This window comes from Thermobia domestica, chromosome 5 (assembly GCF_964235325.1).
Source record: "Thermobia domestica chromosome 5, izTheDome1.hap1.1, whole genome shotgun sequence".
Classification (NCBI taxonomy): domain Eukaryota; kingdom Metazoa; phylum Arthropoda; class Insecta; order Zygentoma; family Lepismatidae; genus Thermobia; species Thermobia domestica.
In genome coordinates this window covers 243376822-243448910 of record NC_137458.1, presented here as the reverse complement: position 1 = coordinate 243448910, position 72089 = coordinate 243376822, and the positions used below count along the sequence as shown (strand labels likewise).

The following is a 72089-nucleotide window of genomic DNA, read 5'->3' as shown; positions in this document are numbered from 1 at the left end:
TAATATCGATTTATTAACTCGCTCTGTTTCACATTCACAACAAATGTTTAAAAATTGATGTTAGCTTGGTTTATTTTTAAAACATATTCAACTTTTTCGTAGCTTTTTACTTTTAATTATCTTTCCCTTTCTGTACACTAGATTTTTTCAAGGACATTCTTTCGACAGCTCTTCTCTGGCTAACAGTTTAGCATTACTGTCTTAAATGCGAGAATCTTGGGTCTGATTCCTAGTGTGACAGACAGCACTTCTACTAAAAGAAAAAGTGAAATGAAATCTTTAAGCTTTATATCCCACGATTATTTCGTTCCGTGCTGAACACAGTATAATTACCCGCATTTAAAAGGGTACGTGATCTTTTCTTTAATGCCTACGCGTCTGAATGGATAATAAACAGGGCCGGATTAAGCGGGGACTTAACGGTTATAGCCCCGAGACTCCAGGTGGAAATGGGTCTTTACTCTAATCAAAAATCTCAACTGCCTATCTAAAAATAATCATAAACACAATCATCATCATAAAATAAAATATGACTAAAAATATGAAACATGTTCACTTAACTTTTCTATTGCACTTTCACAGAAATGTATTAAGTGGAATCAGCAGGGACCACATATTTTTTCTAGCCTCGGGCCTCCAGATGGGTTAATCCAGCTCTGATAATAAAGCAGTAAGTTAGTTTCTGGAAGCACGGTGGCTCGATATATGCCACTCACCTCTAGTGTGAGGAGCTCAATGTTCGAGTATATATGAGTATATCGTGCACAACATTGTTTCTGTAGGTATTCTTGAATTTCACCCCCTCTTTCCACATTATCGTTCGGCTATTAGCTTCGATGCTAAAACGGTAAGTTACACTCAAAAAATAGAAAGGGAGTATAAGATCGGAGGTACTTGTATCCTTTCTGAAATTTAGGGGCGAGCCAACAAACCCATTACCAAATTTGGAGGGATGGTCCTATGTACCCCTTTGGCGAAATAGGCTATGTGTATCTCAGTATTACTTTGGTATTCTGAAATCGAGTATTGCAATTCGTAATCCATACTTTATAAAATGAAATCTTTTAGTTTTAAGTCCCACTCTTATACTGATTAGGCTAAAGGAGACGGTGATGAGAAATGAATGGAACGCTGGAATGAAGAAAGTCGGAGGAAACAGAAGACCTCGAGAAAACCCACGCACACGGTGTTTGACGAGGTGTAACACATCTCATGAATTTGTTCTTCGTCCACAACCTTTGCTGTAGTGTTAACTACGTGTTTCTGGTATTAGTTTTTTAACACACCGTCCATTTACACCGTTGAATCTACACCATCCGCCCTAAATATACATTCAAATTTCTCATTGAAATTAGGTATGGGAAGGTAGAATTTCCAGAACACCGATTTGCCATAAGACATGTTAGAAAGCGAGAATGATAAATGAGTACATAAAATAAATTGTGGCGCGCCAGTTCATGTTCTATAACGAGGATTATAGCATCAAATTGTAAATAATATTTTGTTGCCTCTAAACACAAATGGCTAGAAATTAACAACTCAAAACGCTGAATTGGCCAAAATTATACATAGCAAATTGGCAAACTACATTTTTACTAGCTAAATACCCTGTAAAAATTTGCTAGATTTAACCATAAAATAGCTAATTTGGCAACAATGATCGTAGAAGAACTGCAATCTTTATTGCAGTGCAGATTTTCTGTATTGCATTTGGAGGAATAGAGCCTCGTCAGCTTAGATTGTGCTACTTAGTACGTACGTTCCGTACAGACTTGCTGCTATTGTCCGGATCAAACTTCTTGACATTTGGCGAGAGCCAGTGAAGTAAGAGTTATGTTGCCGGATTTCATTTCCTTTCGTGTAGCAGTATAACGTGAAATGTTTGTTTCGTGAAACACAGATGCGAGAACAAATTTCACAACAATTTTTAAAGAGGGAGTTTGACTACGGGCCTATGATATAAAGTACTCTCCAACTACCTTCATAAAAATTGTTGCGTGAGTACCTTAGGATTCTAAAACATGTATTTTTGGATAGAGCACATACTAGTTCCTAAGTGAATTCTTGATCCGACTACTGTAGGTCCCATAGTTTTGGAGCTATGGACCTTTAAAATTCATTTTTTCATATTTTCGGCAGCCTACAACACGTAAACGATAGGGTTTTCGCCCTATGTTTATTGGAACTTTTTTGTTTGTTTTACTCTCAGAAATCATTTCTCTGCTTTTGTACAACGAATTTAGCGCCATACTGTATATAGGATAATTATTTATCTGCAAAAGTATTTATATGCGTAAAATCAAGCCTATTGTCATTGCCTACTTAGACTCCTGGATTTGCAGCAACCTTTGCCTTAAAAGCTAAAGTTTGTATTATTTTAAGCTATATGAGGGAAGGTTTATTATTCTTTAGAAAACTTGTAAACAATTGATAAATTATCTACTGAAGGTTAATTACAATCAGGGATGTACGCAGGGGTGGATCCTAGAGATTTAGATCCCTCAAATCCAAACTTTCCTGTAAATTTAGTCTAATCTTACGGATAATTTTACAAATTTTAATACAATTTATCCTCATATTGAATTTGGACCCAGCAAAAAGGTTCGGATTTTTCCTGTGTATACGTTTTTAGTGACAGTACCACACTAAGTTGGCAGGAAGTACAAGAAAAGCCACAAGTTGAATGTATGGTTGCAGAAAGGATTAACAGCGATCGATCATTATTTATTATTAATTAAAGCATTTTAGTGCATTTTTAATATTCGCACGACATCACAAAGTGACTGAAATCATAACATGACGCATCCATGTGCCACAGTTTAATCTTTGCTTTCATTTTCTACTTACTCCAGTTGACCAAGATAAAACCAAGAAGTAGCACAAGGTTTTATTAAAGTGTAATATATAAGAAAAACATGTCTATGTATTGATCATGATCAATAAAATAAGCAGTGCATCTTTGATATGTGCATTTTCAATTAATAGACTGATTGGACTTCAACTTCTTTTTCAGCTCCGAGGCGATATGAGACAGGGCAGTGAAATCCAAACCACTAATCGGGTTTGTGCTGGAGGCAAGCACTCCACCATAACCAAAGTCTTTACCAAAGTGACTATATGGTTAGCATATACGTGTTTGGCGCGGGAGACACGTTTCAATTCCTGATAAAAATTCCGAATCCCACGTTAAGGTGTAGGCCAACGTCTCATATAGCCTTGCTACTGACACATAAGCTAAACTCAAATCCAATAGTAGCCAAATAACTTAGCCACTTGACCAAGAAGCTGAATATATTCAAATGCCATGAATGCTTAAATGCGTTGTTGTATCTTGTCAAGCATTTTCGGCTTTCTAATTCTTGATTTTATTAAAGTAACCTGTCACTAATGTCAAAAGTGTATTTATGGATTGGTTTGACAATGTGTGTTAACAATAATAATCTCGATATTGATTTCTTCCAAGTAATAATGTAAACCTTGTAACCTAATGTGCAATTACGAATTACTAATCTATTTAAACTATATCGTGTAAATGAATGATGGTTTCAAGTGGTGACACTAGGAGAAAATTTTGCCTCCGGAGCAAAGAAATCACCCGATGTATTTCTCAGTTCGGGCTCAACTTTGGTCACCTATATTTTCACAGTACTAGTTTCCAAGGACGCTGATCCTGGGGGGCCGAGGGGGCCCAGCCCCCCCAAAGTTCATGTGGCCTCCTTATTGTATTTATAAATACACAATATTTGGCATAATTTGAGCACAATTCGTCTTAAAATGTTAATATATAAATCTTCTGGATCTCAATGCCCCCACCCACCAAATTTACAGAGAAATCGGCGCCCTTGTTACTTTCATCCACTGTTCGAGTTCCTGTTCAGTTGAAAGCTTCTGAAATCATAACTGATTCTATGTGCTAAAGAAAGAGAGAAAGAAAAAAAACAAATAATTTCTTAATTCTCCTCCAATCAAGAATTTGAACAGAAAAATTCTAGTGTTTTGAGAAACATCAGCAATCTCATGTTTGTACTCTAAATGGCCACGCACTTGGTAGTTCTCTGAAAACCATGTATATTCATTAATCAAACTTTAGTTAAAGATCACTGATGTTTCCTACTCAAACTTGTCATTACTTTCTCCAATCAATCAAAATGGAAGAGTCCTTCCTTCATGAACTCTCGTCCCAACGTCATATTCTGACGACAGCCCAGATGTTAAGATACTGATTTCGTTTGGTTAAGATGCATGAGGGTATTTTTTTCTCCGTATTTGCAATTATTATATATTGCGAGTAAGAACAATAAAAATTTTATGTGTTATTTATTATGTTTTATGTGTTATTTCAGGACATAATTCATTCTCGAAAAGAAATATACAATTACTATGAAGGAGCGGAAACAATGTTAGTTTGTAGAAATCTTTTGGGAAGTAGAGAGCACGGTAGCACAGTGGTAGAGCGTTTCCCTTCTGGTGGGTGGGGTCTCTGGTTCGATTTCCGAACAAGTAAGTTTGTGGTGGACAGCATCGTGTAATTGGGTTTTCTCGGGGTTACCTCCCAAATTTTCATTCCACCAATTTTTTCATCATTTACTTGCCTTAATCATCCGTCTCTCTTACCCTAAATTGTATAGTCGTGGCACGATAAACTCAAAGATTTCATTTCATATTATCTTATTTTCGCAACTGTTTTAGAATAGAAATCATTTTTATTAATTACAAAGGGAGATTAATCTTCAACTACCAGTCAATTTTATGTTAAAGTTATAATATTGGTGATAGTTAAATTATACGTTAAATGGTGCTTTCTAATGGTTATTTCTTTTAAATAGTAAAAGTACGTATTTCACTTAATTAATTTATAGATTAACATATTTCGCGTACACAAAACATATTAGCATATTTCGCTTAGGCACAATTAAAAGATTAACCGTGCAACTGAAATTAAATCTGAATAGCTTATTTTAACATGCAGGTTGCAACGTGTGTCTTATGTGGTTGCATAAACCTGAAATGTTTATTAGGTCTTTATATCATTTGTACACTGTTTTCATATGCATAGCCTTTCTTACTCACATGTCAGGTGGCTGCCAGAGTGAATTTTAATCTAGCAGCTAGGAGGGTCTTGTTGGAAGTTTGAGAGCCAGAAGATTTATTTGTTTTACCGAGTTGTACTATCTTTAGTGTTTAACAAAAATCGATCATATGTTCGGAATCATGGTCATTACTGCACAATTGCCTCCATCTCGAATAGTCCTTTTGTACTCCCTAAATTTTCTGTGATCGTTTTAAATAGCTCAAGCTGTAATTGTCACAATTTTATCGATTCCAGGTATAACTCGTTCGATTTGCAATAGCATAGGCTTTTAGCTGAAGTTATTCACTTGTTAGTAGTACATACAAAAGGAAGTAAAGGAGGGAAAGTTTGGAAATTTCCCTCAATATTTTCCCTTTTACCAATTTTTGCCACTTAGATAGACCGCTGGGTTTCAGGCGAAAAAGAAAAATTACGTCCACTTTCTGTTATGTGGTAAATATATACTGAAAGTTTTGTCTTGATTGATTCACTAGCAGAGGAATAACAAAATATTTTTCATTTAATAATTTTGGTCGGTTTACAATCTGGATTTAGTGGAAGTACCTGTGTCACATAAAAACACCTCTAGCTCAGATTGTAATTGACGCCGAGATACAAATAATAAAATGTTTTATAATTCTTTTAATTACTTTTAATTAGATGTAATATATAAGGTGAACTAATGTAACAAATGCCATTATAACTTATAACAAGGAGGTGTAAGGAGAAAAAATATAAAATTCAAATGAAATATTTTCCTGGATATTTTCTTTTAATGATGTGGAAACACCAAAAGATAGAAATGGAACTACATGCCACTTTGATCTTAGAAATTCACTAAACATTAATACCCAATTTTTAATTCACAAGTAAAGACAAAAATAAAATTCCTTAAAATTTAATATTTTATAACTAAGAAATGTGCTCTAAATTTGATCGGTACAATTTGGAGCATTCTCAAACAATTTGTTATTTTTTTTATATAACATTGCACAAATATCTGATAAACTGACACTTTCATGCCACGTTTACACACATGTTCTTCACTTTACATTTACAGAATAGACAACACAGTAGTTGTTTCACTCTGTAAGGGCAAACATCAACTTTTGCACATTTCTTGCACGTAGAAGGGGAGACAAATTCAGATTTCAAATATGCAATTATTATTATAAACTTAAAATATCCTGCTTCTCTCTTCTGTGTAACCGTACTCTAATGGATTCAGTGGTTGGGTTTTATCCAGCACAGTCATCCATATGTAGCACTGAAGATATGCACGCTGTATATGAAAGACTATCGTCGATTATGGTGGACATAGTTGAGAAAAGTTTATAGGTTTTGCTTTGTAGTATTGTTCAAATCGTACTATATCAGTTTTTTTATGAACCACGTACTTTTGTGATAAAAAGCTTGTCATTTTGTATCATTCCTTCATCCAAGGGAGCAACTCCAAAATTACTCAACAATGTTCCTGACGTCGTTGCTGTTTTAAGTTCCACAAGTTTTGCCCCAACCTTACTTTTGATATCACAATCAGTTAGACTGCAAACAGCAGGAGAAATATATAAAAGAGTGTCGTCAATGTTCTCCGTGATTTTGTAAAGTGGTGTGTACCTCATAGATGTTTGTGTGTCTTTGATAATCTACATTTTTATAACTTTTTGAGATGGTATAGTGCAGAAATCATAATATCTGTATCTACTGAGGCAATCATAACTCTTTGAATGGAGTTTCGACCATGTGTTGGATGTGTTTCATGATTCTATTATCAGCTTCGTCATATTGACAGTAAAGATCTTGTACCAAATTAATAGATCGTTCTTGTAATTTCAGGCATAGCTTTGCGTTATGTTTGTTACCTACTCCCAAATATAAAGATTTTGCGCAATTTCTTTGATCGAGAATCCACTCAATGAAGACTTCTTGCAAACGTGGTTTGTTCTGGCTTGAACCACAAAAAGTATCCATGTTGAGAATAAGGGGTGAATCTGGTTTACTAGTGATTAAATCACTAAGATTTTTGTCCCCTCAGCCGCTCCCAGTTTTTGATACTTTTCTCTATATACAAATCAAACAACCTTCGGAGTGTTTTAAAACCATCTTACACAAGTAGCCAAAATAGTCTCCAAACGTTTTATACATGAACTGAGACTTATAGACTTTTCGCGCGTGCACCATAGTCAACCACCATTGCTATTCTCGTTTTCTGCGTTGGTAGATGAGTAACTATATCTATATCATTCTTATTTAAAAAATGTTTTCCAAGGTCTTTGTTAAGTTGTGCTTTGTTTTCTTTAAGAACCCATCATCTGTTAGATAATACGATGTAAGCTCGTATTTTAGTAGTGCATCAATATCGAAATTTCTTGAACATGCTATCTCTATAAACCGAATAGCATTTTTTTGTTTCTTGGAGCGCCAACTCAGCTGCAGATACTGTTTCTTTGTCTTTGGGAATTGTTTATGTATGGGATCTAGAATACGTATGGATTTCTCAATCAGTCTTTCTTGAATGAAGTTCTCGTAGCTAGTATGTCCTTTTTCTTGTATAGAGAATAAGTACTCAGCTATTACTTGTCCAATTTATGTTCCAGTTAAAATGTTAGAAATTCCGCAACTATCAACTTTCGAGAAGGGATTTCCTCGCTCAAGCATAAGAGTTGACATCTCTGAAATATTTGCTGCTCTTGAATTGTTAAAGACTTCGAAAACTCGTGATGAAGAGTATATTCATCGTCTTCATTAAGGTCACAAAACTGTGTCAAAAAGTATGTTATGTTTTCTCTCTCATGTTTGGAAAGATCGTGTTCTGTCAGGGCTTCGTTTCGTCCGGTTACTCCGATCCAGATCCCTTTGCTGGTTTATTGTAGTTTGCTCTAGTGCTTAACCCAACGCAAATCTGCTAAATCAATTGTCACTATGTTGAACTGTGAAATGACCGTTCTTAAACTCATTATAGACCACAGAATGTTCTTGTTCCAGTTTTGAGCAATCGTAGTAATATAGAGTACAGCACCGTGCATTTTTTTCTGTCAAATGTGAAGAAAAGTGGCAAATACTCTCTTAGTCTGCACACATGCAAGTCCCAGTTATTTTCTTTGTCGGCTCGAATTAAGTCTTGAAAAACAAGAGCCAGTGTGGAGACAAACTATACCCAATAAGCAAACATTTCACTTCTTTGTGGTCCACTTTCTCGAAATTTCACAAAGTTCATTCTGATGGCACTCAGGTTTATGACAGCACATTTAGTTTCTTTAGATAAACTTTGTTCTTCATACTCTGGTAACTGTATGCGTTTAACTGTTGAAAACAATTCGGAATACTTGGTTATATTAATCTGTACCGTGAACACCTTTCACTCCAGTGTTTCCATTACTTCACTAAGCATTCCCTTTGCCCTTACTCCCCTGCTATAGTGGTTTCGTTTGGAAGCACTTTCAACATTGTATTGACCCAGGTTTCGAGTCTGAACAAAAATACAAAAGCTCCACTGCCCTTGAGCATAGATCAATATATGCAAGCACGATCTTAGATCAAAAATCAAGAGATACGTTGGAATTTTTTTTCGGACTGAAGAAGCTGGATTTCTTTACCTATATGATACACTACTTCGTCACTGCGAATGCGACGAAGCTGATAATAGAATCATGAAACACATCCAACACATGGTCGAAACTCCATTGAAAGTGGCACAGTAGATACAGGTGTTATGATTTACGCACTATATCATTTCAAAAAGTTATTAAAAAAATATAGCCAGAAAGAACTGTAGATTGTCAAAGACACACGATCATCTATGAGGTAGGTACATACCACTTCACAAAATCACGGACAACTTGGACGACACTCTTTTATATGTTTTTCCTGCTGTTCACAGTCTAACTGATTGTGATATCAAAAGTAAGGTTGGGACAAAACTTGTGGAACACAAAACAGCAACGACATCAGGAACACTGTTGAGTAATTTTGGAGTTGGTCCCTTTTATGAACTAATGATACTAAATGCAAAGCTTTTTATCGCAAAAGTAAGTGGCTTACCAAAAACAAACTGTGATGTGGTACGATTTGATCAATACTACAAAGCAAAACATGAGAACACAATTTGCTGTAAAACTGGGCGAAATTGCGATGTTTCCCATCACTGTTCTTAACACTTTCCCTGGCGTCGGCGCGTTAACACGCCGGCGACATTCCAACCTTTCCCTGGCGTCGGCGTGTTTTCACGCTTTGAGATTGTGTTAGATTTATTTGGGTCTGGCAACATTGCAAAACAGCAGACTTCGGCTGTGCGTACATAATACACTTCGTAAATGTTGTTACTTATGTGTAAGCGTTAAGTGTCTTACTTTATGTGTGTGTAGGCAGACTGATTCATTGTTGAAGTAATGTTATCAGTTGATTTGCAATGGCTGCTCGACGCAAGAAAGAGGTGATTCCAGTTGATAAACTTTCAGAAGTAATAAATGAACTCTGTGTAGATGATGTTAGTGGCGACGAATCGATGATACCAGAACTGGAAGACAGCAGTGATGATGATGCATGGGAGGAGAAAATTGTGTGTTAAAATGATGAAAATATGACTGACATTGATTCCGAAAGTAATTTGCGCACACAAACGCCAAATACTTCATCTTCATGGGAGAAGAGTTGATAGTGTACCACATATTGTTGATTTCAGTGGGGATTCCGGGATCAAAATGGACGTGAAAAACAAAAGCAGTCCTTTGTCGTATATGAAGTTCTTCGATGATAGTATGGTAAACTACATTACCATGGAAACAAATCAGTATGCTCATCAGTATCTGGATACTCATGATCTGTCTCCCCAGTCTCAGGACCGTAACTATAAAGATGTAACAGCTAGGGAAATGTGGAAGTGTTTGGGAATAGTTTTTATGACTGGAATTGATCAACGACCGGAAATTGAAGACTATTGGTCAACCAGAGCATGCTTTTATACTCCCTGGTATGGTCATTACGTCGTTTCCAGCAAATATCAAAATTTTTATATTTTGCCGCCAATGCTAAACCAAAGATTATACAATGCTAAACAGATTATACAAAGTTCGATATATTCTAGACCATCTGGTGAATAATCCAGGATAGGGGAAAGGATTATATAGAATAGAGGAAAGGGATGGTTAATAATATGTGATGTTGTTCCTCACCAAAATGTATGAATCATATTCATTTATTTTGATGTATGTTGGTATAATACAATAAAAACGTGCACAGACAGAAAAACCCAAAATTGTCTGCCAGGACACGGATGTTTCACTGTATGCGCATTGCCAGGGAAAGTGTTAAAAGATCTCTTTGTTATTGTTCACTAAAAGAAAAGTATTCGAGCTACAAATAATATGAGTACAATGACATGTTTCTTCACTGTATTCCAGACCTAAAATTGTTTTCAGGTTTGTTGCAGCAGTGAACGGGTTTGCTGCGTTAGCTTCAATAATCGAATCATTTTTGTTCTTCCATTGTTATTTACAGTCTACTCAGTTTCGCTTCAGTTTGGATCCCTCTTCCCCTTCTGCTTCGAATCGTTCAATATCTTAGCTGTTTTAATATCCATGCTTATGACTCGAGCAACTTGCTTTTTAGGCATTCTAGCTTCCCATTTGCAATTAGTTTTTCTTTAGGCAAATTGCCTACCATCTTAGGTTTGTTTTCTTTTTATAAAAGCAATTTGCCATAGACAACAAACAGTTCTTTTTAAGATCATTCTGGCAATGCTCTTGCAGTGTTCGTAGGTTTCCGTAAGAAAATTTCCCTCGACGGACACAAAATTTTCCCTTTTCTTACCAAATTTGTTCTAGTTTGTTGAATGTCCAATTCCTATGACAAATATTATGCGATAAAATTAATATATCTATATTAAAGAAAGTGACAACTACACTATTCAAAGAATATAAGAGATAGTAATGTTTCCACACAAATTGTAATGAAATTAAAAAGAAAAATACATAATTTGTTTCCGATGTCCGTTGTTAATTTGTGAAAGAGCAGGCACGTAGCCAGGATTTCGTGAAGGGGGGGGGGTCCGTGACATGAAATACTGTGGTCGTCACAAAAGGGGCTCGATCACTCTAAACTATTTTACTGGAACATATATTGGTTCGTTTAGCCAGGATTTCGTAACGGGGGGGGGGTGACATGAAATTCTGAAGGCCCAGGAGCTCGATCAATCTAAACTACTTTACTATCAACATATATTGGTTTGTTAGGACAATAAAATGAGGATATGTTGGCAAGTATTTTAATAACAAACTATGAAGAAATTTCGAGCAAAATAATAAAAAAAAGTATTGAAAAAGATTTTGCAATATTTACGTCCTTCTCCTGTTTATTCAAACATAACAATTTTCCTTTCGTTATGACCTCAATTATTATAAAAAGTACATACTGAATACTGTCTTGTAAACTATCTTCTAATATAAATAAAATAAAGAGTTTGTGTGTCTGTCTGTTTGCGGCCTGGGGACCAGACGAGTGGACCGAGAGTTACCAAATTTTGGTCAGGGGTGCCTTGGCCCAGGCCCCAGATCAAGACGAAGCGTTTTTTTTTTCAAATTTCGAAACAATGGGGTCTCAGGGGAGCGTTTACCGGAACTGGCTTGGGAACCAGACAAATTGACCGAGAGTTACCAAATTTTAGTCACGAATACCGTGGTTCAGGCTCAAGACCAGAGTTAAACGTTTTTGTCGAAATTCGAACCAGGGGGGTCTCAGGGGGGCGTTTACCGGGACATGTAAAAGTAGTAGAAAATGATCGATATTTATTTATTTATTAATTTAACAATCACCAGATACAGCGCAGAGGCCATTTTACATTGAATATCCAACAACATTAACAATGGAAAGGATTTGGGAAGGTATCGGCCAGGGCCTGTTTAGTAGGTGCCATCCCGTCATTTGCCTGGTAGGACTGAGGGAAACCCTGGAAAACCTCAGTCAGGATGGTAGGCAGCGGGATTCGAAGCCACGACCTCCCGAATGCGAAGCCAACGCTCTACCACTTGAGCTATTAGTGTCGAATTCATATTTTCGCGGTCGCTGAAATCAATGGTGAAACTCCAATCGCATTAACTTCCAAATTCACGCTATTCGGCTCCGGACCGGGGGTCACCGGCGGGGGGTGAGATACCAAGACATATAAAAGTAATCCAAAATAACCGATATTAGTGTCGAATCCATAGTTTTCGCGGTCTCTGAAATCAATGGTGACGCTTCCATTAGCGATGACTTGCAAGTATGCGGGCCGGAAGTCAGCGGGGGGTGGATACCAAGACATGTAAAATATAGCCCAAAATGACCGATATTAGTATCAAATCCATAGTTTTCGCGGTCGCTGAGATCAATGGTGATACTCCCACAGGCGTTGACTTCCAAATACAGCCCCTGTGCAAAGCATGTGTATATTCAACTAGTTTTACAATATATGCGTTCCTTTCTCTGTTGAATCAAATGCTAACAGAACTTACTTTCAACATATTTTTTTGTTTTTATTATTCCGTCAACTACTGTCGGTTCCAAATGACAGGTTAAAGGAGCAACAGAAAATTGTTCTTGAAATAACATGTTTGATACTGCAAGGATGCGATGACGGAAAGTTATGATTAAAAATCTCCACGCTGTTACACAACGGCACTTATGCTTTCGGAAGCTTGAAATCTCCCTGACTAGTAGCAGGAATTCTGAGAATTCCATAACTTTTCTTGAAATTTCAAATTCCCTGACTCTTCCAGAATACCTCGCTTACCTCGCCACCATATTGCAAGTAATACAAATCTTCTCATAAGAAAGAGTAAGCAAAAGCTTCCTGTAGTTTTCTTTTTAATTTTTAACGCTGATCCTTCTTTTTGTCATTTCATTTTGTTTTATCCTTCCTTAATTATTTCATTTCTGGTCTCGAAGGGGGGGGGGGGTCCGGACCCCCCGGACCCCCCCCCCTTGGCTACGTGCCTGGAAAGAGTAATCAAATATTCAAACCAAATGCCATTTAGTAAGCATGAAAAGAAATAACGATGTCTCCTATTTTGATTATATCTCATTTCAAATTTCACATATACAATCTAATATTGTTCTCCTGCAAAGTTCTAGATGCGAAGTTTACATTTCGAAAGTACTAAAATCACTGAAAGTTTTTGTACAAGGATTATTATGATCTCCCGCAAACTACGCTAAGTAAATTTCTGCTTCTTTTACCTTGTCTTTATGAGCTTTTTTCTAATTTATTTTCAAGACAAGAATTCAGAGAGAGTGTATTTTTCATTACTACTAGATTTTGTAAATACTTTTTGCCTTAAAATATTTTTCTATTTCGCTTTCTCCGCAACATGACGTCACGCTAGATGCAAAACACAGTTTTCACTATTGTCCTTTACTTGCTCAAGGCGCCATTGAATTTTTCATTATCCAACTACTCTGCTTTGAATCGTTCTTTATAAAATCGTTTTTTACAGTCTCCTGTGGGTTTTTTTAATCTTTCGGGATGTTGCCCGGCTTCTTCCGCTTCTTCTAACGTAAGATGTACTGGAACCAGCAATTGCTTCATTGAAGAAAAATCGATTTACTGGCACATTTCTAATACTAATAACAAAACATAAAATTTTCAATATATCAAAGTTCCGGTTCTACTATCGACAATTAGACGCGCGCGACTTTTGACTTCAAGTATGGCTGTTCTCTTCCCCAATACTCGGGTGTCTAATATAAGCGTTTATTTATAACTAACTTTTACCTTATCAACATTTCACGTTTAGGGCATGGATTACCTAATCATTCACTAACATTACCATACTCTTCTGCCACACACTGAACTTGTAAATGTGCCTCACCAAAAATAAAGCTCTAAAATGTCCCTTCCCAAAGTTATTTTTGTGTGCTTACAAAGAGAGAAAGAGAACGTTTTACCGGAAGGGATAGAGGTATCTCAGCGTCGACAACGACAAACTATTTATTTTATGGTAAAAATACACACAAATACATTCAGCCATCAATAAGGTAAAACTATCTACTTTGAATGCATATTGACATACATTGTTGCTATCGTATTGGTTTATTTCTGTAAAACAAAGAGAAACTTTAAGCATTCATATTGGTCAATCAGTCTGCCAAAGAATTTCCGTAGATTTTCAAGTTTTATAAAAAAAAAACACCTTTTTTCCTTTTTGCTAAATTTACCTATGAAATTTCCCTAGAAGATTCCCTCAAACTACGAACACTGTGCTCTTGGAGCATTCCCAACTGGTTTTTATTCATGCAAATGCCTGTACAGAATTCTTGGGAAACCTTTATGGGAAAGTTTCAGGAAAAAAACCCTCACAACATATATTTTTCTTAGAAAACACCACAAAGTTACTAATATTCCAATGGTACCGTGCATTTTTGTTTTATTTTTTACAATTGTGTCTGGAGAATGTGGTTCTTTTTGTTTTTTAAATCCGTAAATAAAATGAAACATATGTAATAATAAAATTTATTGTATGCCTTACAGTGTATTTAATTAGTATTTTATTAGTCATGTAATTAGTATTTAATAAGATCGATATAAAAGTTTTGTGTAATTGTAAGTTTAAATTTAAGTTGTGCAATAATTGTTGATTATGTTTGAAAGTGATTACTAGCAATTGGATATTATAGGAATAATAGCAAATGTAAACTTAGAAAACGTAAAGCAATACATAACAAAATATATGAGAAGGTATTTTTCTGTTCATATTTTCTTCTTATTGAAGTAACACTCTGGGAGCAGGGAGCCCATCTTCGTGTGTGTACATTTATTTGGTATTGCAACCACTGATTTTACAGGCCACTTATCGGTTACTGGAGTTAGGTATACGGAACTTCATTGGCAATTGTGCACAACAACTTTGAAATTTTAACTTATACTGTACATATTTTTTATTCATTTTTTGAAATAAAGAGTTCTTTGGATACATCACGTAAGCTTTCAAAATGTCACCTGATGTACATACGTTAAGTTCTTTTAACTATCATAGACGTGGATTCCAATAGTCATACAACGATACCTAAGATTTCATGTTTAGCTAGATTTAGTATTTGTACAAAACACAAATTCTTGATTAATTAATTCAAGTAGAATTCTACAAAGACTTCCAATTCCAGGATAATGAAGGAGTGGGTGTCAAAATTGGTGATTCAAGTAGATTAGTATCGTGTAGTCCATTAGAATTTATTTATGAACAGACAGAGGTAATCGGAGTAAATTTCCTCATTTGAGGTTCTCTTTGCACCAAGAGAATATCTAGGAACAGTGTACAATGAACCTTACAACAAACGGAAAGATGGGCATCGAATGTACGTAAACGCCACCACAAAGTATACTAGAGTGAAATGAATAAAACACGAATCTAGATACGAGAGCGTTGACGTATTGAAAACAGGATCTCTTTCCTTTATTAAATAGTTTAAAGCAAATACACTAGCAGATTCGTTTCCTATTCACCTTATTCAGTTGTTTTACTTTCTTTCTCTCTTTTCTTTTCTTTTTTTGTTTTAGAGAAAGAGAGACACTGTTGAGCATCAAAATACTCTTTTTTTCTCTCTCTATTCGTTCGGATGCTTTTGTATTGAAACCTGATTCCATGGAAACCCAATGTCACGCTCGCATTCACGTACATCGACATCCCTTAATTGTATTAGTGTCTACCCTACATGTAACAAATAAAAGAAAGAAAAAACTGAGCGTGTTCAATAGACCAAATAGGGGCTACATGCCATTGATAAAGCGACCAACATAATTAACTATGTGTTGTGCGTATGTGTGTGTGCGTTTGTGATTTTCTAGTACAGGTGGGTGCGTATACGACCCTATCACATACTGGTTCCCTCTCTGTGTCGTACGTATATAGTAAAGTTATAGGTAAAGATTTTTAGGAACTAAGAGTTTAATAAATATGGACTGAATCTTTGCGTGTTATGTCTTTACACAACATCAAGATTCTGGGAGCCCTTCCCGCTGGTCTAGTGGTTTGCGCATGTGCCTTTGGTTCACGTAGTCCCAGATTCGATTCCTGTTGTGAAAACATTATGGAGGTTCAGGCCTGTAGCCAACCCCAAAATGTAGGGGGGGCTGAAGTTATGGGGCCCGATCCAACCATAGTATAGTTCATCACCGTATTATAGTTCAGGGGGACAGCCCCCTAGGCCTCTCTGGATACGGGCTTGTGGAGGTTCAGAATCCATCTTACACTGAGAAAATAATATCCGCAAAGTGGTAGATCCCTATATTGTACAAATATACGGAATCCATATGTTTACTACAAAAATCTGTGCGGAGCATATGTTATCCATATGCCACATTACGTGCTGCCTTCCGCTTAGACATTACATCATGCCACTGCAGGATGTCTGACATCTAACAGTCTTCCTTATATTACATACGTATACGTATTTACATACGTCACCTACATGATATATACGTCCATCTGTATCCTTCTAGCCTATACATAGTTATTTCCTTCATACGGAAAGTATTATAAAACATACGTTTTCATTTGTACGTTTGTTGCAGCATATAGTCGTACGTTAAGCCCAACTACAGTTTTACGTACGTCACATGCGTTTTTTTCTATGTAAACTGTAGTTCTATGTCTCACATAGACTCTGTACTCAAACGGGACTACACTTCAAGAAACAAACAAACACAAAGAGGTTCTGGAGGACAGAAGACCGTGTTGCAACGTGGGCTCCGGATCACGACCGGGATTTGAACGATCATACAAGATCAAGCTTCACAATACAGGCCGCTTCTCACATACTTTTTCGCATCCAAGAAAGTTGAATTGATTTCAGATCCACATATTGGTCCCAGTTACCCAACTATGTTTTAGAACTATGTAATAAGTGACATCATAACACAGCGATATTTTGCCAACATGTACACTTTTAGGTTATTAATAGAGTCATTGTTCATTGGTTGTCATTTAATGTTTTATTTGTCGTATGATATTAATTATCGACCGACTAACACTTGAATATGTAGTTGGTTACACTGGGGAACCACTAGAGTGTGACCTGCGGTGATTTTTAAATATACAATGTAATTGTGTGCAACGCTCAACTCATATGGTGACATGGTACCTGGTATTCGATTGCCTGTTTTAGCCTACAGACTCGCCAGAAGCAAGGCTTGAATCATTTACCGAAACTTAATGAGGTTATTATTTTTTAAATGTAGAGATGAAAACGTTGAAGTCGTTTCATAACACGAAAAGGATGTTCGTTACAAACACAATAAAAGGTACGAACTATCAAACTAAATTTTCTTGTTCCCATTTATTGTATTAATTACTGTCGTAATACAGTATTAATACATTGTGAGCTAGTGGTCTACTATGCCACGCTTAATTGCATGCATGGAGAGCATGCCCGCGACCGTTCAGTCTATTTAATGGACGGGTTCCGCAAGACTGTAATGCACCCCGCCCGTAGTTGCACAATATACGCTATTTGCTCGTGCACGAAGTGCACCGTCAAGATTTGTCCCTTAACCTTGACACCTTGGTGTGCCACACCCATTCTCTGAGGGAGTGGGATACGCCCACTGCGCGGCCAGACCGAAGTCCTGAGTGCCTACCAGTGGACCTACTGGTTGAGGCAGACTGCTAGCGAGTCAGTCCTACCATGCTCTGCACGCATGGCGCCCGAGCGTTATAAGGCAAGCTCACCTCCCGCCCGTGTTCACCGTTACCCAGATTCCTGGGATAGGCTCCCACAAGCTACCGAATCCCACGGTATGACCACAGCCCGGCAGAGTCCAACCCAATCCGGGGCCCCAGGCGACGCCCGAGGGGGCTTGTTCAATCCCGGCCCTGCCTACCTCTATCGTTCAACTGGCAACCGCCTTGTCGTGTAGAGGTACCACGCACATGTCGAGATACTCCCGTATCTCATCCCGGACCCAATGGTACGTGTTGAGTCACCTTTGGGTTTGGTGCCGGCCCATGTCCCACGAAACTTCCTCCCTTTAGCAGGATCAGAAAAGTTACCCAGATTCCTGGGATTGGCCCCTCCCCCACCTCCGGTTGGTCCTCCCGCAGGCTGGAATCCGACACTCCCCCCCCCCCGGTAGCGTCGTCCGAACAATACGGGACTTCCTCTAATTACGGTAGAGGTACAACGTACATTACCAGAGCCAATGACTGATGTAGACCGTTTGCTCAAGGCAGACATTGTCATTTGGGAGCCGTGTCTTCCCTGGTAGGCCCGCCCAAACAATACGGGGCTACCTATCTTTAGCGTGTTTAGGTACCACGTACACGTTGTAGCAAAGCTACCTGTCCGAATCCCAATGGTACGTGTAAGCCACCATTAGAAGGGACACCCGCACCCTTCCTTCGGTAGGGTCGTCCAAACAATACGGAACTACCTCTTCTTACGAGAGAGGTGAACCGTACATTACCAGACTCAATGGTTGATGTAGACTGTCTACCTTTAAAGAGAATGGCCATTTGGGAGCGGCGGCTCCCCTGGTAGGGTCGTGGCTACTGCACCCAGCTCACGCTACTGGGACGAAGGAGGGACCCACTTCCTCAGCACTCCTGAGGTACGAGTATGCGTTAGGATACAAGTATCCCATCCCGGACCCAAGAGAACGCATTACACTCTCTTTGAGAGCAGCTACAACTCTCCCGGTAGGGCGCTGGATCCGCCCACACTTTTGAACACACCAGCTACCCACTCTTTTTGGCGTGTTGGGGTACCACGCAGCCTTATCTCCCGGACCCAAGGGCACGACTTAGTTGCCCATTTCGGGGGTTACCAGAGGGTCACCCAGGCCGGTAGGTACGGCAGTCAGACTACCTACCCCACTGAGGACGTGATGGGGTCACACGTACTCTCCCAGATCCAATGGCACGAGTTAGTCGCCCATTTCGGTGGATACCCGTAGGTTCACCTCCGCCGGTAGGTTGTTGTCCTGACCTTAAAGTCAGCCATTAAACAGTGCCGGCTGGGAATTCAGGACACTCGAATGGAAGGTCTGTCTCCACACTCCCACCCGAACCAATCTCCCCCTGGGCACACTGTGGCCACAATGCATGCCACTGGACATGGGCCCAAGGGGGTCCCTCCCCCTTTCTCAGCACGGGCTTGGGACCGGCCACGGCGAGGTTTGGGCTATATGGATATAACCCAAATACAATATGAATAAAATCAGTATTAATACAATATGAATAAAATCAAGTAATTTTTTTCTTCAGAAAATCTTCTGAAAATTAACTCATTCCCTGAAAATAAACTACTCTACAGCGGCGGATCCAGAGGACGATGGGGGCAATCCTACCCCCCCCCCCCGAAGAGGAAACTTTCTTATTTTTAAAACCCATTCCAGAGTTTGAAGCTCTTAAAAGTAGCTCTAAGTAGCAGTATGACAAACCACTGCCCCCCCAGAAGTCAGTCCTGGATCCGCCCCTGCTACTCTATGTGTATTTTTTTAGAGAAAATTTCTAATATCACGTGGTAAGGCTGTAATAAAACATTTATTTATTAAATGTGAACAAAATTGTATGAGTAGTTTCTTGAGAAAATTGGTCGAAAGGAAATTACTCTCACGAATAAACAACTTGTTGTGGATCCCTCCTCCCCCAAAAAGACTTATATTACATAATAAGGTTAAAGGAAATTCATTTATCTAATACAGTAAATCACCGATTATCCAGGAGTGCCGCGACAAAAAAAAAAAAAACTCCTGTAGTCGCGCTCAGTTACCTTTCGAAAGTAGTCACTGCAGACTGTCATTCTGCATGCAAATAAGTACTTTAATGTTCTGAAACATAAAAATAACTTGCATTATAAAAATCAATATTTCCAACAATAATGCACGTTTCGAAGTGCAAGTCTACTCTGAAGCAGAAGCCGATTTTGTAAAATATGAAAAACGGGAGTTGAGAGAAGAATGATTTGCGTGATAGTAAATTATATTCGTTGTTCACTACGGAGTGAGTGTCTGCGAGCGATCATTGGAGAGTTAATTATAAACCTAAAAATAAAAAAAAATAAAAAAAAATGAAAGCCAACAACTACGCTAACTGTCGCCCAGAGCAAAAACTCATCTTTGTGCCCTCTTCCTGACCAACCAAACCAAAAACCTCCCCGACTGCACCTGATATTGGCATCACAATGCAATTCTTCTATTCCATTTTTTCTTCAAGTGGTAAAACTTGATTTCAAAATGGTAGTACATAATTTAATTTTTAATATAAGATAAAACCCAAACTTATTTGTATTTGATTGCCAAATACTCAGAAAGCAGCATACTTGAAATATTCTAATAGTCTTATTATAATAACTACAAATCACTCTGTATTTGGAATTTTATCGGGATACACATATGTGTATAATATATCAACAGTCTGTTGCTTTAGAACAGAAAATTTAATTATGACAAACAGTCAAGTTGTTGTCTCGAGTATTATTATATTCGGACATTTTGCAAATCTCTTAAATCGATGTAAGGTAAACGAAAACACAAAAAGCTGGAAGTAAAATTTAACTTTGCGGGCTCTTTGGGCTCCAAAGGTTTTTTACAATGTCCTCAAAGTTTTGAAGCTGACTTATATTGTAAGGATATTATCCTAAGGGTGGTGAGTTTTTGTTGTCCTGTTAAGTTTCTGAGGTATTTTTTAATGACCTTTACTTTGCTAAAACTCCTTTCCTTGTCGTATAGTGAAAATAAATATGTGCCCAGTTTTTCGCATTCCAATCCAGCGCCCGGCGCACAAGCCCTGCTTTTCCTTCTTAGTGCCAACAACCAGGAAAATACGCACAATAGACCCTACAGTGGGAAGGTTGAAAATTACTGACAACTTTATTCCACATCGTAATCTTATATGCCTTCTCGAAATTTGTGGATAAGCGACAGGCTCTTGGACTTTTTGTTTTGGTCATGGCTTTCAGCTTCTCTTTTTATAGTTTTTAATGCTGATTTTTTCTCGTATTTGCAGCACGTTTTTAGTATTTGTTTTGGATTATCCGTGATTTTCGCTATCCGCGGTGGCCTTTCCACCCAATTCCGCGGATAATTTGGGTTTTACTGTATAAGCAAAATCATTAGAGCCGTTTTCTGAGATGTTCGCTATTCCGTATTTTCTTTTTTTTTTCACCTTCTTCCGTAAACCACCCATATGTTTGAGAGTGGGAAAAAAGCTTAAATGAACTGAGAAAACTTACGAAAACTTTAACTTAAAATTTGATTCGGGTATGTTTGAAGTGTATGGCCTCCAGGTGAGTTGATAAACATCAGGATGAATGAACAGCAGTAGCGTAGCGTAGCGTGGTATTCCGAAATGGGGATGCCAAAGTTAGTCACTTGTGCGATACAATACTGCTGCAATCAGCAATATGAGGGGAAATATATGATATCGAGGAAATATGGGATTATAAAAAAAATCCGGGGCCAGGCCACCCTAATTGGTGGCCTAGTGAGGCATACAGAAGCAAATGCGTGGATTACGTTAGAAGCTAACAAGCAATTGTCTCAGCTCCTTCTTGCCACTACCGTTATGACGAGAAAACTTGCCCCATTGTTGAATGAACATTGTTTTCAGTATAGTTAGTTCCCTTCATTTCTTTTTCGTGGGAAGCTTCTTTCTCTTTCTTTACATACCATCCCTCAATCTCGTTATATATATATATATATATATATATATATATATATATATACAGATGGTGATCAGAAAATTGGAAACACCTGTAGTTGGCAACACGTCAGATGTATGGGTTGGCAGTGGTGTCGGACCGCTGGTGGTGGTGTGTTAGGTCGGTCTCCATACTACGTCAGGCGCAGTGGAACAGCAGTGTCCAGTGGCTGCAGTAGACGGAGGTAGTGTAAAATGGGGGACCTCTCAGATTTTCAAAGAGGGCAAATTGTTGGTGCGCAGTTATGTGGAGTGAGTGCGACGGCAGTGGCTAGTGTGTTAGGTGTGTCGCGTGGGACAGTGTCGAAGGTGATGACGGCCTACACAACACACGGGAAAACCACATCGGGGAAGCGGAACAGTGGGCGGAAGAAAATCATGAGTGACAGGTCACGCCGGGTAATAAAGCGCATTGTCACGCAGAACCGTCGTGCCATTGCGGAGCAAGTGACGGAGGAACTCAATCAGCACCTCCCCCACCCTGTTTCGACAATCAGTCCGCCGCGAATTACATGACATGAACTTACGGGGTCGTGTTGCACGGGCCAAACCGCTCATCAGGGACCATAACGCTTTCAAACGTCGCAAATGGTGCCGCGACCATACAACTTGGACCGTTGAGGACTAGAAACGTGTGATATGGTCGAATGAGTCATCCTTCACCCTATTCTCAACCACGGGCCGTGTTTATGTGTGGAGAACGCCCAAAGAAGCTTATGATCTGCAGTGTCTCCGCCCAACTGTGATACATGGCGGCGGCTCGGTGATGCTGTGGGCCACCATATCATGGTTTTCATTGGGTCTTGTGGTCACACTTAGCGGACGAATCACTGCCAACGAATCACTGCAATTTTAGGAGACCACTTGCATCCTATGGTCCGATTGTTGTTCCCGGACAATGACGCCATTTTCCAGGATGATAATGCACCCATTCACACAGCTGGCGTTGTTGCAGCGTGGTTTGAGGAACATCGGGATGAAGTTCAACACTTTCCCTGGCCCGCCCAATCCCCAGATCTCAACATAATTGAACATCTGCGGTCCGTCTTGGAAACACGACTCTGGCGACGATTTCCACTTCCATCCTCTCTCACAGAACTGGCCGATGCCCTGCACGAGGAATGGTGTAAAAATCCATTTGCTACCATTCACGACCTCTATGTTCCCATCCCACGTGGCATCAAGACTGTTCTGAAGGCGAAAGGTGGCCCGACACCATATTAATCTGGTAAGTTGCAATTTCGTTCAGGTGTTTCCATTTTTCTGATCACCATCTGTATATATATACACATTTCTAGGGGCTACATTATATATATATATATATATATATATATATATATATATATATATATATATATATATATATATATATATATAATGTAGCCCCTAGAAATGTGTCATCTTGGGTACGGAACTCAGTGTATACGTATATCATTTGAAGATGTAGAAAGCACTTAAAACAACTCAGGGGCCTGTTTCTGTGTGTCTATTTTGCTGTCAGATATCCAGACTCGAAATGTCCAAGCAATCTTTGCGAGGAGCGGGGAGTGCTGGCTCTCTTGGCCTACCAGATCGGTGACCGTGATTCTACATAATACTTTATATCTATGCTTGTGTGTGAGCTCCCTTAGAGTTTCTTGCTACGCCACTGGGCATACTATGTATTTGTGATGAAGATTAAAAGTCTGCCTTTAATTACGATTACAATTACGATGCATTTAATTAGGACTAAAGCATTACTCTTTTTATACTATTTATATTATTTACATAACCGACGTGCTTCAAAAAGGCATTGAACTAGCCATTTCTGTTTTGTTCTATTTCCTTGCAGTTCGCACTCGTACGTTCTGTATAGCTTAGTTCAAAATAGATAGAGTTGGAAATACTTGAGAATATGCCAGCTTATATCTAAAGCAAAATGTAGAGTTGCGAGGGGTGAAGAGGAGTGAGAAAGCAAGTAGTTGAGCATGCGCATTCGACAGAAAGCAGACGAAAACCCCGATGCTTGTAGTAGGCCTGGATGCCCAAGGAACATAGCATACAAGAGGAAAGAATGAATGTGCATTTGAGTGACGCGCATGCGTAGGTTCCGCTTGTCAATGTAAAGCGAGAGAGCGCATTCAGAAGATTGCAGTGGAAATATTTGTGATAATTACAAGCAAACAATTTATATATAATGAAATACGTACTTTTTTTAACAGGGAATGCCGGGCGTACTGGCGTTCCCTTATGCTACGCCGCTGATGAACAGACGGGAAAACATCCACAAATCAATTTTTCAGCAAGCAAGTTCATGCATGTAACATCTTTGAAATCACGAAAATTGTTAAAACAGTATTTTCACACTTCTTTCATATCGTTTTCGACAGTGAAAATGAACATAAAATGATTTGCTAAAAAAAGATATCTTATATCCTGTTGTTACCGTTTCTAGCGTGAAATGATCTTGTAACTGTCTCTTAAATATGTTTAATAAATAAATATTAAATTTCAAACAAGGGGTATAGTGAAATCAGATAATGTCGTGATTCAGGTAATCTCGTGATAATTTTTCTGAGCTATGGCACGAGAAGAAAGGATCTATTTTTTTCCCCAGCAAATGAAATAAAGATTTGGGAAGCCGTGAAAGAATTGGCGGTAGAGTTGAACAACACTTGCAGTCTGGATGAAGTGTTGTCCGAAAGATTGCTATATAAAAAAAAGAAAAAACTAATTTTTATAGGTGTTTTGCAAGATATTGAAAACATTGCCTGCAGAAATCTTAGGTACATTATAGTGAGTGGAAACCAGGCTCGTTTCGAAGTAGAAACTCTAAGGTATGTGAAAATGTTTGTTTTTGGCGGTTAGCGTTTGATTGCAATCAGCAGCGCAAATCTGTCTTCAATATTTTTTTAGGGGAGACGGGTAAGACAATTCCTATATATATATATATATATATATATATATATATATATATATATATATATATATATATATATATATATATATATATTATCACGAGTTTACCTGACATATCACGAGATTACCTGAATTTCACTTAGTTGTATACAAACTTTGATTTACACTTAATTTTTCATATTTGTTTCATTAAAATATGTTTCATGTATTCCAGAATGTTCAATTCTTTTCTCTCATTCATAAAGTACACAATACATTTCATCACTTCCGGTCAATAAACAACTTTGTAAAGGAACCCGTTCAGAGCTTATGGAAATCTAGTTTCCGTAAAATTGGCTGTTATTGCAGTATGTTGTGTATTTTGGTACGAAGCAATGGGCACGAAGCCCGAAAACCTCACCTTTTTTAGATATCCGCTGATTATTATCGTGGCTTAAAGGCATGCGCTCGCTCGTAAAATGAAATTAATAATAATTATGTCGACATTTTATCTATGAAGTATGAACGAGTCTTAGTAGGGTATACTGGGGTTTTGGAGGTCGCTGATTCCAAGTCCGAGGTCGTTTAAAATTCATCACGTCAGGTTCAAAATCATTTGAAGATCAAATCTAGAGGAAACGTTGCAAAAATCTGAACAAAAAATACATAGTTATTTTTTTAGTCGCTGGATCAGATTATGTCATTTTCTTAACCCGACATGGTCATGTCAAGGTCATTGCAGGGTGATTGCAAGATCAAACTGAAAAATTATCGGAATAATCTGAAAGAAATCATAGATAAGGTTTTTAGGGTAGTTGAAAAATCTTTCAAAGAATCGCAATCAGTCCTACTGCAAGATTTTCATATCATTGACCTTAAAAAGTATATGTGTGATGGGTGGAGGTGGGCATTAGGACATTAAGTTGAGGGGAAATAAGTTATTTGTGCACCATCAAAAGTGGTAATTCATCTGAATACCTTGATCCCTGTTGGGAAGTTGTTGTGCACATGTAGCCAAGTCCAGTTGATGTTTCTAGGATGGGCTCAACATCAACAAAATATTAAATACCCTGGTCGAACACCACTGGAATACAATCGTAACGAAGTCCAAGAATAGTGAGACGTGAGATGTAGAATAAATCTTTATTGAAGAAGAAAACACTGCAAATGACTGACTAGAAAATTAAATGGACAATATTAATGGTAAATTCGATTAACACAGACTTCGAATTTGGAATCAGCTTCCCACAAAACCTATACATGATTTTTTTAAAGATTTTTAGGTGAGTTTTCAAGTCTGACCTTAGAATGACCTTGTTGGGTCAAGAAAATGACATAATCTGATCTTGCGACTAAAATAAATGTGTACTTTTTGTTCAGTTTTTTGCAACGTATTCTCTAAATTTGACATTTAAATGACCTTGAACCTGACGTGATGGAGGTTAACCGATCTCGGATTTGGAATCAGTGACCCCAAAAACCCCAGTATACCCTACTGAGACTCGTTCATACTTCATAGATAAAATGTCGACATAATTATTATTTTCATTTTACGAGCGAGCGCATGCCTTTAAGCCACGATAATAATCAGCTAATATCTCAAAAACATAGGGTTTTCCGGGTTCGTGCACATTGAGACTTTTCATCAGGGGACCAAAGTAAAGAACATACTGCAATACCAGCCAATTTAACGGAAACTGGATTTCCATAAGCTCAGCGTGGTCCTTTATCACGAGTTTACCTGATTTTACCATATGTATGGTGGGGTAAGAAGGAGTAAATTATTCCATTCTTTTACTAAATCTTCTGAACTAAAAATTTTCCACTTTATTTTTAAATAGTTAACTTTATAAATTATACGCCAACTGCTTAATTTAAATGGAGAAAGCAACAAAAATAAAGTGAGACCTTCCATATTATGTGAAGTGGAATATTGGACAACGAAGAAGAGAGAGGAACAGGAGTTGCATGTTGCGGAGATAAGGATGCCGCGGTAGATGTGTGGAGCGACGCGAGAGGACAAAATTAAGAAGGAAGTGATCCAAAGAGCTGTAAAGATAATGTCAGTAGCAGAAAATAAACTTAGATGGTTTGGACATGAATAGGAAACAAGCACGAAGACGCCGAAGAAGAAATGGAGAAATTGTGTGAAGAAAGATATGGTGTTGTGTGGTGTTACAGTGAACATTCGAAAAGCTGATCCCATCTAACTGGGAAAAAGGTTAGGAAGAAGAGAAAGACACCAGGCAAATACCGGGATTTCACCTACCATACAGGTCCTAGGCAGCTTCCTTCATTTCCCACTCCTTTCTTCCTCCCTCATTTCTCCGAGAGAAGTAATCCTCTATATTTGGCGGGCTAAAATGGTCATTGATGCTGAAGACTCAGACATATAATTTCAAATTTTAACAAAAGAAACACTGACCAAAGCTTAAAACACACTCTATTTTAAATTATAATTCGTAACGGTTTCAGACATCTAACATATCCTTCTTCAGACAATATCAAAAATAAATGAAAATACAGACATATATACAGTCATTGTTATGACAAAGTTGAAATTCTTTAACAGTCTTTCAAATTTTAAATCTTTATGTTTGCTCTATTTATCTCTAAGTAAGGAAATCTACACTGCATCTTTAAGATGGTCTGCTATTCTATTTTCTAATAGAGTATTTTGCTGTCTATTTCATAATCTGTGTATCACGTACTTCGCCCTTTTCACTTCATTTTTTCTTGGAATATATGTGTAGATCTGTAAGAAACCGTTGTAAAAATACATCATATAGGGTTTGCCATTAAGAATGTAAGAATTTTAAAATGAAATAGAATGAAAACCACAAGCGACTATGAAATACGTATTTTTGTGAAAAGCAATGAACGGCATTATATGTTTAGAAGATAATGTTATCAAACGTCCTACTCTGCTTCGGTGGGTAGGATAGATTCTAAAAGTCTAATTTTGCACCACGTTTGCACACGTATTGCGCGATCAATGTTAATTTTCAGTTCACGACTTGTTCTCATTGACCTGATATTTAGATAATCCCTACAAAGTAATGCAGGGGGAGAGATCGCATGATCTGTACCCAGTTCAAACCATCGGAGAGTTTTCGTGTAATAAGTCCAAAGTTATGTAGTAAATTCAAACAGTTTCTGTGCGTTGTAGAGTTGTTTGTCTCTCCAACTTAATTTGTCACAGACTACTGCACACATCTGACCTAGGTTAATCTCACATATTCAGTCCGTGTTGCCAGAACATGACTTCAGAGTTCTAAGGTATTTATTATGCACATTTTATCTGTTCTTATATGTTTGCAAAATATGAGAAAGAGACTATTATTAACCAAATAGAAATTATTCAACAGGATTATAGTAATAACATCTTGTTTCACTGAGAAAAAAAGGACTAGGATTTCCGTGTGGATACATCGTATTTACGCGGGTGCGCTCCTTAAGTAATGCAATTTCATGTATAAAAGTACAGCAGGAGGGAACACCATGCCAGGTCTGGAGTTCGTTGTCGTCGCGTCGAATTATCCGTGACGTAATGAGTCACAAATGACGTAACGAAAAAGTTTAGCACAGCCTGTTAGTCTGGTGGTTACCTCCTGCTTTTCTGTCATTCACAAACTGTTTTTACGTGAGTTAACAACAGTCTGAAATGTTGAATTGTGGTCACCAACAGCTGAGAAGGACGGAACTGCATTACTGACAGTACGTTACCAACCTCATGTAGTGGAGGTACATACTGCTTTAAAGAAGTAACTCAATTTCAATTAGTGGTCACCACAAGTTAAGCAGGAATCAACTCCATTACTGGCAGGTTGGTACATCTTGCTGTACTGGTGTGTCCCCTAACTAGCATGGTGTAACTGAAGTAGTGAATGTGTGGGCCACCCGTATAGAAAGGGTGTTCCGCAAGTAAAAGCATGACGGCACAACATGCAGTACTGTGTTCCCAACACAGTACTGCATGTTGTGCCGTCCTGCTTTTCTAGCAGTCAATACCATGCATAGAATGTACGGACCAACAGATTTTACGTTGATTCAGCACGTACCTGCTGACTACATATAAGCGTAATGCAGGGTTGCATATCATGTAAAGTCAAGACTGAAGAGTTAATCTTGAAAATGATCTTCCTCCGATTAACACTTCAGCTTTTACTTTACAGGTTTAGAATTCTACCCTGCACTACGAGTTACATAATCAACCGGTACGTGCTGCACCAACCAAAAATCTGTTCGTACTACAATGCAAAGGGTCCTTACATTCCTGCATGTTTGTGCTGTATCAATTGCCAATTTCCAACAAAGTACTTACCTTTACCATGGATCTAAGGATTTGTAGTTGGGTCTACGGAAACTTCCTTCTCCACATATTTACGTTGTATTGCCTTATACTTATCACATCTATGGATCAGCCCGTTAATACCATGACACAACTGTGGGACTTTCACTTTCAAAAACTTCATACATGGTCACTAATCTGTTTACCAAAGCATCCTTCAGAATGCTTTGTGAACATTGCACATAGCGCAATTGGAAAAGTGTCAAGCAGTGGCGTACGCATGGGAGGGTTTGGATTTTTAACACCCTTGAGAAAAAATATTAAAAAATAAACATTCACAAACTGGTATAATATTAAGATATGAGATACCAGCCCTTTGAATTATATGAACTAGGAAACTTGAAGAGCTTCTGCTTACGCCACTAGTGTTAACAATTGGGGAACCCACCTTTCCGTCACTTTCCTCACGTGCAGAGTCTCACTCAACATGGTGTGAACGGACCGCTACTCACCTTCACCTCTCTAGCTAAAGAATTAGTAGTCATACTTCTATCTTCAAGCATTAAGCTGCTAATTTTGTTGCCAAACTTAGGTCTGTAGACACTGAGTGGCGAACTTTAGTCATCCTGTATACTTGTGCGATCATATCTAAATTCTTTCTTCCAGCGTTTTACTGTAACAAGATAGGCATCCCTCACTATATACCATAATGAAATAAATTATTTTCAATAGCGTACATTTTAAACTTCTGTGGGAGTAAGACAAACTTAACGCTTTGGCATTGTTTATTATAATTTCAGGATTCTCACCTACCTGGAAAAGTGAGGGAATTTTAAGTATGGACTTTTACATTTCTGTTGGATTTTTCTTTTTGCCTTACCCCGAAATAAAGTTATTTGTTTTGAAAAATTTTCTACCTAAACACACAGACAGACAGACAGAGAACGAGGTACGGTCTACTGTCTGCTTTGCCTGCTGAGAATGGACTATCGTTCGTCCTCATGACCGGTCCATGAACAAAATATAACTTAAAGAGAAGTGGGTACCTACAACCAATTCTTTGTACAATTATAAGCGAAACACATATTATGAATAGAAAACACCAGTTGAAATTTTACAAACGTCTTGTATTATGGTGAAAAATTTACATAACTTTACACATTCTCACACATGAAACATTGTTACATTCTTCAGGAGAAAAGAATAAACATTGTACTGAACTACTATATTTTACTTCACTTCTAATTTTAAAGCATTATTGCAAATTACTTTGTTACAAAATAACAAAAATGCAACACATGAAACGTATGGTAATTGAAAAATACAAAAACTTGCCATTCTCGTTCAAAAAATATTAATTGCGTTTCAATATGGGAGTACAAGAATTGTTCCAACAAATGTAATACAACAAATAATGTAAACAAAATTACAAACAAAAATACAACACAAAATTATGAAATACGAATAATGTAAAGATTATGAACTTTTACGATAAAGTGTAAATAGACACTTAACTAAGTACGAGGGATGTTCAATTCCAAGTATTATTTTCTCTCATGAGCATGAGAGTACACACTTACTATTACTTATAGTGTGCTATAGACGCTGGACAAAGCGTATCATTTGTTAAATAACCTATAGACATGTCCGAATGCATATGTGGAATTTGATGTTTTTGAATAACATAAACGCGAGTGAAGTTTACACATGACTTCAAGCTGAATAGAGTTAAGATAACCATATAATAATCTGTATAAGTTCTAGGATGCATATTTAAAAAAAGAAAAAGAGAAACACACCTTGCATGTGGTGCTTTATTATCTTTGTTGAATCTCCCTTTCAATATATCTGCCTGCGCTGGGGCCTTGCTTTCGAAAACTCCTATTAAAAACTAAAAGAAATAACATAATGTGATTTTTAAAGCCATGTAATACGAAACACTCCGCATGTCCCTAAACCACTAAAATTCTTTCACCTTAACAGCTCGAACTGTGTCCTTTCGTTTTGGAGATGTAAACGTATTAAAATTATTTCCATTATAAAAATAAATTTGTGTTCTGGAGAACAGAGTGGAATTGAATCATTTAGCAAAGTAGTGTACACAAGAAAAGTGAGAAGTGTAAATTATTAAAAAACGAAATATTTTCTTCGATACGTTTTACATCTTCGGAACAAAAGGACACAGTTCAAGCAGTTAAAGTGGCAACGTTTATTGTTTTGGGGACATGTGGAATGTTTTATTTTAGAACTTTAAAAGAAATTCACACACTTTCAATTTATTCTAGTTTGCAGTAGGAGTATTCGAGAGCGGGACCAAGGCTCCAGCGCGGGCGGATATATCGAAATGAAGAACTAACAAATACAATAAAGTACAGGGAACAGTACAACAAAAAACTCATCTTGTACTAGATGTAAGATGAGTTTTTTTCCTTGTTAAGGTAATTCTGTCAATAGTTAACCTTTGAATAGTGTACATAAGTACAAGATAATCTCAAACGAGGTTGCTCAGAGTCACAGTCTCTGTTAGCACTTGGCAAGTGAGATTATGCCCAATACTACTTGGAAGGGGTGTCGAAATGTTTTATTCATATATTAACATTGAAATATCTCTCGGTCAAAGGTGTACTCGTCGCATTGGGAGGATGACAGTCCCTAATGGATGGTCTAACAGAAACTCTTCTTAGAGTGAATTGTAGTACTCACTAATTGTAAAATGCCGGATGATTGGACTCATCTGAATATTTTACTAATTTTCGTCTTCATATCAAAGAAATTTCACAACACACTGTTCCACGTCAACACTCACATACTTTTCTACCATATCATCTAACAAGTGATTTGTGTGACTCATAGATTTTGCATATAATTGAATAATAGTAAATAATTGCCTTTTATAAGCATGACATAACAACATTTGTGTGTTTGCATCTCTTATACTCATGAGAAAGAAGCTTTTTACAATTACAATAAAACAGGAAAGACAAAACCTATTAAATCAGACCTAGTACAGTTCCCTTTAACTTCCCAAGAAAAAAAAATTCACAACACAGTGTTCCACGTTCACACTCATATACTTTTCTACCACATCATCTAACGAGGGACTTGTGTGGCTCATAGATTTCACATACAATGGAATAATAGTAAATAATTGCCATTTATAAGCATGACATAACAATATTTGTCTGTTTTCATCCCTTATACTCATGAGAAAGAAGCTTCTTACAATTTCTATAAAACAGGAAAGACAAAACCTATTAAATCAGACCTAGTACAGTTCCCTTTAACTTCTCAAGCAACAAATAAATAAATAAACAAAATAAAAAATAAATACATAAAATATAAAATGATGGAACTCCATGTAATCTAAGCTAGCCAAGCTATTCTAAGGGCATTCTGACAGTTATGTATATCTTACTGTCGCACATGATAGTAATTGCATTCGGCACTAAAGAAAACAGAGCAGAGGGTTGAAACCAGTCACTCTCATTGGTTCTATGTACATGATATGCAAAATAATAAGTCCAATTCCACTGTTTGAAACAGAGAACATAAGAAAAAAACTCATCCATCATCAGCAACAAATATTTTAGTAATTTGTGCAAAAGCAGGAGTGTATCAATGCATAGATCTACTGTGACAACAGAAGAAATATGTAACCTCTGACCCTTAACTTTAATCCACTTCACTACGAACAAGTGTGATTGCCGCAGATCAAACCGCTCACACAGGAGGTGATTAGTTAAATTACTAACTGATACTTTCTTTGCACATGCAAAGGCATCCAACGTTTTGTTTTCAATAAAAATATCATTGAGGAGTAGCTGTTTTCTTAATGCTATTGTTTTAAAAATATTCAGTCGGTTACAAGAGGCCTTTGCAGAAAGAAAATCTGTAATCATAAATTGCAACTGTTCTGTGGAATCAACACAAACTCGGCGATTAAGTAGCCTATCCATAATTTTACGTTACATATAAATACAACTCCCGCGCACCTCACAGTCTGTGGGTACATACTCTCTAATTATCAGACCCAAGTGTCTTATCAATACCATCATCTCAGCAGCTGATGTTTTAATTCTTACATTGCAACCATCAACAACAATACAGTTTGTGGGTTTTGAACCTGAGTCGGGCCATAATTAAAAGCTTTCAATTGCTTTCTAAAATGTTAAGTGAAGTAAGTTTAGAACGAATTAGTAAAAATTCAACAAGAAATGGCATGACATAGCGACAGCAACCTTCAAAATAATCGTGAAGAATATCAACAGACACGTGGTCAAAAAGTTGAAAGCCATGCAATGTATCAAGAATGACACATCTTTCTTTTATACCAGTTTTTGATTTATTCTGTAACAATACAGCATGTTCATAATTTACTATTGTCCTTATGAAGAACAGATTTTCAAAACACATGGTCTGCAACTGTTTTTTATTTACTGAACATATTCGACACCAACAGTCTGCAACAAAACTTTCCACAAACCTCAAAATACTGTTTAGACCAAGATTATCGCCTGAGAAACAAACATGAAACCTTATATTACCTGTGTGCACATCTGTGGATACATTAATACCAGTATTACGCAAGAAGTTAAGTTGTTCACTTACTTGCTTAAAAACTGTCATTAACAAACTGTACTCTGTCTGATGCATGAAATAATGCTAAGAGAAATATGTGATTCAATTGTGAAAGCAAATGGCCAGCCAGAAAAGGTAGTGATAAATAAACAGCACCCAATTTATGAATGGTATAATGGCTACCAAGAGGATTGCTTATCTCGGAATAATAATAATAATAAAAAAAATCAACGGGAGCATTAAACTATCCTGCTCTTCAGTTTTGGCCATGATGTCTAGCCAGACTCTGCTTTGTATTATGTTTTCCATACCAGCTGTACAATTTTGTAGCCGTTTCAGGTTCCGCAAAATTGGTTTTAAAACTTCATTCATACATAAGAAATTCTGAAAAACTGAGGCGGAGTCTTTCTGCTTCTCACTTGTTATTCTCTGGAGTTTTTCTGCTTCTCATTTGCTATTTTTATTATTTTGTCACGGACCCTAAGGATGCCACTAAACTGTGAATAGTTTTTTCCAGGTTCCTTGTAGTCAAAATCGGTAAGTAACTGAAATAAAAAGCAGTGTTGATGTCAGAAACCTATTAATATCTCTGTCATATATAGCCTATTACATAGAAACTACTGAATTATTAGCATTTGGGAGTAACTATATAAAAGTGCCTTTTCTCAAACCAGTCAGGTATTAATGACCTCACCATGGAGAATAGGTTTGGAAACCAGAAGGATAAAGATTTGTTTTTCACAGTTAAAAATCAAATCGCGCTTTAGGTAAATTAAGGTAATCTGCTATATTCTTGCTAGTATTCATGCAGTTGAAACATAAACCAATCATATATATATATATATATATATATATATATATATATATATATATATATATATATATATATATTGTTCATTTTTATTCGCGGATCTGATTAGCCAGCGAGCCGCCATTAGGTCATCAGTGATTTAAGACATTTAAGCTACACATATGAAATAATTCAAAAGTCATGTGCGTCCCTAAATTTGTTACAAAATTTCATATATAGGAAATAGATTGTCACGATAGTTGATCAGGCAAAGAAACAATTTTTAGAATTTATGTTCTTTCGTCAATTACTCGAAAAACATTAAGCAGATTTTGATGGGATTTTAGTGGTAGATAAACTTACTGGCGAACTTCAACTAAGTTTGACTGTTTGGTTTATAATTGTTTTCATGTTCCCACGAGATACGGTAGTTCTGGGTTTCAGGCCAGGCATAGAATATGAGGTCTTATCAAATCCAAACGCACTACAAAATGGTTGTATATATTAAGGTGCTGATGATGATCACCTACACTTCCCCCTGCATCACACTTTATTGTATCATCTAGGAAACAGAAATGTTTCTAGGAACGTTAGCGAATGGCACTAAAGTATTATAAATCATGACGGACCGTATAGCTGACAATCTCAGTTTGTGAATTGTGAACATATTTAAGTAGGTACCCTCGTTAGCTTTAAATTGAAGAATGGAGAAATATACAAATATTACGTTTATTTCCAAAATTCTTACCTGCGAAGACACAGGACAACTGATATAATTTAACCCTTGAAGCTATATAAAATATACTCCAACTTACACACTACAAAGTTTCTGACTTGCTTCTTGAGAAAGAAAAAGATAACGACTTACTCAAGAGAAACATCTAAACCAGCTTTCACATATACAAAAAAAAAAAAAAAAAAAAAAAAAAAAAAAAAAAAAAACTTAATAGAATGAAATATAAAACTTGTTTGCTCTCAAATTTGATCTTACACTTTTTGTAATGCAATATTTTGTAGTTTTCTCTTACAAGAAAAAGCATACAATTGAATTTCGTATCTATGAGACAATTATTCGTCAAAACTGAAGCTGCTGCTTGTGAGGGCTAAGATTCATAAGAAACGATAAAAATTATTCGTATTTAGCATTTGATTCGAATATTGTGAAAAAATAACCAATGCACTAACATATCCCCCTACACCACTTACCAGTTGATATCCCTGTTGTTGCTTCAAGGCTGGGTATTTATTGAAATACTCGCTCAGAGTAACTTCAGTATCTTCTAAATATTTTAGCCGAGAGTCTACGGTTTCCTTCCAATACAGGGACCATGGCTGGATTGCATTACTCAGCCACTGCAGGTGTTCAGCCACAGATGGAGCAACTGAAAGAAAGTAAATATTGAGATGACGCTTCAGGTATCTGATTTTAATGCTTTTTAATATTTTATCTTTTGTAAAAGTACTAGAGACCAGATATGTAAAAAAAAACTTTTTTTCTTTGGCAGAAGGTCGTCGATGTTGATGGGAACTATTTTTGATCTTCCACGTACGTCTAAGGTGACATATCGATGTTCGAAAATGCGGGTGGAAAAGGGACTAAGAACTAACTCTAAAAATAAAAAATAAAATGTTCTAAGGTATAGACATTTCTTATGTATATGAATTCCTTCCATTATGTTTCTTATTATAGATTTATTTTATTATAACAACTGTATACAATTTTAATAATAGGTAAGTGCTTCTTCTGTAAATAAGATTTTAGTTTAAAAACTGATCATTTATAAAATGTGTTAGGCATATCGTATTTTTTTCTGACCTTTACAGTAAGTATTAAGAGGAAACGGTGGTAATGTATAAAAAAACGTGGATGGCAAATTGTTCATGATTCTCTCTTGAAGGCAATTTTGAAATCTGGTTCCTGCTCTATTTCGCTTAGTATTGATTGTAGTAAATAAATCGAAGGACTTGTGGCAAAAGCAACCCTTGTTGAAACAAGATTTTTTTTCAGAAAAATGAAAAGAAAGCTGCATGTTTTACAAGGTATCAGAGACACGTATAAAGAAACAGATTTGCAGAGTTTCTCATACTGTATACTAGAGAAAGCTCTCTTTTTATTCTTCAGAGAAATTTTGTATTTTAACAAGGGTTATTTTGGAAAAAGCCCCTCAATTCATATTAAAACTGGATAACTGTAATTAGTTTATACACAGACTTAATTATCAGGATTATAGACTTACAGGCAGACAAGATTATATATATATATTAATCATTATCAGCTGCTGATATATACCGCTTGTGGGAAGGTAACTCTTGGGCCGCGCCGTGATCAGTTTCACACACGACAGAATAAAGTCGCTTTAACTCAGGCACTATTAGTCCTACACTAATATAAGCATGCATTTTTTGGAAGAGCATAAAATGGCGAAAAACGTTTAGAAGACACATTTTTCCAAATTCGATCTTGTAAATAATCTGTGGCTAAAAACTGACTTCACACGCAACCAATACTAAGTGAAAATAACAAGAAAACCATTATATTTAGCTCAAAAATGCACTGAAATTAATTTGAAGACAATTACGCAAACAAAATGAAAAAACTTTGTATGCTTTAGCTTCAATAGTTACGAAGATATAGTGAATAATACAAATGGCTAAAATTTCGGCTTTCTGGCATCCGGCTCTGGTGTTTTTGTGATCAGTGATGGGTATATATTCAAAAAAATATCGGATGCCAAATTGTTACATGATTTGCCCTTAGACCTCAATTTTTTAGCCCCGATGCTTAGACTATACTAAGTAATAAAAGTACTTCTGAAAGAAACTCACATTACATCCAGTGCTTTATTATCCTTATTAATTCTTTCTTTAATATTTCTGCCTGCGCTTCTCCCTTGGTCTCGAACATTCCTACTACGAACTAGAAGACACTGTGATTTTTAAGTTTTGTAATATGAAACACTCGACGTGTCCTCAAAACAAAACACATTCTTTCACCTTAAAGTTCGAATTATATCCTTTCGTTTTGGAGATGTAAAACGTATTAAAGAAAATATTTTGTTTTGTTTTAATAATTTACACTTCTTTCACTTGTTTCTCTTGTTCATTTACACACAAGGATGTAAGGTGAGTATAATCTATTCCAGCCTGTTCTCCTAAATACAAGCTTGTTTTAACAATGACAACAATACGTTCACCTCACCAGAACGAAAAGACACAGTTCGAGCTGTTACGGTGAAAGAATATTCAGTGCTTTGGGGACATGTGGTGTGTTTAGTATTACAGGATTTAAAAACAAAAATAAATAAATAAAAGAATAATAACAATAAAATAGCATGTAAATAAATAAAAATATAATACAAATTCTAGTATATAGTAGGAAGATTTCAGACCAAGGCTCCAGCTCGGGAGGCAATATTGAAGAAATGAAATATTAACCAGGATAAAAAGCACGAGATGCAAGGTAGGTTTCTTTTTCTTCGTTAAATATTCAACCTAGAGCACCTACACGTTATTAAAATTACTTATTTACACTTGTATAGTGTGTGTTTTTTGTCAGATCTTACTAATAGTTCTCAGAAATGGAATAACGGGAAAATTTTAGTGTTTACATGAGTCATTCGGAAACAAATGCAATTAGCAGGATTTGGACGTGAAAAGAACATAGCAAAAATTTGAAAATTTAGTCCTAATACAGCAATACCCATACATCAATTCGCGGGTTGCACTTTTCTTGTGTCTCCAGCTGCTCTAGTGGCTAGCACATATGCCTTTAGTGCGCATGGTCCCGAGTTCGATCTCCGTTGGGATACCACATAAAACTTAATTCCACCATCATTCACTTTCATTAACCATCCAGCTCCTTTTGCTAAAAGGGTATAACTGTGGGCCGTTAAACTTAATTATTGATAATTAATTATATGCACTTCGCTTGGGAGATAAAGTCACTATCACAAAAACGATATCTTGTCTTGTAAGCTGATAAAAGATTCCATTCACCAGAGTGAACCTTTTCTTTAAGGCTTAAGTGCTTTAAAATATTTACCAGATAAAGTAAATATATTATACAATAGATCCTAGCACTTTCAAAATATTTGGCAACTGAAAAAATACTTACCGACTTCAGTATCATCTTCAGTACAGCTGGAATCTGTTAGTGTTGCTGGTGATGAGGGCCTTGAGTTTCTTGACCTACTGAATCCAGGAAGCTCCCCAAGTTTGCGGAATCTTCTGCGCCTTGATATATAAGCTTCATACAAGATGCCACCAGCGTTCCGTTTCTTTCGGTAAGGGATAGCACTTAATGAAGAAGTGAAGTAAATAGCTGGAAGCTCCTTCGGAAATATTTTTCTTATTTCAAGAGCTAACTTAGTAAAGGTTTCTGCGTGAACTTTTAAGGATGTGCTATCACCTAAGATCGCTCTGATTATTATTCCACCAAGCTCTTTTCTCTGCCTCTGTGTTAAGAGTCCACCGGTTGTATTTCCTGCTGCAATAAGACCTTTCCCATCCATGGAGCTCTGTAGTACTTTGAGAACCTGTAATATAAACATATATTGCATATTGGATGATCTAATGTTCATGCTTAATAGAAGAGAGTTAATATTCGAGAAAACAGATACAAGCTTGAACAAAGGTAATGTATAAAGAGCGAAAGGTAATTTAAAATCTTCAAGGAAGCATAGTGCAAATGCTGCTACTTAATTTGTCGAAATACTTTTGTATGAACAGTGACTGAATATACAAGGAATTGTTCACAGTAAAATAAACATGGTATGATAAAATTGAGAACAATGAAACTGGGACTATGTATGTGAACAGAGTGAAAGGTACCTTTTTTTTAAAATAACGAATTGTCATTGAGAACTTGGTTATTTCTCACATCTATGGTTTCGAAGTGGCCTCGTTTAGCAGTGCATTACGAAGCGTCTGGAAGTACGTTGCTCCGTAAAGTGAGCCCAGCTATACGTACAAATATAAAATAAAAAGTTCATTATATCAATAACTTACAAAATTATCATCCTGTTCCCTGTTTACTTCAAAATCTTTCCTTGCACACAGTGGTTCATAAAGCTGAATTTGCTGATTTGAAGTTGCTAATTCTTCTCGTCCAACAATTGGTTCCGAAGTGTCCGGTAAAGTTTTTGCTGTGTTCGTTCGACGCTGTAAAAATACTTCTTCTGCACCTGTTGCTTTTAATACACTCGTAGATATGTCCAGTATGGAATCTTCAAACTCCGGTTCAAAGGAAGGATTAACCTACAAATAAACATATTAAATACATACATACTGGAAAGTACGGTTGAGAATCATTATTCAGAAGCAAACTTAATACACTAATAATAAACTTTTTAAAAGTTACAGGAAAGCGTATGCAAGCCACAACAATTAAATACGAATTGTCACTGTCCGGAGAAAAAAAAATTGATGAGTGATTAGAAAAGCTTCACGAAAAGCTGAGTATTTTACAGTAAAAATGAGAAACAAACTTTATAAAAAGACGATATGAAACAGTAAAATTCTAGGAAATTAGTATCTTGAGCTAAATTGCTAGAGCTAAATTGGTGTAACCATCCTCTAGGCTACTACTTTGTGATTTACAAGTTTCGGTCCGAAGAGATTGGACTTCATCACCTAACTAAGGGTGGTTATACTACGTACTTAAAATTTCAAACCTATTAATAAAAGCAAGTATTTACTGACTGCATTCTCTGTCTTTCCCAAGGCATCAATAAAGGAAAAGTCTCTGTGTGGGACATCAGAAGGCAACTAACGAAAAAAAAGAAGAAAAAATACTCGGATCTGACAACACGGAGCGACCCAGCATTGTGCGTAGCTAAAGACACCGTAATGCAATAGGCAGAAAATTCAACGAAACTCACGTTTGAAGCAGTTAATATATTATTCATTATATAACATTTCACGTATATTCAACTAAAAAAAAAGTATTCCTCATATAAGCTTAGCACTAAGTATGAGATTTAAAAAAAAAATGGCCAAAATTACAATTAAACTGGAAGTCTTGACAATAGTTGATTGTTGTTGCACATTGTAAAACAAAACCATAAGAATGTAACAATACAACACTATCTCCTACAGAACCCCATCTCCCTGTTTAACACAAAGATGTGACTTGTATATTCTTTTTCAACTTTTGAACTGCCATACTCAGAAGTTGAAGAGAATAATTATATACCTAATCTTATGAAAAAAAAATATGATATTTCCTTCCTTTCTTCTTCGCTGAAAGCAGGGACATTTAAGCGTCCCGAGAAACATTTTCGGGACGCAGATCTCGATTCCGTGACAGTCCCGGAATTTCCGGGACAAATGATGACCTTTCATTAACCATACATCAAAAGTATATAGTTGAGTAAATAAAATAGAGTTTTTAACTAAGTAAAATGGGACAATCACGAGGAAATGCATGTTTACGGTGTTTGTCTACTAAAAAAAAAAACACTTGAAAGAAACTGAAATCGAATATGGGACCCATTAGAAGTGTCACCGCAGCCCTGAGTATTTGCATTAATATTAATTATACATTTATTGTGTTTTTCCCAATTCTGGAGGTCTTTACAACGGCAATAACGCAAGTGAGACGGATAGGGCAATGCACATCAAAAATTCCTTAGTGTGGTACTTTTATTTGAGACTATTCTGGGGTTAAGTGCCGTATTGCCGAACCAATTTTAGGAAATTTACCGGGTCAACTGGAGAACTTATTTAAGTTTGTGAGGAGGAATGAGTGAAAGTCAGGTAAGTGAAATAGTAAAAGTGAAGAACGTTGTCTTTGTTGGCTGTTTTTGATGTTGTAAGCAGTACTGTATGTGGAGGCGGAAGGACTTTTTCGCGGAGAGGTACATTTCTTATGATATAGTAGCGTGAAAGACATGACGTTGGGGAAGAAGGAAGAGCATTTCGAGGGCTATTTAGCGAAGTATTTATTTAAGGAAAGGAAACCCCAGGAAACTGTTGTACACAATTTTCTTCTTGAAATTGGAAAAGTTTACAAGCCTGAGTTTTGAAGGTAAGTGACTTCTAACTGAACGGGAATCTATTTCTGCATAGTGTACAGAAGCTATATTGTATGTTAACAAGTGAAGCGTTGCAAGTGTGAAACGATGACAAGTGCTCTTGTAATTTTTACGATCGCCAAAACCCAGATATTTGTAACCATTCTCGCTAATGCATACACCCACCGTCGATGACGCGCCTGCACCTTTCGGATGTACCCCCTCGCTCCCCTCGGCCTTCCTGCCATGACTCGGCTAAATAGCATTTGTGCTTTTTAGTGGCCACCTAGCACAGGTTGGTTTCTGTTTTGGCATTTATTCCGAAATTGGGCGTCCGCTTTCGCCACGTTTTTTCGCTGTTATCTCTTTTCCACACTTTCTGCAATTTGTTATTAGGTTCATTAATCCGTGCTCTTCACAAACTTTTAAAAGATTTTGCTCGTTATCAACGTATTGCTTCATAAATGTTTAAACTGTTAGTTCATTGCCCTTGTACACTCGCCATTTTGATAACATAAATGCTCGTTTCTTTCCCACAATGCAACTGTTCAGTTACCTTGCGCCAAATAGTTCCCTCCGCTCGCCGTATAGTCCCATGTTTATAACCGCTTATATATAACAAATAACCAGATCTTTCGAGACTCTTATATATTATCAAGCACACAAACGATCAAATTATCCATATCCTTCCTGTAAATTTTAAAAATTTTGCTGCAAACGGACGCCCAACTCTGGAACTTAACCCCCTGTTTTTGCGTTTTAGTTACTATGTCCCTAACGTAAAGTGACGTAACTTTATGCAACCCAACAAAATATAGGTGAATGCGGTACATTTTTTTTTTTTCGTTTTCAAAGTGGTCCTACGATACGGCACAAATGCCCTATTCTGTATTTCACCTTCAGTTTAAATGCTGGTGCAGATTAAGAATACTCCATCAAATTAAGATTGCATTTATCTCTTTTCTTACTTGAAACGATTCCCTACATTCTGGACTGTTCTTACATTGGCGCAAGCCCAAATAAATCCGTACAGATTGATAACATGGTGCAAACTGATGTGTCTTGGAAATTATCATGTTTCCCTATTACATAGATTTATTTAATTATGAAACCTACTTGTAGTGCCTCAGAAATTGTTTCCTGGCATAGGTGTAGCTGTACCGAAATACTAAGCAGTAGGCCTACGGTTTTAAGGTGTAAACAAAATTAACTACTCTGATGACTGAAAGGCAAGGTTCTAGAAAACAGGTCCCCCTTCTCATTTAGCTGTAATAAAGACAGAAAGCAACGTGCCCTGCGGGGCTCTAACCTGCCTTCACTCGCTAACGCTCGCTCGGCAATACTATGTAAATTAAATATTAAACTTTGCTACAGGAAGGAATCAACCTAGCTACTAATCTATATAGGGCGACCTGTGTTCTAGAACGTTCCCTGATTGAAATGCATAAAATTCATATTCGTATAATTAATTGACAATAGCTCTGCATTAGATAACTCACTCACTAAATTTGCTCAATCAACATAAACTAAAATAAATCTCAGTATGCAGCTAAAAGTTACTTGCGCATATAGAATGTAGCATGTGCCCTCCAATATTTAAACGCTATCGACGCCACTTTTATACTTTGTTAACAATATTCCCCATCTCGCCGCACCTTTGAATAACGTTCAATGTATAAGTGTGACGAGCTTTAAACTTCTTTTCGGAAGTAGTAAATACACAATATCAAATTAATATTTAAGTTAAATTGAAAGTTTGGAACCAACTTTGTAAGGTTCCATTGCTGGAGTAGTATACTTACTTCTTCATCCATTACCTTCAACGTATGGTTCTTGTTTTTTAGTCCTAGCTTCCTTCACTTCACTTCACAGGGAGGATAAAATCCCCCCTTTATATGTTCCCGGCAATAACGCCTTTGAACAAGGTTTGTAAGAAATGTATTCAGGTAATGAGATAATTAGTACAAAGGTAAAAGGTAGAAAGGTTAACAAGTAATAGCAATGACAAAGTAAAAAAAAAGGGACTATCGTAAAATGGTAATAAGTAAGTGTCACAATCGAGATAAGAAAGTCAAAATCGGGAAAATAAAGGTCAAAGTCGGGAAAGGAGTTCAGACAGTGAAAGAGGGCTGAAAGCCAAGTTGAACAGGGCAAAAGTTAGAGGAAAGTGGGAAGTGTAAAATGTAAAAAGAACAGTGAGTATGAAAAAGAAGGGAGATGTATGTACGTATAAATGTAAGAGAAAATAGAAGTGTAGTGTAGGTGTATAGGAGGGCCCACTCCACTCTCTTCCTCACGTAGCACCACAGCGCACGAGGCACTCGACGGAACCCCTAGCTTCCTTAGCAACCACGTTAATAGCTAGTTGTTTCCCTCTTTAAGTGTTGCCAACAAGTTGACACAAGAAGTCGCTAAATGGGAGATGAAATGACTCCAATTTCGGGTGAAAAGTCGCAACAAAATTATTAATGGAACTCTCTCTCTATCTCTCTCTCCCTCACTATATATATATATATATATATATATATATATATATATATATATATATATATATATATATATATATATGTGTGTGTGTGTGTGTGTGTGTGTATGTTTTAAATTTGTGGTCAATTCAGATTGAAAGAATCATATGTAACTAAGAATAATTTCATTTTTAGAACGATATATGTATTTTTTAATTTATGATCAATTTCAGTTCAGCAAAATCAAAAATGAGTTTAGAAAAACGAACAAAGAATTGAATCTTACATCCACTTCACTTTTACTTACGTTTCTACAAATTATCAACTTACTCTTGCTAACGTATTATTTTTGCCTTTAAACGGAAGCTCTGCAACCTAAAGGACATTATAAATTGGAATTGGTCTCCGTTAGCGGACAAGAGATAACAGCAATCGTAACGAAAATATGGAGACATATGCTATATACTTTCCCAGCTCATCAGTGCTTACGCTAATTTAAATAAACAAAAGGAAAACAAACATATATCTAAGCTGATTCGACTAATAGTACTTCATTATAGGACAAGTTGTTGGTAGCACAAAAGTCGCTAGTTTTGTACGTAAGTCGCCAAATTCTCATTCAAAAATCACCAAAACAGTCGCTAATCGAAAAAGATATTTTTGTCGCTATCCTGAAAGTTGAACCCCCTAGATTTAGCAACTTCTCCCCCGAATTGGCATCACTGCCCTCTTTTCCACACTTTTTCGTCGCAGAAGAACTAGACTGGCTGTGATTGGATAATTTTATTCACATGATTGATTTCGTGTTAAAAACATCTTTCCTCTCTCTCCTTCTCACAGAATGATATGACGTCATATTACTCTCGTAATGTAGGGAGTCACAGATTTAGAAAGAATCAGGAGGGAACAGCCGTAAGAAGGTGGTCACAACATTATATACGTAAGTTCCCACCGTCGGAATGGGTATGGCGTTAATTCTAGATTTGAAATGGTGGTCCCACAATACAAAATTTTCGCTGGACGGTGGTGTAGACAGTACTACGGATGAAACAACATTACTTAATGAGGTGACGCGCGTAAACTGGTAAAAACAGCATTTACATGCCGACTGGAGTATGCATTTCTCTCAGTGTTGTCTTAATTCAAAATTTTTAAAAATGAAGTTGAAAGATTAATATTTTGTACTTCTTTTCTTTTTCTTTTCAGGTAAGTACGAAATTTTTATACAATGTATACGTAGTTCTTCATCTTGTAAGGTAAGAGAAATAAAAATACTATTTTATATATTAGACTTAGATATTAACATACTTTACGGACAAAAAGTAAGTGTACTGTATACTTATATTGCTTTCTAATGCAATTTCATTCCCGTCTGGAGATGGGTGGACCACAGAAGGTAGCGCCTTCTCTTCGGCCATGAGTATTTATTTATTTGTAGTTTGCATTGGGAGATGGGTAACAGGATTCATTTATTGTTCGATTTTGCCTGTTTACAACGCAAAATTACAAAAATACAAAAATACCGAACAATACAAATAACACAAGAAAAATGCTACAACAAGCAATGAAGCGCTAAAGTCTTGAAGTGCTGAAAAGGTTTCTAGGCTCTACGGTAATAGTTCAGAGAAGAAATCCGTGAGGATTGTGAATTTGCTGGGTAGATCTGGAGCGGCTTTTAGCTTTGGCATGTAGGTGCGTAGTGTGTACTATGTTGGTCGGGTTTTAATCCTTCAGAATTTGAAGTTCTTTAATATTTTGGATGATATCTTCAGAGGATAACTTATCATCAAGAGATGTCTTCGGCAAGGGCGCCGATCCTGGGGGGCCGTAGGGGCCCAGGCTCCCAAATCTCATCTGGGCCCCCCTATTGTATTTATGAATATACAATATTTGACATAATTTGAATGCAATTTGTCTTAAAATCCTCATATATATATATACACCCTCCATTCCGAAAGAAACCGAACTTTTGAAAACAAATAGTACCACTAGTGCCATCTGTTGCAATATTTTACCGGTAGATAGCGTAGTCCCTCATTGACAACTGGTATAAATGTCATGACATTTGGATGCACGGCAACAAAGTTATTGCGTTTCAACTGTCAGTGTGTTGTGTACATCGGTCGGAAAATGAGTTTCAAACAACGAGCTGCAATTGAGTTTTGTGTTTTAACTGGGTAAAACTTTTAGTGAAACGCACCAAATGCTACAAAATGCATATGGTGATGAGTGTCTATCCCGTACGCAAGTTTACGAGTGGTTCAGGCGATTCAAATCGGGTAGAGAGACGCTGGATGATGACGAAAGATCAGGCCGTCCCAGAACCGGATTATCGGAAGAAAACATCGAAAAAGTGCGTGAAATCATCAAACATAACAAAAAATCGTCGGTGAAAGTTATTGAAATGGAATTAGGCATTCCTCAAACAATCGCATACCGCATTTTGACCGAAGTTTTGGGCCTTAAGAAGGTTAATTCGCGGTTTGTACCACACAAACTCACCGAAGACCAAAAAGTTGATCGAATTGCGCATTGCAAAGACATCGTTAAAAGTGCTCGGCAGGATCGAAACTTCTTGAAATCGATTGTAACTGGTGACGAGACGTGGTGTTTTGAATATGAGCCCGAAACAAAACGGCAAAGTGCTGAATGGAGAGCGCCGGATGAAGGAACACCCAAAAAAAGTCGCTTGGTGAAGTCAAAAGTTAAGGTGATGCTGATTTGTTTTTACGATTCAAAAGGAATTATCCACAAAGAATTTGTTCAGCCCGGCCAGACAGTCACTGGAGAGTTTTACTTAGGCGTCATGAAGCGTTTGCTGGCAAAAATTCGTCGTATTCGGCCCGAATATCGCGAAATCGGCAGTTGGACTCTTTTGGACGATAATGCACCATCACATCGTTCGCGACTTGTAACTGAATTTTTGGTCAAAAATCACATTATTCGGTTGCATCATCCGCCCTATTCACCAGATCTCGCTCCGTGCGATTTCTATCTGTTCCCGAAACTGCATTTGGTGATGAAAGAAAAGTGGCACGCATCGATTGATGCCATTGAGAAGGCGACGACCGCCGTCCTAAAGACCATTCCAATAAAGGACATGGAGAAGTCGTTTGACAACTTGTTGGAGCGTGCAAATGTGTATCGATGTAAAAGGGGAATACATAGATTAATAAAAATGATTTGTTCCAAAATGTACATTGTTTTTTTGTTTTTTTAAAACGTTCGGTTTCTTTTGGAATGGAGGGTGTATACCTTCTGAATCTGAACGCCCCCCCCCCCCAAATTTACAGAGAAATCGGCGCCTTGGTCTTCGGTACTGAAGCTGCGATAGTGCGTGATATTGTAGGCTCAGGTCTTGAAACGGATGCAACAGTGGTGTCTTGAAGAGGCGTTGAACTTGTGATTGTATTTGCTGATGTTGTTTTCCTTTTTTCTTCTAGAATTTGTTGTATTCGTGAACATCCGGAATAATTAGCACGATGAGCGCATTTGCGGTTGACACATTTCACTGGTGTGTCTCTGGTCTTCTTTCCGCATTGGTACGTCCAATTAGAGACGGCGCACTTAACGCACCGAGGCAGAACTTGGCAAGCTGCTTGTGAATGCTCAAATCTTTGGTATTTGAAGCATTGCAAGTAATGTTTCTTTTGCAGTGGCTCTGTGTGAGCTTTCATGTGTAGCAATAACTCTTGTTTCAAGATTCTGGTAGTTTGTAGAGTCTTCTTCAATGTAATCAATAGTAGTAGGATAGACACTTTCCCTTTCCCACCTTCACGATTCTGGGTTTGCATTTGTGAAACGGAGAATATTGGGTAATCCGAGAATATTGAGTAATTCTTCTCCTTGAGTGCTGTTGTGATGTCTTCAATGTTGGTATCAATTGGAAGGTGACGAATCATTCCTTTGATAGTTTCAATTTTCTTCTTGATTTCGGTGGCATATTGTAGTTTGTTGTAGGAACAAATGTTTTGCGCGACTTCGTAATCTTCCTGAAGCTCACACTTAATTTCTGTATGTCCTTTCATGAATAGTAAAGTAAATTCTTTGCTGCAATCGTTAGATATTACTTGTAATTTATAGCCCAGGGTAGGAGGGTAATCACATATCAGGACTCATAGTGGTCTGGTCTCTTCTAAATAGTTGAAAAGGGTTTGGGTACAAACCCTCGCGGCGACAACATCGCGGACCAAAACCTCGCCAGGTCAAAACCTCGCCGCCTAAAACCTCGCGGTCCTGATCTCTGGGCACAGAATCTCGCCTGGTCTAACTACGCGGAACAATCTTGCCTCGGAAGAAATGTCAACAGTATAAAACCTCGTCACAACGATTTCTTGGATGTAGAAATCTATATATTGCTAAATGGATATATTTTGTAATAACACACAATTATATTAAAATAATGACAAGAAAATATTCTAACGCGTGCTTTGAAAATCTCTATATATAAAAATGAAAATTAATATGTTTGTGACATCATACCTCTTGTGCCACCCGACCGATCTCGATCAAATTTTCAACATAGATGAGGTTTGGGCCTGGGATGTCTTTTGGAATTTCACTTTGACGGCATAATGAAGTGGAGGGGGAGATATATAAAAATAAATAAAACTTAATAATTCTTGAACCAAGAGACCAATATCGATCGAATTTGTCAGACGAATCAGGTTACCGCCTGGGATGGTATTTATCATTTCACTTTGACAGGAAGGCGGAGGGAAAGGCGGAAACATATAGAAATACATAAAAATTAAATTGGCTGCGTTTGTGACTTAATAACTCTCGAACCACCCGACCTGTTTCGATCAAATTTTCAATATAGATCGAGTTTGAGCCTGGGATGGTTTTTATTTCACTTTGACGGTGGCCTTAAGAAATTCTAACAAAATCGAATAACATTTATGAAAGTATGAAATAATATCTGAGTTTTTACGTCCCTCGGTTATGTCCTGTAGGTTAAAGGAGACGTAGATGATCAGGATGAAGAAAATGATGGAATGAAGAAAGTGGGAAAAAACGGGAATACCCCAAGAAAACCCATACATACGATGTTTTGTATATTATTATTATTATTATTATTATTATTATTATTATTATTATTATTATTATTATTATTATTATTATTATTATTATTATTATTTGAAATATGGAATTGCATATTAAGAAACTCATTGGGTAAATTTTAAGGAAAAGTTTCATTTCGCATTTTTTTTGGCCAAGCGAGATTTTGGTCCGCGAGGTTCTTGACGGCGAGGTTTTGACCAGGAGAGATTTTGGCTCACGGGGTTTTGGTCACACGAGATTTTGGGCGGCGAGGTTTTGGCCACGCAAGGTTTTGGCCCGCTAGGTTTTGGGCGGCGATGTTTCGGCCGCAAGATTTTGTCTTTATCCCGTTGAAAAGTGATCAAAAACACATGAAAATTTGACCAAAATCTCATCAGAAAGTATTTTTAAATCTTGATGCCAGCCAAACTTGAGCATAAATTTTATTTTATTATTTTTTCTACCAAAATTGGGCTGGCTGGATCCTAGCTGAAATACGTAGTTTTAACATGTTAAGATTAAAAATTATTTTACTTATGTTTCTCAGTTAATAAAAAAATTGGACTACTTGTGCTTAGAGGTTCTTTATTAATTACATACTTTGCTCGGTTTTGTATTTCAACTTTGATATGGATGGGGTAAGGCCAAATTGCTATATTTTCATTATGTCCAAATATACAAACTTAAAGTAATGTAATTAATACATAACATCTAGATTGTCATTAACTGGTAATAAAATTTTGTCTTGTACAATTGGTTTGTTACAAATTTTGCCTTCGTACCACATGATTGGTAAATATAGGTATGACTTCTACTCTACCAACATTCCGCATACAATGTAAACACGTAATATATGTCATTCTCTTTTACCACAATACGATCAAAGCAAATAATATGGATTATGTTTACCTTTTTCCGTTTATTTTTATAATATTTTTCTTAGAAAACTATCAATGCAAAACATAAATCACACGAAAAATTGGCTTTACTCCCCCCCCCCCAAAAAAAAGTAACTTTTAGTGACAAACTTGAAAAAAGTAACTTTTAGTTTTTTAAAAAAAATGACTCGCTATGAGCGCTGATATATGTATATCCAAGTTTTGATCACGTCTGATGTAGTCTTTATATCATCTATTTTCTCATTCTACCAAAGTTCAGTGTTTGGAGTGGAATCTTCTATGTCATGCGTGACTTTTGAAAGAATATCATAAGTATTTGATGGTATAGGCGCAGGTATCTGTGATGATCTCAGGTTTTTTATTGATATCGGAGGCTATATGTTTAGAATTATAAACTCGCGAGCAATAGAAAAAAGAATCCAAATTAATTAATAGAAGCCATACTGTGGTATATTGTACCTCTTCTGTTATTTATTTGCATTTTTATTTCTATTGCTTGCAAGTTCATGAAATGTATGAATTGTAGTTCCAAAAAGCAGCGTAACATACTTAAATGTAAAACGGAGATGGATAAGAAAAAAATAATCGTGTATATAGTTGTTTTGTGTCAGTATTTAGGCTACATGGCTTGACGACGTAATTTATGTTGAAATCTGAATTGCATGTGCTACCTATCGGCAATTTATATACAAACCTTACATGTGATAAAAAGAAATTGGATACAAAGAAATAATATTCATCTTTTCCCTTAAAGTGAGAAATTTCGAAATTAAAATGGTATTTTAAGTCTCTTCAAAATACTTTTTTGTTGCTTTTCTCTTGTGTTATAATTTTGTTTTAGTTTAGTCTTTTACTTGAAGTATTATATGACTTTTTTCAAATTGAAAAGCCTGGAGTGGCAAACAATGAACATTTGGCTGCAAACCTCGAAAATGTCTTTGATTTTGTTTAATTGTAAAAAAAAAAAAAAAAAAAAAAAAAAAAAAAAAAAAAAAAAAAAAGCTCCCGCACCTACATTGATGCTGTTTTAGCATTAAAAGAAAATTCGCCTACTTACACAGTCTGCATTAGGCACTGAATACTCTATACAGTACATAAGTAAAATTTGTTTTACATTTGTGAATTACTGTTAATGAACTGCTGTTGAGATATTTGTCACTTTTGCAAGTGTTGTGATGCTCTTTCACTTTCACAGCTCGCTCGGCCATCATATTTGAGCGATTCATATCCAGCATAGAACGTTCTTTTACCCAGTGAGCAGAAAAACACTTTAAAGCTTTAGAACAACTTTAGGTCGGAGATAGCAGCATGCATGTCATTGTATATGTCCTCTGTATAGTGCTGAATTGAAAACCATACCTTGCCCATGTAGTCGCAAGTACGTTGTAGCTGATCTCTCCATTTTGGACGAAAAAAAAGGCAACCATGCATAGATTGCACGTGACTTCCATCTATCATTGTTGAGGATGGTAGTTCAACTGGGGCCACTTGTTCTATTTCCGGTAGAAATAGTGTTGTAAAAAAACGGTTTTTTTTCTGTGAAGTTTTTTTTCAATAAAAAACATCGTTCTTTTTCATGTTTTTTTTCAAAAGTCTGTTTGTTTTCTGGCAACTATTATTTATTGATTTATGTTGCAGATTATTGAAATAATCAATAGAACTTGAGACGAAGCCCTCGTAACTTACAAATCGTTTGTTTCTTTGTACCTATACGAGCAAAATTGTGTGATTATTCCTTTCGACCCCAGGTCATTTTTGGCGTTTTCCTACATTTCCAGTTAGTGACTTATTGCTCAAAAACTATTCATTCGATTGATATGGTTAAGGCCTTGTTTTTAAGAAAATGGATGTGGCTACTTTTGGTGTAAGTTGTATTGCAGTGTTTCCAACGGGTGGGAAATTATTGAGGGAAATGTAGGGGTGAAAATTTACAAAAAATTCCCTAAACGAAATTCAAAAAAAAAATTTTTCTAGCACCACTGCTCCTATATGGGTTCAAGTCACCAAAAAACATCTTTGGTGTGTTGACAAGGCACAGTGAAATCCTGAAGTCGCTGGCTTCCATTCAAAGAGGGAAAGAAAAAATTCTGTCATACACATGAAATTTTGACACTTTTTACGCCTCAGAAGCAAAAATCAAATATGCCGGGCTACAGCTTCTCTAATTATCCTATTGAAACTTTTTATGGTGCTTTCTGTAGGGCAAAGAGGAAGCTTTCAGGTAGTGGTAAGTTTGTTTCAATGTAGCCAGTAAGAGGGTAATAATAGAGGAGAAAAGGGAAATTTTCCGAATTTTTCACCTAATAGCGGGAATTAATTGTTTTGGCTGGAAACGCTACCATCAGATAGACGAAAACTATCTGAAAATAAACCGTAGTGCTGCAAGAATATATCCTACTAGTATCATGGCGATATAGAGCAAAGTAAGCATGAAATTAAAAAAAAAATCTCATTCTACCTCAGAAATTCACCATTTTCTTACCATTTCCAGAACATGGTTTATTATAAACCTCAACTGTACTTCCCCTAATTATTCTAGTAAAACTTTTTATGGTGCGCTGTGTAGGCTAAGGATGAGGCTATTAGACACTGGTACATTTGTTCGAATGTAGCCAACAAGAAGGAAATAATAGGAATAAAAACGAGAATTTTTTTCCAAAATTTGCCCCTAAAATCTGGAATTAAAATTTTTTGTACCTAGCAACACTACTATCAGAAACACACAAACTATCCTAAAATAAGCTTTGGTATCCCTTTAATATATCCTACAAATATTGTGACGATATCTAATAAAGTAAGCATGTCAATAAAAAATATCTCATTCTACCTTTAAAAAATCACAGTTATCTTTCCAATTAGAGAACAAGGTCCACTGTAAACCTCAAGTGTACTTCCCCTAATTATCTTATTGAAACTTTCTATAGTGTGTTGTGTAGAGCAAAGATGAGACTTCCAGATACTGGTACGTTTGTTCCGATATAGCCAACAAGAGGGAAATAATAGAAACAAAACATATAATTTTTCCAAAATTTCCTCCTAAAATCTGAAATTAAAATATTCTGTAGCTGGCAACACTGCTACCAACAGACGCAAACTATCTTAAATTAAACATTGGTACTCCACTAATATATCCTACAAGTATTATGGCGATATTTAAGGAACAAAGCTTCTAATTATCAAAAATATATTACGGTAAACAGAAAAGTAAGGGAAAATTAGAAAAATCAAGGGCTAGAACCTAAATACGAATTTTACGTGCGCCCCCTAATTACCCCATTGTAACGATCTGTACTTTCGTTTGTTAAGTGAGAACAAATGTTCGATTGGCGTAAGTTGACTTGCACTCGGACGTATAGGTACGGATTTATAAACAAAAATTCCTAATTTTTTCCCAAATATAGGAGAATTTTAATTTCCCTAATTGGCAACACTGCGCGCAGGCCCGCCCACTTGATGTCAACAGTTAGGTATCCATCCGAGGTATCTACTTGGCAAGTCTTAAGGATGTCTTTCTACAACGAAGGAAGCTACAGGGGGAAAAAAAGTAAAGGAAATTCGAAATTAGAAACTTCTCGAATTTTTGACTGGGGTGAAATTTGAGAAGGAAACTCGACACCAGAAGAAAAAGAAATTAATATGTTAAACTATAGTCCAACCACATTTTGCAAGAATAATATCCCGATATCTTAGTGTCCACATTGGAGCGGATTAAACAAGTGACACACCTGTGTGTGCCACTTTGGCCACCTGGGCCACCGAGTATACATTTGATTACATTTTTTTGACTACTAACTCGTGTTGTTGTTGTAGTTATAGTTTCGACTAACAATAATATCGTTGTAAACAATAACTTTATAAGGAAAATTTTCTCTCCTTTTTACATCTTAGTTCCAACACTGTTGGTGAGAAATGTAGGGTGTTTCAAAATAAATTTTGGGGTTTTAAGTCTTCGTAGTACTTATTACATTTTACGTACAATTATAAGCAATGCATCAAGTAAAAGAGCACCTCAAACAGTCTTTGCTACAAGTGTTCAATGTGAGATTCATTCGTCACACGGCACACATCTGGTCGATAGGCGAGAAAGGCCCATAAACTTTCCGCCACATGGCACAAAACACATACAATTTAGGGGAGTTTCGTCTCAATTGTACCATCTCCTGAGGATTTGCTGACGGTCAGATGCAAACATTATGAGTGTTCACATTAGCTCTAAGGTGAAAAGTCGATTTATCACTGAAGACGACACAATCCAGAAAATCTTCATTGTTATGCAGGAATATTTCACTTGCGAAATTGGCACGTAAACCGTAGTCTGTAGGCTTTAGACCTGTAGCAACTGCAAACAATAAAGACGTAGTTGCAAGCGTCTTCTTAATATTCTTCACACAGACGGTTGCACTGTACAGGTTCAGTCTTTATTAAAACACAAAAAGCTTTCTGCTCTCTAGTCTCCATCTTTGCTACTTGCTCTTTCTAACGGCAGACAGAAGAAACAATGCATGTACATGCGTGCGTACAAAACTGTTTGAGTTGCTCTTTCATTTGATATAATATTTATAATTGTAAGTTAATTGTAATAGATACTACGAAGTTTCAAAACCCTAATATTAATTTTGAAACACCCTGCATTACTTCAAATTGAGTCATCCTATATTCAAGTCCTAGTCAATTTGTCGCCTCGTGCAATGGCATAATTTGCCGCCTCCCCCTTTTTCCAGAAAGAACAAATCTTAGAAGTCTTGATTTTAAGTATGTTACTCCAGCATGAACAACAAAGGTGAGGGTAAGTGCAGTCGCACTCAGAAAGGCTTAAATACTTACTAAAAATGCAATTTCGTTGTGTCTGTTTTTTTCTTTAAATGTTAATCTATTATGATAGTGAAAGATAAAGCAAACACACTTGCAGAGGAAAGATGGTAATCCTTTTTATAGAATTCACTATCGAGCTTCAATCTCAATGTATCAGTTTGCAATTCCAGTGCAACTAGCTCTTTTATCTTTATTTCTTGATTTCTCTTCTACATCTTCTAACATTTAAAAAAAAAATGTTTCTATCTTCAATGATAAGGAACTTGCTTCTGACAAAAACAAGACTACTTTCATATCAAAACTGTGATAACTTAATAAATGGAACAGATATTCACTACTATTCGAGAATTGAATTCTTGCATTTGACAACAATCAAGCAATTTGTGCTCGGATTTATTCGACCATTTGCTTTAGGATTGTCCATGTGGCCTTAAACTAATGCAACCTAAACATAATTTATGAATGTAGTATTCTAATAGGTCAGCTTAGTAAATGTAACTACCATCATCATGAAGTCTGTTTTAAACAAGAAATATTTAATTTAAATAATATACTTATGACAGATTTTGCCGGACCATCCAATCTTGCCGTTCCACGCAAATGCACGTGTTGCATATATACCAGTGGTGTCCAATTATAATGAGCCTGAGGGCCATAACCGTCTTTGCTAGCAAGGTGGAGGGCCGCAGCTAATAATAATAATAATAATAATAATAATAATTATTATTATTATTATTATTATTATTATTATTATTATTATTATTATTATACTACAAAAGAAAAATATAAAAATGTATTTGAAATATTACATTCAATGGGATAAATGATGGTAACTTGGAGAGTTTACAAGGGCTGGGATATCTACATCCAATCCTGTTATTGCGAGGCAGCAGATGTAAAAGAGAAGAATCTCCAAGTCAGCTTGCGAAGAGATTCTTCACAATTTTCATGGTGAATTGGTATGGTTGGTTTGATTTGGTTAATTGAAGTAATCGTTCCTTTTAGCCTATAGCTACATTACCGACTCCAGTGTTGCCTTGGATGTCCGGGTCTTTTTGTTGTACAGAAGCACTAAATGGATGCCTTATTTCGAAAGAAGAGTGGAAACATTAAAAGAATGAACATAAATGTAATCAGTAATAACAATCGTATGTCGTGAGAGCTTTGTGGGCCGTAGAAAATGGTCTGGCGGGCCGCATGCGGCCCGCGGGCCGCCATTTGGACAGCTCTGATATATATACGGTGGCGTATTTAGGGGAGATTCCGGGCTTAAGCCCTCCCCCCGACATCTTACTTACTATAGTAAAGTATATGAAATATCTTGCAGAATTTTCACATTTTCAGGCAAATTCCCCCGAAAGTTAGCAAAGCCCCTCCCGAAACAAAATCGTAAATACGCCACGGCATATATGGTAGAGCCGGCTCTGCATATCTCATATATCTAGTCGACAAATTATTTATGTATGACATTTAGAAAATACTATTAGGCAAATTAGTATTAGTTTTTACCTTTAGACAAGTTATTGGAATTTTATACTACTCGTGACATTATTTTCGTACTTATTAAAGGCCTGCATTCGCGAAAAAACAAAATTTCATTTCTACTTTTATTTCTTAGTTGATATTGATGAAAACTGCTGAAGCCCGAATTGTTAATAGGTATGGTATTCATGTAAATTGTAAAATATTTGTAGCGTATCAGTATCTAGCGGTTAATTTATGTTGCATTTTACGGTGATTACACCTACATAAAAATATTTCATACTTAAATAGACGTAAGATGCATTACAAATGACTGTTTGAAAAAAAACGAAATTTAGAAAAAAAACGAGAGCCAATGTTTTTTTCTAAAAAAAAAACGTACATTTCTGAAAAAATACGAACCGTTTTTTTTCTATTTACAACACTAGGTAGAAATCATATCCTTCACGAAGTTCAAATAGAAATCGAAAATCATATCTCCATTCTGAGTTTTCACTTGGCGATACCTTTCCTGTGCCAGGATAGTTTTCTTGTAAGTCCTCATACCCAGCCAAAACATCTTAAATGAATTGATAGTTGAAGCTCGATGACCGTGATTTTATTAGGAATACTGAACCCATCCAGTGCCGCAGAACCAGGTCAAGAATATTGTGCTGACATTCTATAAACTGAGGATCATCGAAACCCATTTGTTTAAAATATCTCTGGAGTCTAACAACAACAACACTTTTGTGCCCTATATTCAATGCTGTGATGTCAGAAATGATCATTTTAATATTCCTCCATGCATTATACTCATCCATCAAAGCTTGCAGTAAGATATAGATGTTCTCGGCGGATCTGCCTTCACAAACCAAAACTCCAAGGCGAAGGCTTCTTTCACAATTCTGCACTTGATAATCTTTTCTTCCTATTCTCGTCCCATCAAAATGCAAGCAGAATTCCTGTTCACCGAAAATTTCTTTAAGCCGGTTCTTCATTGTTTCAACTTCCTTGATCACTCAACGCAAAATCCCCAATTGTGAAGGTGTGGGTACATTTATTTCTTCCGCAGCCAAGTTTTGAAGAACTTTCGCTGCTTATCTTGTAGACAGATACAGTTTCGACACGAGTTTGGCTGCAGATTTTGTTGCTTGATACTTACGTTTCATAGGGGGAGGCTCTTCTGAAAATTCAGAATCACTGCTGACCTTACGTTTTTGAGTATCACTGATGCTCACATGTTGCACTTGGCTTGTACACGGACCAATTGAGCTACTTCGCCTTTTTGAAGGATGGATCATTGATATAGAGGCAACTTTCTCGGTAGTGTATCCGACTCGGCCACCAGATTCAAGTTGTTTTCTATACAATTCTTTGTCTTCACTACAAAGCCAGTTTCCTTTTACTTTTGTAATATCAAAGACACTAGCGAGATATTTTTCAAGTACCTCATTCCTCCTTTTTCTATATTTTAAGAACAACTGTATCAGCTTGGCAAGTTTTGCTGAAATTTGCTGCATAGTAAGCAAAAGAAAATTTCAGCTTCTCCCAAAGTCTACAGAGTTCTTAAGAGGTTATCTTTATTCTGTCCGACTGCCCTTTCAGTTAATCGTACAAACTGAAATATCTACCAACTATGTCTCTGTTTGTAGGCATTTTACACATTTCACTCACGTCCGTTTTCATTTCTGGTATGCTGGGACGGCGTTTTCTACATGTCGCTAAATTCTGTGTTCACTTTTTTCCAGCTGATTCAACCGCTGATTTTGATCTTTTGGTTCTGAATGACATTTTTTAATCTAGAAATAGAAGAGATCGCAATTAGAAAGACAATTGAAGGAAGCACTGTTGCAAATACATATAAAAGCAAAGAATACTAAAGATTTGTCACCGGCAAATGAACCTACTAGGCTCGTAACACCAATAAAACTGATTTGCAAAAGTGTTTAATGTGCATAATATAAATTAAAATTTGGCAAATAACTTGTATCTATGTTGCTTACTTATAACTTACAACAAAACACAGTGTATTATTTACATAGGAATCTTTGAATCTCTGCGTGCCTGATGGGTTGATGTACAGACAAAGATCTGTACATTTTGATTGTAAATATACGATAAATAGATTACATTACCACAATTCATATTATACCAATGACTATTAAAACTTTCCTATATGCCAGACTTCTTTTCATTATCATGTTTTGCGATTCAAAAATTCTTATCATATATCGTTTTTTCCACTTACCTCGCATTGACAATAGATTAGGTGCGGGACGTTTTTCCAGCCCCGAACGAAAATAACACCAGAAAACCAATGTATAGGCAAAAGTTCATTAAATACAACCTCAGGAAAATTAAAAGTTTGTAAAAAGTTAAAAAGTCATATCCCTAACTCACACACACACACACACACACACATATATATATATATATATATATATATATATATATATATATATATATATATATATATAGATAGATAGATAGATAGATAGATAGATAGATAGATAGATATAGGGTGTAACAAAAAGGTACGGGAAAATTTCAAGAGTATATTCCGTATGAGTAGACAAGCAAGAAAGTTCATATGACCATATGACGGGAAATGCATCGTTACGGAGTTACAAGCATTGAGCCGCCTGACGGTGTGAAATATTCACATTTTGGTCACCCATCAATGTGACTCAATTTAAACCTCAATAACTCAGTCCCTGATTAAACTAGGAAAATAATGTTAGTATCAATACGTTCCTGAAGGACGAAACTTTCCGTCGATATGTCATTTGTGTATGTGGAGATACCACGGCGGACGGCGTAGGACAAAGTACGTGCTTTTTCGTTTTTGCATCAGGATTTTGATAATAGCATTCCTTCCGCCTTGGGGGTGCACTGATAAAAATTGGTATATGAAGCAATGATGTAATCCACTATATGGTAATACCCTGTATGCGTTATTTGTTGCTTATATGGAGGAGGAGAGGAGGGCAAAGTTGACAATTTTCTTTTGAGTCACAGTTTGAAAATTACATTTATTTTCAGGGCGGCTCCATATAAAGACTTGTACGCAAGTATATGTACATCGTATTACCATATAGTGAACTACTTCATTGCTTTACATGCCCATTTATATTAGTGTACCTCCAAAGGGGAAGGAATGCGATCCTCAGAATTCTGATGCTAAAACAAAAACGTACGTACTTTACCCTCCCCCATTCGCCGTGGTACCCCTCACATACATAAAATGCATATCTGCGAAACGTTTTGTCCTTCAGGAACACATGATACCAAAATTATTTTCCTAGCTTAATTAGGGGCTGAGTTATTGAGGTTTAAATTGAGTCACATTGATGAACGATCAAAATGGGACTATTTCACACCGTCAGGCGGCTCAATGGCGGTAACTTTGTAACGATGCATTTCCCGGCATATGGTCATATGAACTTTGTTGCTTGACTATCCATAAGGAATCCACCGCTGAAATTTTGCCGTACCTTCTTGTAACACCCTGTATGTATAGCTATATATTAAGTAAAGCACTATAACGGAAAGTTTTAATTTGATGTATACGGTACACAACAGAGATAACACAAAGTCCTTGAAAACTGTAGTTGCCCTTCGGATAGTTCGAAGAAGACGACCAGAATCCAAGACTGAACTTACCACTAGATCCGGTCCTAGGGGAGCAACATTCTTAGAAGCGTATGTTGGACGAAAATTTAATTAGCAAAACGGAAAAAATGCAACGGTTGAGTTATATTACGTGTCTGACGAATTAGTGCGTTAGTTTTGAGAAGTCGCTGCTGTGTGTTTATGTCGGTTGAAAAGAGTTGTTGGAAAGGATGTAATGAGCACTTTTGTGCCTTACTTTACAGGGTAGCTAGAACGTAAGGGCATTAAAATTCAATACACATAATCCATTCCTTGATTTGTTGGGTTATAATATTGTTAAAATGATTGTGATTTGAAATGGAAAATGGAAACGAAACAATCACTACACGAAGTAACACATTCCGACATCAGAAGAACTGCATATATAGTGTTAAAACTTTGCAGAAAAAAGTGGACTCATATTACATTTAATATACATTTAATATAATTTACAGTTGCCTTTGCGTTAGACAGAAGTGTGAGTACTGTTATTAAAGTTGTATATTTTATTCAACCATAATACTCAAAGTATATGCATAAATAAATCCACATTATAGACCAGTGGCATAGGGAAGGGGCTGCAACGCTTAAATATACCATTTCGTAGTATACTGTGTATTGATATAAAAAAATGATTTTGCTAATATGCTGTACATTCTATTTATAACCCCCGATAATACAATTTTTCTTATAGTTTATCACCTCCCATAAGTTCCCTTTAAACCTACATATGATTTTAACAAATTGGCTATGTACTGAACTCTCTTCTTTTGCGAGGAGAGATTCATTCTTGTCAGCATAAGCATCAAAATTTACCGCCTGCGGATACGAGTAAGAACATAAAAGAAAAAAATGTTCAAGGTTTTATAAAAATATTAATTTGCTTAGCTGAATTGTTACTGCACGCCACTTCGTAGTGCATGATCCATGGTTTACTCCCAATTGGAGCACTAACAATGTCTGCTGTTGATACCATCATGAAGGGCTGCGAAAGCTCGGTGGAAGAGCTTCTCCCTGGTGGAAACTGGGTCATGTAGTAGACAACCACCAATGCGTGGGTTTCTTCGTGTTCTTTCCTTTCCTCCCTCTTTCTTCATTCCACCATTTTGTTCATTTCATCACTTCCCTTACCCTCTAAGGTATAATCATGGGTCGTAAAACTGAAAGACCTCATTAATTTTTTCATCATGATGAGGCAATTGGGGAGCTATGTGAATTGAGAAGTAGCGAACTCAGGTCCAGAAAAAGTCAGAAATAATGACACATGAGCAGCGGCGTAGCGTAAGGGAACGCCTGTATGCCCGGCATCCCCTGTTAATAAGGAAAAGTACGTATTTCATTATATTTATAAATTGTTTGCTTATAATTACCACAATTATTTCCACTGCAATCTTCTGGATGCGCTCTCTCGCTTTACTTTGGCAAGCGGAACCTACGCATGCGCATCACTCAGATGCACATTTTCTGTCTTTCCTCTTGTCGTATGCTATGTTCCTTGGGCATCCACGCCTACTGCAAGCATCGGGGTTTTCGTCTGCTTTCTGGCGAATGCGCATGCCCAACTACTTCTTTTCCTACTCCCCGACATCCCTTGCAACCGAACATTTGCTTTAGATATAAGCTGGCGTATGCTCAAGTACTGCCAACTCTATATATTGTGAGCTAAGCTATGGTTTCTGTATAGAACGTACGAGCGCTGTCAAGGAAATAGAACATAAGTAGGCCTAGTTAGTTCAACGCCATTATGAAGCATGTCGCTTATGTAAGTGATAGTATAAAAATAATTATGCTTCAATCGTAATTAAATGCATCGTGATTGTAATAGTAATTAAAGGCAAATTAATAATCTACATCATAAATACATATCATGTCCCAGGGTGTAGCCAGAAACTCTTTGAGAGGGCTCACATACACAAGCATAATTATAATGCATTCTGTAGAATCACGGTCACCGATCTGGTAGGCCAAGAGTGCTAGCACCCTCCGCCCTTCACAAAGTTTACTTGGGCTCTTCCGTATCTGGATATCTGACAATGAAGTAGACACACAGAAATAGGCCCCCAGAATTGCTTTAAATGCTCTCTATTTGTATCTTCAAATGATATATACACTCAGGCCTATATTCACGAACGGGCACCTGAGGTCCGGACTCAAGATGACAAATTTCTAGGGGTGACATTTAAAAAAAAAAAAAGAAAGAAAAGACAAACGAGATTGAAATATGGTATGCGGAGAAAGAAGCTGCCCACGAGAGAGAAATAAAGGGAATTATACTGAAAACAATATTCATACAAAAGTGGGGCCGGGTTTTCTCGTCACAATGCTAGTGCCAGAAAAGGAGCTGAGACAATTGCTTATTGGCGTCTAACGTAATCTACGCATTTCCTTCTGTATGCCCCACCAGGCGTGCAATTAGGGGAGCCTGGTCCAGTGACGACGCCAGAGGGGGGCAAGGGGGGCGAGCGCCCCCCTAGTAGCTACTCCTGCCCCCCTGACTGCCACCTAGGCTGCCCCCCCCCAGACTCCTACGATCTGTAAACATTCTATATGTAGTATTTTATATAAGTATCATAACCAATCTCATTGTCAAATTGTAGTCTACTTTAGATGCATTTACTATGTGACAGATTAGTCCTCAAGCTTTCTTCTTTGAGCGTCTGGGTATGCACGCATATTTCTGTTTTCTAATTTAGCGCCTTTTGAGGTAAATTTTAGTTATACTTCTTTCTTATGATTTTTAACTATTGTGCCTAGCGAACAATAGTAGATTTGGTCGACTTGTTTTCTTCTCATTGGATCAACTTCGATTGGAAACAAAAGAAAGGTAAAACCAGTCACGTAACTTGTTTGTATTCATCAAGGTTTGATGTTTTCAGTTTCATATTTTGTTTTATTTAAAGGTTCTATACTTCTTTTTTCCGAAACATTATTCTCGGCTTTCAATATTCAGAGGATGTGCTTATAACAGCTTAGTTTGCAACTACCAGGGCTTAATTTTTTGAAGGGGATAAAAAGAGATGTGTTTTCCCTTCCTGAAAATGATAATAATAAATTTATGGAATTAAATTGATTCCCAATAAAACGTATTGTCAGAGTGCTGATCTTAGGTTAGTAATTGGTATATACTAGTGCTCCCTTACTTATTTTGTTTCAAAGTACTGACGTGACGTCTACCATATTGACTAGGAACTGCTAAAAAAATTCGTAGCCCAACCCAGAAGTAGTTCACGTGGAATGGTGAAGTTTTATTTCTTCTACACTTTCCCCGAGAGTCAATATACTACCTTGTGCAGTGCTCTAGTTTTTTGCAGAAAAGTTAAAAAATCTGAAGATTTCCTCGCACCACTGTTCGTAGCACTACCCCTATCAGATCTAAAATGGCTTCCTTTCAAGTGTTATTTAAGTTTGAGAAATAAGTACACGTAATAGTTAGACGGAGCTAAATCTGCGGAATAAGAATGATTATCTAGACATTGAAATCCTAGATTATGCAATGTCAGTTGTGTTCGCAGGGGCTTGATGGACAGGTGTATTCTCCTGAAGGAACAGAATTCCTTTCTTTTCATTTTCCGCGGTGTTGAACTTTGAATTTTTCTTTCAGTTTTGTAAGTAATGTAGAGATTCTGGATTAAATATCTTACCGTTGTGGAGGTAGTCTATGAGTACGAGTCTATGAGTACTTATCCCAGAAGAATGTTGCAAACAAGTTTTCAACCTACTTCTATGTCTTGAACTTCTTGGGGCGATGGAGAAATGAGTGCTACTACTTCATTGACTGTTGTTTCGTTTCAGGATCATAGTGGTACAACCATATTTCATCTATGGTTACTATTCGTGAGCGAAATTGATCAGCATTACGGTCAAATTGGAAGAAGATTTCTCTTAATGCCGTCACTCTTTTATTCTCCTGACAGATATTTTGGGAACCCATTATGCCAAGAACTTGCGCACACCCAAGCCATTCTGAATTATGCTACCGACGAGTTCCAAAGAAATGCCCAGAATCTGTGACACAAGTTTTGCTAAGAAGGTAAAAACTGAGAAAGCGGGGTGCAGCCAAACCTCAGACTATAATAAGTATATCATGAGTTTACTATACACTTTAAAAATATATATAAATAATAGCTTAAATTATTTTTGTCACTCAAAAACTGGGGTGTCCTAGGCCCTCCGGCCCCGGGCTATATCCACCACTGACTGAAATGCTGCAATTTGCAAGAATAATGTCACAAATTGCATCCATGGTTTCGGGAAGAGTCATTGCTTTTAATCATCCTGGATGTAAAGCATAATTTGTTTAGAAATCGCCACGTTTATACTAAGCCACTTACTTCTTCACCACTGTATATAACGCAGGAGAGTCCTGTGGTGTTTCACTGATTTCCTAATTAACTTACTTCGGTGACTTTCCTTGGTGGAACAAAAATGTTATAACAGTTAGGATCTGGATGTTCGTGAAATTCGCTGTTTCGGCACACATAATCACTTCAGAGGCATGAGAAACAATAAGAATTTCATTATTAATATGAAAATCTGTATTTGTACGGTACATACAGAGATGTGTTTTGCAAAACTACAGTTTCATTTTTCTACCTAGTACCTACACTCCTTCTGGATTGGACTACGACATTTTCAGCAGCCCCTCGTCAATTCTCTCTCTCTCTCTCTAATCTATCTATCTGTCTATCTATCTATCTATCTATCTATATATATATATATATATATATATATATATATATATATATATATATATATATATATTCTTTCCATATCACATGTGAATTGAGAAGTAGCGAATTTTATTTTAGTACACAATAAACTGAATTGTATTGAAGACAGATAACAAAGAAGTCTCATTGTTTTGACTTTCCGTTTTCTCTATAGTCATACGGAGTATACTGATGAAATTTATTAACAGATGGAAAGAAGTACTAAACTCACTGCACTACTCGTACAACTCCTAAAGAGCTATGGCAGCCAGATATAGCATGTTTAACCCTTAACGAGTTTTCGTAACCATTTGGCTACACATTTTTTGATCTTGCCTATTGCGTTTGAAGACTATTATTTCTAGGTATTTTTCCTTGTGGTTATTTGTGTGCATACTTTCCGCGATCCAGAGAAGCTATTACCTCCTGGTGACAACTCTGGTAAATTTTACGCGAAAGATAGTCTCTGGATATATTGTTTTGCAAGCAGTGCCGGAAACAGCCAGAAAAGATAGTGAACTGTTAAGGGTTAACGTGGTGATGCGTGGTCAGTGCATCAGCACTCATGTGCAGTAGCGTAGCGTGGTATTCCGAAATGGGGATGCCAAAGTTAGTCACTTGTCTGATATAATACAATGCAATGCAATACATGTTCAATGTGTATTCTCCTTAACAAGTGAAAAGATTCACTATGCAGCAAATGTTGTTTCGATGACTCGTTTTATAGCTTTCTTCATGAAATTACCCAAACCAGAAATACCATTTGAACACCACTCCGACTGCTTTGCCCCAAACATAATGTAGACGAAACATAACATTTTATTCCCTACAGAACACCCAGAAAGCCAAGAAAACCTATTATCATACCACGAAGACTGAAGTATTTGCGACTGATTGCTAGTTGTCGTTTTTATGGAAAGCTTTGGGGTAGGTCGTCTCCCTTTCAGAGAGCAACGCTGCTCGTAAGTGAACCGAGATATGGTAGTTGTTAACAAAAAATCAATTAAATTTGTATCTGGTACTGTTATCGTAGTCATCATTTGCTAAAAGTTAGTAAGGTACTATACCTTGTAGCAGCCGAACACTTTCCACAGCTTTGTCTCTTAGTTATAAATGCAATTTTCTTCATACTACAGTAAAACAATAAAACAAATATTCATTTCAAATCACAACGCAAAAGAAACTTTATACCGACAATTTTTCTTGACCACCAACGATCAATGTTGCTAATCAAAAGCATAAATCTAGTACAGAACGCAAGGGCATAGCCAGGGAGAGGTGAGCCAATAATTTATCACAAGAAAGGAGTGTAAAGCCATGTTCATTAAACAACTTGCAGAAGCTTTATATTTAGCACGGCATAATTTGCAACCATCCCAAACGATGACACAACACAAATTGAAAATTAACAAGCATTATATGGCTGAGTCTTTTCATTAAGACCCGCAACCAGCCATTAAAGTTAGGAGAGAGGCACAAATATGCTAGGGGGTCCAATCGTCACAATTCTAGATCTCTTTTATCAATAATCACTCTTAATAATTAGGAGGCCAAAACATTTAGGAGACCAGGCCAGTGACGACGCCAGCTTTAAGTTCTTAGGGGGGCAAAGGAGGGGCAGATACATTTTCGGGGGGGGTATTTGCCATACCAAAAATGACATATTTATTACGTTTAACTTATTTTACATTACATTGTGCATTTCATTGTTGTTTTCATATTAGACCTATATGATCATAAATTAAACTTATTTCAAGTAAAATTTGTAATTAACAAATAAGTAACGTCTGCACATGAAATATTTTTCAATGCAACTTTTGAAGCCTAAACATAAATTGAATTACTTTCAAGTAACACATTCGTTTAGTATTGCCACGTGAACTTTGTGGTGGAGAAACACCGTGTGCATGGGTTTTCTTGGGGTTCTCCCGTTTCCTCCCACTTTCTTCATTCCACCATTTCATTCATTTCTCATAATCACCGTCTCCTTTAGCCCAACCTGCATAACCGTGGGACATAAAACTTAAAAAAAGAAAAAAGATCGTTTAGTATTATATGCTACGAATCTCTCTCTCTTTCTCTCTCTCTCTCTCTATATATATATATATATATATATATAGATAGATAGATAGATAGATATATAGATAGATAGATATATAGATAGATAGATAGATAGATAGATAGATAGATAGATAGATAGATAGATATTTTTTTTTATTTTTTTATTTCCATTCAATAAGGTTACATCGGTAATTCTACCATCAATATTTTATAAACTAGACTGTACACTGTTCTACAAATTTAAATTTTCGTATTTATATTCAACATATAAGTGCATATTATATTTTATACACAAGTTCTTGCTCGTTGAAGGTACAAAGAACATCATTGTATGTCCATATATTTGCGAAGGCTACAATATTATTTTGAGATACAGCTTCTTTATAAGCATTATTTATAGCATACTTTAAACGGCGAATATAGATACTCAAAAAATCCAGAGGACAATTGAAACTGCAATATAAATGATATCTATATACAATGTATATTGTACTACGTGCTAAAGTAATCAAAAAGTTAGAAAGAGAAATAGCAGTTGACTTTTTAGAGTTAAAATATCCTACCATGAGTTTACTATTAGGTATTTCGTTTAAGTCCAAAACTTTACAGATTAAAGTGCTTACAAATTTCCAAACTGACTGAACAGCATCACATTCATAAATTATATGTAATCCTGTACCGACTTGCGGGCAGAAAAGACACTTGGGGCCATCTAATTTCTTCCATTGATACAGTCTTTCAGGAGTTATTAGCCTATCATGTAAAAACCTCCATGAATTCTGAGCATCATATCCAATTGAGGGAAATCGGCATATTTCAGTCCACGGAATCCTTTCATTCGTCCAACGACATTTATTTGTAATTGGATTAGGAGATAATGATCGAGAAAGTACCTGTCGATATAGCGTTTTTGATGTTGTTGGAAAATGTATAGTATCGTTTGTTCCAAATCGCAAAAAGGTATATTCAATCTTATTTTCAGCCATATGATCAATTCTTGTCAAAAATTGTTTCAGTAAATTCTTAAATCTTCTTAAACCAAGTGTCAAGACACGTTGGGAGCATTTTGTGAGATTTGAATAATCAAAATGGTCCTCTTCGTACCAACTACCAGTTTCAGATATTAAATCTCCAACTGCATATACAGATAATCGCTTCCATTCAGGACTCAAAGAAATCAAACCTGTGTTTGATCGAAATATTAGACAGTTGTAAACGGGCAAAGAACGAAAGAAATCCAATGTAAATTTTTCCAGATTTGGATAGACATTCATATGCTTCCATGAATTAATAACAGATGAGTAGAAAGAATTTACACCATTAATGCTATTTCTATTAAAATCCATAATAAAAAAATGGACAGGGTTTAATGGATGTGTACAGCAGGATGATAAGTGAAACAAAATTAAATCATTAAGAACTGAATGAAAATTTGATCGTAAAATATTTGCTATAAAACGTAACCGCAACGATATTACTTTACTATAAATATGCACTGTTCCTAAACCACCTTGCATTACTGGAGAAAATACATAATTTGGGTGTAGCCAATGATGTCTATTCCAGAGGAAATTCAAAAATAATTTATCTACTCGCTGTAAAAAATCCAACGGAGGTTGTAAAACCGTAAATACGTGTGTCAACTTTGATCCCACAAACGTATACAATAATAGGCGGCGACTATAATATGAAGTGCAATACGAAAAGTGCTGCCACCTTAAAAGACTCTTCTTTATTTTGCTTTCCAGATTATCCCAGTTAACTCTTTCATCGTATTCTGTATTCCCCAAGTGTACTCCTAAAAATTTACACGATCTTGAAGTCCATGTGGCTTTCAGTGGTGCGTCTTTGCGATGTTTCCAACTGCCAACCCAAAGACCTAGATAGATAGATAGGTAGATAGATAGATAGATAGAGAGAGAGAGAGAGAGAGAGAGAGATATGTGTGTGTGTGTGTGTGTGTGTGTGTGTGTGTGTGTGTGTGTGTGGTGTAGACGTATTAAATAATTTAAGTCGTTATTCGCTGAAGACTTAAAACTATTTAACATGACATGAAACACTAAAGCATGTAGATGACTGTAAACTTTAATTTCCCAAATGAAAATGGAACTTAATGAATATCAAGTAGTATATACCTAGGTAATAAAAATATCAAATAATATTTTTTGTTTGCACAAAAAGAAGTATCGCTTAGCTGATTATCAATGAGTCATGTTTTTATTAGACAGGGCTTTATTTCTCTTTTTCTTCAGCAACAGGTTCTTGCTAAGGGCGCCGATTTCTCTGTAATTTTTTTTTTGGGGGGGGGCATTCAGATACAGAAGGCATATATGAGGATTTTAAGACAAATTATGCATTCAAATTATGTCAAATATGGTATATTCGTAAATACAATGTGGGGGCCCACATGAGCTTTGGGGAGGGGGCGGACTGCCGGCCCTCCCTGGAATTGGCGCTCTTGGTTCTTGCTTTGTGTGATACTTGGCCGTTACTGAGAACTGATAGATGTTGAGAGTACTTTGGTGAAAGTCTTGGAAAATTTGGGGATTTTCGCCTTGTTTTAATTGTCAGTTTTGTGGCTCCGTAATTCAACTTCCTCTCCATTCACAATAAACGTATCGTCTTTCACCAAAAATATCGGATAAATGAGTCATAAATACTACCATTTTGTGACAATGATCTGTCTTTTCTTGAAACAGCTTTTCAAAACAATAAAATTCATCTATGTTCTCTCGCTATAATATAATGCTTACAACTAATATTTCCATCATATTCTAATTCACAACCTGACGCAAAGCACGATGGAAATTTACTATCTTGAAGTTACTTTTAAATGCTTCATCACTGCTTCACACAGCCTCCATGTAAAATTGAGCGTCATCCACAGTGCGGAGTTCCACAAGACCACTAGTCACTATGGTAAAGGGGATAAGAGTGAGAATACTCTTTGCTTTCCGGTTTGGTAATAACCTACTGCAGTTTCAGCAACTCAGACAACTCATTGCTGTCGAGTTATACCAACTCATGATTGTAGCGCACATATTTAGTGAATTTACGAACCAGCATATTTGTTTTGCCAAAAACTTGCAATCAGTAAAATATAAGTACGAGCTCGTATATAAAAAGTTTAGCAATCTTCGGTCTTTCTATGCACAAACTCTGTCTGTGTACTTATATCATCAGTATAGAATGAATGATTATTCCATATTACTGAAAGAAAAAATGGTATTTACACCATTTAAAAATGGAAATTCTCAGGTTTGTCTAAATTTTATTCTTTCGTATAGAGGCCTCTAAATATATTTATCTTAATCAAAACGCTTTTGTATTTTTTGTGTTTATTAAGATCTATGTCTGATAACCAAAATTGCTACTACATTATTATGTACTTGGAGAAATAATTTCAGAACTGAACAACTTAGTCACATTAATTTCTATTACTTTATGTTGTTATAATCCTTCAAAATAGAGAAACGATTATCTTCGAGATATAACTTCATCAGTATTTTCTGAGTTATTTTATTTCCGTTTTGGCTGATAATTTTTCTTTTAAGAAAATTATCCGATTTGTCAGAAATAATAAACGACTCTTGTTGCAATTTTTATGGCAAAAAGGAAGACATAACATGTATAGAATTTAGATATAACAAAGAGTATAAAATGTTATTTAGAAACGGCGACAGTTTCATTAAATTAATCACAACACGTAACACCAAGGTGACCAGAACTTTTACTTTCAAAAACGGGACGCATACGAATCAGCCACATGGAGGTGTTCCACATTGCATTTTGGGACTCACAAGGGAACATCTTATATTGATAGTAGCATTGCCCAATTAAATAATGCGCAATCGATAGAGGAGTGAAGAAAAGTGGGAAATACAAAGTTTTACGGGCCGACACCCAGAGACACAGGAGATACAGAGGAAAGAAGCATCTAGAATCATGTGAAGATAGCAATGCAAAAGATACACTGATACAGAAAAAACTTCAAAATGATTAAAGTAATCAAAATGGCATTTACACAACACTATAGTAAGCAAATATTATACCCACAGACATGCTCAATAGCATCATATGTAATGCAGTGTTGCCAACTGAGCACAAAATAAAATTTTGTTAAATGGCTCGGAACACAAATTATAACATTTAGCAAATGTAATTATGAGTAGAACCATACCTGTGAAGTCGTAATGTACAGTGTTGCCAACGTTTCAAGATAGACCTATATGATTTCCTATATAAAGTTTTGTGTGTTATGTTTGATACTATTCTGATTTTTTACTTGGGTAAAACTGCTTCGACACTGTGCTTCGTCCCTTATTTTCGTACTTCGGTGATTATATTCTTGTTTCTGGTCTCATATTTTGGTTTTAAGTAGTTGGAATCGTGTACTGTATGTACTCTTCTACATCCAAGATTCATATTGGAATTCATATAGGTCTATCTTCAAACTTTGGCAACACAGTATGTCAAGACTTCACAGGTATGGTTCTACTCATAATTACATTTGCTAGATGTTATAATTTGTGTTCCGAGCCATTTAACAAAATTTCATTTTGTGCTCAGTTGGCAACACTGCATTACATATGATGCTATTAAGCATACCTATGGGTACAGTGTTTGCTTACTATACTGTTGTCAATGTCATTTGGATTACTTTAATCATTTTAAAGCTTTTCCTGTGTCAGTGTATCTTTTGCATTGCTATCTTCACATGACTCTAGATCCTTCTTTCCTCTGTATCTCCAGAGTTTCTCTGTGTTGGCCCGTAAACCTTCGGATTTCTCACTTTTCTTCACTCCTCTATCGGTTACGCATTGTTTGCTTGGGCAATGCTACTATCAATATAAGATGTTCCCTTGTCAGCAGTGTTTTCAATTTACAAAATACACAAGTAAGAATGATAACACAGCGTTTCTAACTTAAGTACTACCCAACAATATGTTTAACTACTCGAACACTCAGAATTCCCACTCAATTCCCACTTGAACCACAGAACACTCAATTCTCATTTGAATATTCAGAAATTCTAGGCACGGCTTAACCTTCACAATGAGTGTTGGTACGGAAGAGTGCGGAATTTGCATTGACCATTTATATTTTGAATAATAATTACGGGACATCTGGGTCATTTTTGCTTAAAAACGGGACATTTAGGCGTCCCGTTTTAGAATCAGAAAAATGGGACAATGGTTGAAAATAAGGGACAGTCCCGGCTAAAACGGGACGTCTGGTCACCTTACGTAACATACATACAAAAAGATATGTTGTCATTCACAATGGGTTCATATGGTTTGAATTCCACGTTAAGCTATAGGTCTTCATCTTATTCTATATCCTCCATACTAAAAGGGGGTGCTATACTCAAATCCAGGTACACAAACCTTTGTTGCTTTTCAATTGTATCTTAACGAATGCTTTGGATCTATTAGCAGTCCCACTTTTTGTACATTTAAAACACTCACTGTTGGATACATCACAATTATCAAGGTTCATTGGTTTCCTTAAGAAAATATTCCTCGACTGACACAAAATTTTCCCTTTTGTTATCAAAATTTCCTTTTTTTCAAATTTTCCCTAGTTGTTGAGTGTGCAATTACTGTGACAAAACTTATGTGATAAGATCAATTTAGTATATTAAAGGAAGTGCCAACCACATTTGCTTTTTGCTTCTATTTTTTTTTCACCTTTTCCT

The 72089-nt window shown here is 36.5% G+C and overlaps 1 protein-coding gene across 1 annotated transcript; it reads right to left on the bottom strand.

Moving 5' to 3' along the window:
- Positions 1 to 30337: 30337 nt before the first annotated feature.
- LOC145686512 (uncharacterized) lies at positions 30338 to 43626 on the bottom strand. Its single transcript, XM_081759894.1, has 5 exons — positions 43090 to 43626; positions 39282 to 39530; positions 38389 to 38809; positions 35481 to 35656; positions 30338 to 34029 (listed from the first exon to the last, which is right to left on the bottom strand). Exons 1-5 carry the CDS (start codon positions 43099 to 43101, stop codon positions 33907 to 33909), a joined length of 981 nt encoding a protein of 326 aa, XP_081616020.1. The 5' UTR covers positions 43102 to 43626; the 3' UTR covers positions 30338 to 33906.
- Positions 43627 to 72089: the final 28463 nt, after the last annotated feature.

What these genes read in the sequence shown, in the direction of transcription:
- LOC145686512 (XM_081759894.1), bottom strand. An exon ending in TGAAGATGATACTGAAGTCG is followed by an intron (nt 35,657 to 38,388) that starts GTAAGTATTTTT and finishes ACTTTCTTTCAG; the next exon opens with TTGCTCCATCTGTGGCTGAA. An exon ending in AACAACAGGGATATCAACTG is followed by an intron (nt 34,030 to 35,480) that starts GTAAGTGGTGTA and finishes TTTTTATTTCAG; the next exon opens with TTACTTACCGATTTTGACTA.